This window comes from Trematomus bernacchii, unplaced genomic scaffold (genome assembly GCF_902827165.1).
Source record: "Trematomus bernacchii unplaced genomic scaffold, fTreBer1.1, whole genome shotgun sequence".
Classification (NCBI taxonomy): domain Eukaryota; kingdom Metazoa; phylum Chordata; class Actinopteri; order Perciformes; family Nototheniidae; genus Trematomus; species Trematomus bernacchii.
In genome coordinates this window covers 1,848,881-1,920,969 of record NW_022988082.1, presented here as the reverse complement: position 1 = coordinate 1,920,969, position 72,089 = coordinate 1,848,881, and the positions used below count along the sequence as shown (strand labels likewise).

General features: G+C 42.8%; 3 protein-coding genes across 6 annotated transcripts; 2 read left to right on the top strand and 1 right to left on the bottom strand.

Moving 5' to 3' along the window:
• The first annotated feature begins 12,624 nt into the window (after nt 1-12,624).
• Nucleotides 12,625-38,085, top strand: kdm2aa (lysine (K)-specific demethylase 2Aa). 4 transcript variants are annotated; one of them, XM_034120907.1, is made up of 25 exons: nt 12,625-12,756; nt 23,373-23,511; nt 23,982-24,060; nt 24,170-24,216; nt 25,425-25,603; nt 26,135-26,241; nt 26,361-26,454; nt 26,693-26,846; nt 27,585-27,700; nt 27,785-27,911; nt 28,002-28,231; nt 28,344-28,421; nt 28,759-28,886; nt 29,147-29,270; nt 29,357-29,485; nt 29,968-30,051; nt 31,957-31,992; nt 32,098-32,209; nt 32,301-32,873; nt 34,406-34,571; nt 35,067-35,318; nt 35,407-35,570; nt 35,650-35,796; nt 36,207-36,425; nt 36,769-38,085. In XM_034120907.1, exons 1-25 carry the CDS (start codon nt 12,751-12,753, stop codon nt 36,948-36,950), a joined length of 3,672 nt encoding a protein of 1,223 aa, XP_033976798.1. In that variant the 5' UTR covers nt 12,625-12,750; the 3' UTR covers nt 36,951-38,085. The 4 variants fall into 4 exon arrangements, with proteins under 4 accessions (XP_033976798.1, XP_033976797.1, XP_033976796.1 ...); XM_034120906.1 differs by lacking the exon at nt 12,625-12,756 and adding an exon at nt 17,859-17,913; XM_034120905.1 differs by lacking the exon at nt 12,625-12,756 and adding an exon at nt 20,190-21,122 and having other exon boundaries at nt 31,960-31,992.
• Nucleotides 38,086-42,285: 4,200 nt separating this feature from the next.
• Nucleotides 42,286-47,986, bottom strand: spcs3 (signal peptidase complex subunit 3). Its single transcript, XM_034120960.1, has 5 exons — nt 47,711-47,986; nt 46,080-46,153; nt 45,740-45,816; nt 45,252-45,367; nt 42,286-42,567 (listed from the first exon to the last, which is right to left on the bottom strand). Exons 1-5 carry the CDS (start codon nt 47,851-47,853, stop codon nt 42,435-42,437), a joined length of 543 nt encoding a protein of 180 aa, XP_033976851.1. The 5' UTR covers nt 47,854-47,986; the 3' UTR covers nt 42,286-42,434.
• Nucleotides 47,987-50,628: 2,642 nt separating this feature from the next.
• On the top strand, nt 50,629-68,160 carry asb5b (ankyrin repeat and SOCS box containing 5b). Its single transcript, XM_034120959.1, has 7 exons — nt 50,629-50,808; nt 62,716-62,795; nt 63,916-64,023; nt 64,127-64,280; nt 65,844-65,978; nt 67,555-67,746; nt 67,857-68,160. Exons 1-7 carry the CDS (start codon nt 50,652-50,654, stop codon nt 67,982-67,984), a joined length of 954 nt encoding a protein of 317 aa, XP_033976850.1. The 5' UTR covers nt 50,629-50,651; the 3' UTR covers nt 67,985-68,160.
• Nucleotides 68,161-72,089: the final 3,929 nt, after the last annotated feature.

The following is a 72,089-nucleotide window of genomic DNA, read 5'->3' as shown; positions in this document are numbered from 1 at the left end:
AGGAATCAATGGGTAGACTGCCTAATAGGCGCGTTCACACCAAGTACTTTTCCCACAATAGTTCATGAGAACTTTAGTTCATGAGAGCTCTTTTAGTTCTGATGAACTAAAGCAGATCGCGTTCACACCAAAATGAGTTCCTGGGGGTGGATTAGGCAAATTAACCGCTGACGTCACTTCTTCTTCTTCTGCTTTGGGTTTACTGGCAGGCCGCAAACAACTTCACGGCGAGTACAGTAGGTGGCGGTATGCACCTTAAAGTTGCAATCCGCCAAAAAACCGAGAGAAAAAGAAGAAGAAAAACCTCCCGCGCCCACTTGCTGTAAATGAGGCGTCTGTTTACCTTCCGACCTCAGACATGAGCTTCGTCTGAGTTATTTAAGCAAACACAAATACAGATCGTCGACCAGTCAAATGCAATGGCAATGCTGATTCGGAAGCGAAGGCGGTTAAGAAGGATTGACAAAAGGATTGGACGGCGACATGCACGCGCTACGCTACGTGTGAAATTAATAAACTGTGCCAGGTGTGTCGTATGCACACTAAATAGGCTCAGCAGCTAACACACCTTTATTATATATCCTCCTGAGAACAACTGCATCCGTCTGCCATGAACCCTACAGAAACCTACGTGTTAGTTGTGGCCCATAGTGGCCTCCATTTGTGTCGTGTAAAATGGGGGAAATCAAAAGTTAGCAAATCCCCATGTCATGTTCATAAAAACATTTAGTTTTAGGTCAAATAATTATTACACTGCTCTGAAACTCACTACACTAACTCCTAAGATGTTCCCTTACTATAATTAATTAAAAATATTGAACTCACAACACTGGTAATAACTTAACCATTTCTCTTTCTATAAATAAATAGTGCTTGTGTTGGACGCCATTTTGAAATACAATGAAATTATCTTTTTGAAAGCCACAATAAATAAAGCTTCGCCAGTTTATAACCGATGAAACATGATGGTATCAGAATAATCACTTACATGTGATGTATCATGCTACACAGGTCACTGTAAAGATAAAGTGTCAGAGGAGAAATAAGCAAGCTTAGTTACATGAAATGTAATGAAAAATGTAAGATACAGGCTCTGTTTAATCGCCATGTAGGTTCTCTTTTATTGCACACTCAAGACAATATCAATAACAGCATCACGCTGTCCCAGGTGTGTCGTATGCATGTAAATAGAAGTTAACATTTTCAATATCAAATAAAGTGTCAGTAGTATCAAAACATATATATATATATATAATAACAATAGATAGGCTCAGCAGCAGACACACCTTAGTGCAAAGTGAAGTGTCAGTATTAATAACAGTGGCATATATATATAATCACAATAATACAAAATGAACTGTCCCAGGTGTAGGCAATTTGGGGTGAAGTGTCTTGCCCAGGGACACAACGACATGCTGACTGCAGTGGGTTTTGAACCTGTGCTCCCCTGATCCGAACACCAACGCACCAGACCACTGCACCACACGCCTCCCAACAAGTCATTGTACAGTTTATCAACGACGACAAGTTTTTCTTTATTTTTTTATTGAAGGCCTGTTGGATTTAATCAGCTCGCTTAGCACTGCCAGAAGCCCAGCCTGAAAGGTATTTTGTTGCTCCACCTGGCGCGCCGACACCTCCACCTGGCACGCTGCCGAGTCAGCATGGCGCGGCATCACCATGAGCAGCTGGTCGTCCGATTCCTGGGCCTTGTGTGAATGCAGCAGCCGTTCGTCGTGCATCTCCTTGGCACGCAGGTCCTCATTCTCCTTGCTGACCATGGCACGACGGTCCATCGCCATGATGGTGTCAAGGAAGCTGTCATCCCGTGCCCGCTTTCCTAAGGTGAAATAAGCAAGATACAAGATCAGTTTAATCGCCAAGACAACATTGGACATGGTGCAGGCAGGGACAGTGTACAAAATGCAGGTGTAAAGTAGAAGATAAGATAGGATCAAATAATATCAAATAAAAAATAAATATCAAAGTGCCCTTATTTATTGTTTTGTGCTTAATGTATGCTTGAACTTTATTTTATAGGGATTAGTGGACATCAGTTAGATGTGTAACCTTCTTTCAAGGCCAGAGTAGTTACAGTGTAAGTGGATTGACATCTAACATAACATGGCTGAGTACAATTATAACAATCAATAAAAAAAAGGAAAAATAAATAGAATTTCAATTACATTTCTACTTAAATGTGCAAAAATATTAGAACATCAGTCTTTGTGGCATGCAGGTAATCAACTGTTTTAAGCTTTTACCATTAACATGTAGAATGAATGTTGCAAATGACTTGAAATTATAGCAACTACAATGTATTGTTAGAGGTAGCATTATGTCCAGCTAGCATGCTAATTGCTAACGTTATATTATCGTTTTATCCCGGAGGGGAAAACTAGTTTCTAATCCAGAGAGAAACACCTCGCCTGAAACACACGATTAGTGCCATGAGTTAGTGAAGCAAATTACAGAACATTGCACACTTATTCACAAGTCAAAACGTGTTCATAGCGGGCACGGCTGAGAATAGCTAGCTAGCTAGATGTTGTTAGCCAGCTTGGACCTATGATAGCCAGTTCTAGCATGGCTAGCTCGATCTACTGAGCAAATAAAAGTACATCTAAGACCAGTATTGTGCAGATTAAAACAGTGCGGTGCATGTATTTTATTTTACCTTCATAGTCGTCCCGACATGACTTTGCCAGGTCTGCTAACTTTGCTGAGCCACGGAAACTGCATTCAGTAGAAGCTTCTGAATGCGGCGCTTCGCATCCTCCGAGTAAATCGCCAGAAGCGCCGACACATCCTCATCAATCCACCGCTCCGATGATTTATTTAGTGTTGCTATAATAACTGCTTTCACAAAAGTAATCTCTTCGGGTGCGCTGCCCGAAGCGAGCAAATACAAAAAAAAAATTCAGAGTCAAACGGGCGTGGTTTGCATTCCGCACAGCCAATCAGACGTACGAACTATTTTCTCCCACAACAGTCCCTGCTCTCTAGCAGGGACTGAAAAGCGGGTCAGATGAACTAATTTGAACTACTTTAGTTCCTGGGGCTTTTTGGTGTGAACGCAAATATATCGTAGTTCTGATGAACTATTGTGGGAAAAGTACTCCGGTGTGAACGCGCCAATTAATGACTCCACAGACCTTAGAGGATTATTCTGCCTCTGGAGGGTGGAAGGTCTGTTCCTATCTGAACCAGAGATATAAAATAACAGTTAACTCAAGACCTTCATGAACCATATGATATTTTGTGTATTACACAACATTAATGCACAACATTTTTAATAAACAGTTTTTTTCTCTCTTATAAAACTCTATATATTTTCTCTTAGGCTTCTGGTTTGTTTACAAGTCCAACCTAGCCGGTCTCACCACGGCTCTCCCAGACCTGGTTCTAGGGGTAGGTGGCGGATCTCGAGCACTCGGCTCCGGAGGTTCTGCAGTACGCTGCTCTGGAACACCTCCTGAATGCTGCTCAGCCAACCCGGTATCACGGCAAGACGTGAACATGTGACGATCTACCATGCTGGGAGACGTGAATATGTCACGGTTTCGTCCCTTCAAACGTGACAGTTACACGGTATTGTTAACATGGCCCAACCAGTGGAGAAATACCCGGAAGTGCCAAGCAAATGGTCTACCGCGCCTATTGGTCGGTTTTTATTGTCAAAATTAGATGTTTTTAATTTATTTTTTAATCGTCACACTCGATTACGCCGATTTTCTTGTTGCCCTAGCTGGTCGACACCTCTATTAGCAGAAACAAAGGCTACATTAATGTATTAAATCGATGTTAATCCATGTGTGTGGATCATAGACTGTATATATAAAGGTGTGGATGTGGAATTAACGGACGTGACGTTGTGCGATTGCGTTGCCAGGCAACGCAATTTACAAACTCTTCAACTACAACCCTAATTATATTTAAAAACATTTTAGAAGGCCTCACGAAATACTTTAATGTAAATGAAAATGTAAATGTGAAGGGATGTGTGTAATGTGGTGATTGACATTATTCACCCACGGATCTATGGGTTGGGGGTATTGTTCCGCACGGACATTTTAGTTAACCGGACTTCCTGTTGATGTGAAATCCGAAAACATTTAAAAAAAATAATAATAATACTTTATTCCGAGTTTGCTTGCTTTTCTCTTTGGAGGTCATCACATAACGGCATTGTAATACACGGTTCGGCTGCATTAAATATGACATATCTGCCGTAGTTCTGTATTTATAGAGCCCTGATGAGAAGACTTCTAGACAAACAGGAAGCAATTAAACAACATCTTACATTTCTTTTCACACAATACGTCTCCTTGCAGTATCAATACTAATTCGGCTGACTTTTATATTTGATCCAATTGGTAGATAGGCTGTATTTACACCATAACGGTGCACAGCTGATAGAAAGGCACATCTAGTGGTTAAAGCACGTTATTGAATTTTATTATTTTATTATTTTTCACAAAAATAAAACCATCAATAGCAAAAACAGAATTAACTGTCATTAGTAAACCACTCAAATAAAAAGATCATAAGTGGTTTTGTTTTACATATATTTTAAGGATAATAATAGCAATGTAACACTGTCTATGACACTTACTGTATAACACTGATTTGAAAAACATACAGAAAAAACTAATTCACTGCCCTTAATAAAGTATTTAAATATACATTTCAGGTGTGCTGTTTTGTTTAGATCATTGACATCTGGAGCTCTTTTAATGTCCTTTTTGATTATTGTTACATATTCAATATCCATTACTAAACAAAACAGCAATTCTACTCCACTACAATTCAGAGGTTAACCTGGTATTTTTACTCCACTACATTTATTTTAGTTACTTTGCAGATTCTGATTAATGATGTGAAATATAAACAACCCTTAAATCAGGCTTTAGTTACACCTGAGTAAAATTCAGTGAAGGTGATTGTCAAGTGCCAACAATCAGGAGAGATATTTGATAGTTGCTGCTTGAGAAGACTAAACATTTATCTGCAGATCCCTATAAAGTATATTCATTACTCGTTATTCTCTACTAATAGTTCATTAAAGACTGTATATAATGGCTATTTTGCACATCCCTTTCAAGATTTCAAGATTTTCTAAGGTTCATTGACATATCATATACACAACTAATTCAATAACGTGCTTTAACCACTAGGCGGTGCACACAAGGTACACACAGCCATAATAACTTTGTATTATTAGTGTAGGACACTTGTGTATGTATAACATCTGAAGATGTGTAGTTTTATTCATGTTTTCACATAATTGTACAGGATATTGCTATATTATTTCACATGTTTTACTTCTAATATCTGATTTGTAAAACATCACAGACAGAAAGGTATATCCGTCATTTAACAGTAAGTTATTGAAATTCTGAATCCATAGATGTGTCTCCCATCACCCAAATCCCCTGACTATTCTCTCAACTCAGTATTTACATTCTTATATTCAAAGAAAATCAGTAATATCTTTAAAAACGACAAGTCCTTTTATATCAGCTGTGCACCGTTATGGTGTAAATATAACCTATCTACCAATTGGATCAAATATAAAAGTCAACCGAATTAGTATTGATACTGCAAGGAGACGTATTGTGTGAAAAGAAATGTAAGATGTTGTTTAATTGCTGATATATTTATGATCCACGTCACGTTTTCAGTTTTGGCGGCAGTCCTTCCTGTTTGTCAGACTTGTTATACAGTCTATGATCCACACACATGGATTAACATCGATTTAATACATTAATGTAGCCTTTGTTTCTGCTAAAAGAGGTGTCGACCAGCTAGGGCAACAAGAAAATCGGCGAAATCGAGTGTGACGATTAAAAAATTAATTAAAAACATCTAATTTTGACAATAAAAACCGACCAATAGGCGCGGTAGACCATTTGCTTGGCACTTCTGGGTATTTCTCCACTGGTTGAGCCATGTTAACAATACCGTGTAACTGTCACGTTTGAAGGGACGAAACCGTGACATATTCACGTCTCCCAGCATGGTAGACTCGAGTCACATGACTTGGACTCGATTCAGACTCGAGTCACCAATTTGATGACTTTGGACTCGACTTGACAAAATCACAAAACACTTGCGACTCGACTTGGACTTGAACACTCATGACTCGGGACTTGACTTGGACTTGAGCCTTCTGACTTGAGGTGACTTGATAATTTAATTCAGAGGTCTCCAACACGCCGATCGCGAGATGCCGCTAGAAGAGCAGACTCCCGTCGGGGAGAGGAGAATCTTCAGCCGCTGCAACTCTTGCTGAGAATCCATGCAGGCAGGGGCGGGACTTTATTTTGCTGAGCCACCATGCGGCCAATCATATGCGAGGACACACTAGGATCATACCATTATGTGAAAGAAGGGTGGGGGGCAGACGCTCCAAAGACAGCAGGTGTAGTGGTACAGGCCAGATACACAGAGCGACGGGGAGCCGGATTTAAATGCAAGCGCGTCGGAAAAAGTCAAGAAATTAGCGAAAACCGAAAAAATAAGCAGCATCTGGCTGCATTTCAATGATATTGGAGAAAGCAAAGCTGAGTGCAGGATTTGTAAAATAACAATAACCTTCAGAGCAGGGTTTTTTTTTTGGTAACCACTCAGGATGTATTGTCAGAGGTGGGAGAAGTTCAGATCTTGTACTTGAGTAAAAGTACCAGAGTGTAGGAATACTCGGTTACAATAAAAAGTCCTGCATTCAAAATGTTACAAGTAAAAGTACAAAAGTATTAGCATCAAAATATACTTAAAGTACCACCAGAGGGATGGATTCAGGTGTTCTTTTCCCCATAGAGACGCCTCGCTGCACATTATCCCTTGCATAAAGATAGATTGTGGGTCCCTTATAACATGTTGTACACAGTGGAAATAAACATTCTGGTCACCTTAACATCAGGGATCTTATACATTAAACTCCTTCTGAATCAAACCGTCACGGTAGCCTTACCTTACTGATCCCTCTTACAATAGAATAAAACACGTTACTTTACCAGCAGAGAGAAAATAGATTATTACAGTATTAATGTGACTAATAAAGAGCAGTTTGATTATTAAGTATTATTCTGTTGATCGATGTCATTACATTTGTTGAAAAGCACATAAGGACTTGTTTAAGACTTGTTTTGTCAAAGTTTAGGACTTGGACTTGACTTGAACTTGCCCATCCTGACTTGAGACTTGACTTGGACTTGAGCGCAAAGACTTGAGACTTGACTCGGACTTGCAAAACAATGACTTGGTCCCACCTCTGGTAGATTGTCACATGTTCACGTCTTGCCGTGATACCGGGTTGGCTCAGCTGCATCACCGCCGCTCTGCTCTGACGAGGAGTACATGGGGATGAGATGATGGCGATTACGTCGGACTGTCCCATGAGGTCCCTCAAGAATGTAGGAGCGTGGCGTGTTGTGACTGCCAATAACCGTTCCACTCGCCTTCTGATCTGTGACCCAAACCTCTTTTCCAGGCTTAAGCCTCTCGAGACTTCTCACTCGATGACGCAGGTTGTAACGCTGTGCATCCTTTATTCTCCTCTCTCTTTCTCGCAGAACTACAGCCTCGCTGTCGGGAAGAGCAGGATCCAGCAACGCTGTTAATGTTGGCACCGTCGTGCGAAGCCTCCTCCCCATGAGAAGTTGCGCAGGGCTATACCCGTTCTGTAGTGGAGTGGCTCTGTAAGCCAGCAGAGCCAGATATGGGTCTGCTGCTTTCTTAAGGAGACTCTTTACAGTCTTTACCGCCCGTTCTGCCTCACCGTTGCTCTGTGGATATTTAGGGCTGCTGGTGACGTGTTTAAATCCATACGACTCTGCAAACTCTTCAAACGCCTTTCCCGAGAACTGCGGCCCGTTGTCTGTGACCAGCGTCTCTGGGATACCATGTCGTGCAAAGATGGATTTGAGATGGTGGATTACATCTGTTGATTTTGTGGGTGTCAGCAAAGCCATTTCCACATACCTTGATGCATAATCCACTACCAGCAGATATGACTTGCTTCCCAGCATAAACAAGTCGGCACCCAGTTTCTGCCATGGTCGGCCTGGGTATTGTGTTGGCATCAGCGGCTCTTTGGGGTTCTGTCTCTCCTTGCTGCATGTTCGGCAGTTGAGAACCAACTCATTTAGCTGCTGACTTAGCCCTGGCCACCATACAGGCTGTCGGGCACGCTCCCTACACTTCACCACTCCTTGGTGACCTTCATGTAGTCTGGCGAGCACATCATTTATCATTGTTGCAGGGATGACGAGTCTGTCCCCCTTTAACAGTAGTCCGTCCTTTACAGTTATGAACGCTTGTTCCGCCCAGTATAACTGGTTCACTGTTGCTGTGTGCTGGCCATTTCTCCTCACACAGCTGCATCACTCTTCCGCACACACTGTCCTTTGCCAACTGCTCTTTTAGCTCTTCCAGGTAAGCCGTGCTTGCTGGCAAACTATCGATAATCATGTCCACATAGATATTTGTGCTCTCGAGGAACTCTTTTTCATCTGGTGTGGCGTCTCTTTTCACAGGTGCACGTGACAGTGTATCAGCCGTCCACAGGCTTTTCCCTGGCACATGTGTGATTGAGTAGGAATAACACATCAGGCGCATCCGGAACGTTGAATCCGTGGGGGAAGCGCATCCAATGCCTGAGACCCCAGGAGACTCAGTAGAGGTTTATGATCTGTTTCCAGCTCAAAGTGTCTGCCGATGAGAAAGTTGCAAAACCTTTCACAAGCCCAGGTTAAGCCTAAAGCTTCCTTTTCTACCTGTGCGTATCTCTGCTCCGTCTGTGTGAAAGAACGTGACATATAGGGTACAGGTCTAAACCGTATGATGATGCGTCTGCTGAGACTTTGGTTTCTCTGTTTGTGTCATACCACCATACTAGCACTGGTGGAGATATCAGAGAGTCTTTCAGATCTTGGAAGGCTCTGGCCTGATCGATGCCCCACAGCCAACAGTTATTTTTAGAGAGCAGGTCTCGAAGTGACTTGTCTCGCTCTGCTAGCTGCGGTATGAACTTCCCCAGCTGGTTGACCATGCCTAGAAAGCTCCTCAGCTCACTCACATTTTTCGGCTCTTCCATTTTCCTTACAGCCGCTGTCTTGCTCGGGTCTGGTCTAATGCTGCTAGCAGTGATCACATGGCCCAAGTATGTCACCTCCTGTTTGGATATGTCGCACTTTTCCACATTCAAGGTGATTCCTGCCTTTTGGATCTTCTCCAGCACAGCATACAGACAAGTGTCATGCTCCTCTTGTGTTTGGCCCCACACCAGTACATTGTCCATGTGACAGACAACCCCCACTAGTCCCTCAGTTACCTCAGTTGTCATCCTGTTTTGGAAATGCTCAGGGGCTGAGGCTATGCCGAAAGGTAGCCGATTGAAGTGGTATCGGCCAAAGGGTGTGATGAACGTTGTGTACTTGGCTGAGTCTTTAGTTAGAGGTATTTGCCAAAACCCCATGTTTGCATCCAACTTGCTGAATATTTTGGGTCCAGCCAGCTTTCCCAGTGTTTCTTCCACAGAAGGTAGAATGTACTTTTCACGACACACAGACTCGTTCAGTTTAGTTAGATCCACACATATGCAAACAGCACCTGCAGTGGCGACTGGTCATTAGGGGCAGGTGGGGCACAGCCCCACCTAGTGTCAGCAGAAAGTATTACAAATAATGATTACAAAAAATGCAACAAAAAAAAAATATATATATATAAAATATATTTTAAGATCATGTTTAATCATCTGATTTGTCTGTACATTGCTGTTTTAGTCTGTGTTCTTCTAATTAGTGTCTACAGTGTGTGCCTATTGAGCTGTTTAGAGCCATGTGGGACAAAACCTGATCATGCCCCTCCCTCTCACTGTCTAAGTGAACGATGACTGTACAAACTACACTGCGCATGCTCAGAGTATTTTCCTATTTAATGTGTGTGGCAAAAAAATAATGACCATAGGGGCACTGAGCTTCCATCCCCACCATACGTCATCTCACATAATTCAGAGCTGATTGGCTGTAAGTACGTGTGCCGCGAAAAGTGTGGCGTGTGAAGAGGAGACGAGAGAGCTGCAGTGACGTGTCCTAAAACCAGGAAGTAAGCTGCGCATGGCTTCCCTCGACAAAAAAGCAATGAGATTTCTCCATAGGATTTTAGAAAATAGCTCGAAATAAGATATGTGGGAAACGTACCTGTTAGATAAATGCACGTTTTGTTCTGCCGGATAACATCCACATGTCTACCCTACTTTTATAATTTTTTTAATCATAAATCTATCGATTAGATTTATGATAGACTTTTGAAACTACAAGAAGATAAGGAGGACTTTTACAAAAAAGTAATAGAAATGTTTGTCCAGAAGGATAGGCAAATGGACTTCATCTTCAAGTCAAGGTAAGACCGCAATTTTATTGAAAATGGGATCTTACTAAGAGAGAACAACTAAATATTTAAATGATAAAATTACATTGTTTGGGTATCCTTTTGTTGAACTGTCTGTTTAAAATTAATCGAAGCATCAGACAAAAAAAGCTTTTGAAAATAATATTATATTTTGGTTTAGGTCAAAATATAATATTTGTAAACCTGAAGAGTCAGTGCCAGTGCCTCAGCAGCCATGAACCTCACTGCACGTCACTGCAGAAGCTTATATATAGACATCTAAGTTTTTTGTGCCCCACCACTTTTGTACATATAAAAACGCCACTGAATACAGCTGGTAAAAAAAGTGTTTGAATGCGTACATTAACAGGTTTATGATATCACTGCCCCGTCTAAGACACGAGTGGATCTGACTTTAATTACATTTGACTCAAGTGTTTCGTCAACTTAATGTGTTGCTTAAAATAATACTTCTGCATACAGTATGTGACACTGTGAGTGTTGCACGGCCAGATACGGCTCAAGAAGCTGACTCAGATAAGGAAATATATTATACATTATGTTGTGATATGATGTGATATGATGTGATATGAATGATAATGGGACACATCGACGTCTGCACTCACAGTGCCACGGACTGTACGTAATGTTACTTTGATCCGGTTACTTAAGTTGTGGCAGATATTTAAAGGGGACCTATCATGCAAAATGCACTTTTGTATGTCTTTTATACATGAATATGTGTTCCAGGGAACTCACCAAGTGTCAGAAAACACAACCCTCTCTATTTTCCTCCATACCCAAATCTCTAAAAAAGGGGCTGCAACGGATCTGATAAAAACTGATCCAGATTTGAACACTGTCCTGACGTCAGGACAGTGGCGCTACGGCTATTGGGCCAACTCCACCAATCAGGAGGAGACAGCCACGGCCATTGCCGTTCGAAAGCGCTGGAGACGCTGTAGTACATATGCCAGGCCTGTAGATGGTGCTGTTCTCACAGAATCTGCCCTTGCAAAAACAGAGCAAAAAAATGTCAAATTGAGCAAAATGAGGCATGGCTAAAATGCATGATCTGTTTGGTATTTTGAAGAAAAAAAAGTATAAATATGCCTTATATAGGTATGGTCCTACACTATATTATTCAAATATAGCATGATAGGTCCACTTTAAGTAAGCTTTCTTAACGCTAATGTTATATTAGTCAGATTGCTCTGAACATGGGAGGTGATATTCTATTCATGTTCACGTTCACACAGTCTGTGATTTTTGCCTGCCCTCTTTCCTGCAACGGCAGTTTTTCTGTATTTCCTTTATCCTGTAATATGACTTGATCGCTTTAAACTCTGCACACGGAGCTCTGATTGGTCAGCAGGCGGTGCTTTCACTGAGTTGATCTCTTATCCTGGAACCTAACCTGCTCCGGAGCAGGTTAGCCGTTCAGCATAAGTTACCATGGAGATCTAGCCCGGTAAGAAGAGAACCAACGTCGCAGGACCGGAAACCCCGAGTTTTCCCTGAAGTTAGCTCGCTAAGCGAAAATCCGGCTTCGTAGTACAGGCCTCTGGCCTCAGGAGCCTACTTTCCACTAATAACTTTTTCAATTCTATAATAATAATAATAATAATAATAATAATCTTTCTGAATTGAATGCAGGAATGTGTGTGTCCACTTGACAGCGGGGGGATCTCACTTTCTGAGCCAGGTTCCAGAGGGTTTAATGTAAACCTTACTGAACTCTTAATAAACTTGATGGTTAAATCTTAAAATAATAACAATAATGGAATAAAATGTAATTTAGCAGTTTTTATTCAAGAGTAATAGTCGACCATGGTTCAGTTATTATTATGTTTCCCTAATTATCAATTTGGGTGACATGGATTATTGTGTGCTTTTGTGTGTCCTCCCTTTCCTGCGTAAATTATTACACTCTGTAGACATTTATTATGGAAATGTGTCTTTTATTTGATTTTGTAGTTTTCATCCACTGTTGACAAAAATAAATGGACCTCTTATTTAATTTGTTTATGTGATTATTTACATTTTGTTTCATTTGTACTGCGCATCACAGTTGGGAATGTTCCTCTCGCTCGCCGTATTCAAGCTCGATGTGTTTGAAAGACAAGTCACTTCCACCAATCACGAGAGCTTTGCAACATTTTTCAGCCAATTGCCAACACGTTGTGTGACGTACACTTCCATTTATGGACCTGCAAGCACTTCCTTGTTGATGTGAATGCTACAAAACGTGTCCCCCTCCGATGTGAGTCTTTGGGAGTTAAAACAGCAGCCACAGAAGACGTCACACATCTCGGATTAACAGAGGCGTTTATAGGTGGACGGACCTGAAAGAATATGGGGGTAAGCATTGTAAAGCGCATTATTTTTTAGCTAATTTTGATTATTTGGCGATGACTCGTTATATTGGGTAATGGGGCGGTGGCCTGGCGTTATATCATAGCTTGATTGGTTCTTCTCTTGACTGATTGCGCATTTGTCCAGTTATTAGGCTTGTTTGAGATGAGCGAGACCGACGCAGACCTGCGCAATTGAGACCGCCGTCTTGCTAGTGCGTTGCATGATGGTTAGTCATTTTGTCCGACTTGCTCTGGAGGCTCGACTACATGAGACGTTGAAATCTCGCGGGACAAAGACGCCGGCAGCCTCAATATGGTCTAGCTGCGGCCACGGACAGTACACGACACTACACGACACGCCCACTACACGACACGCCCACCTGACACGACACTACGGTGGCTGAGAGACATTACCGTACATGGCAGATTAAAAGCGAATTGACGACACTTATTATTATTGAGATCGTACATGGCAGATTAAAAACGAATTGCAAATGTTATTGTAGCATTTTAAGCAACTATTAGGCAAATAAATTAATAACCTAGTCTATCCGTTTGAGACACAACAGTATAACTTTCAACCCAAATCATTTTGTCAACAAACGGTGGTTTAGTCAACTTTTTTTTAATATATAAAATAGGTATTAATGAGATGATCTATTGATTATGTTTGTCTAACTGCTACACATGTATTTTATACATAAATGTAGATATTTGTGAACATCTAAATATAGTTGTTAAAGGTTTTAAGATATACATTATCACATCATGGGGTCATTAAGGAACAAATTAGGAGGGCCAGTCAGGCCACTAATGAGCTCAATCATTCACATGTATTATTATTACTTTATAAATTAAAAGTACTAGGGGTCTATTACAAAACCTTTGAAGGAATCGCATAAATTAAAATAAATGTATGGCAAGTATGATCAAATTAACATAATGTCAAGATATAGCCAATAGACAATCAACATGCTTTGAATATAAAGGAAGAAGAACAATAAACAGATGAACATTTAGGTTTTATGTGTAAATTGTGAACAAACCATCTTAATACAACTGGCAGTCTAAGACAGCAAACTAAGCTTCTTTAACTGCTGCTAGAACACTGTTTTACCATGGGGTATTTCTAACAAGACCAAAAAGATATACAAGGCTTCCAAAACAGAAGAAACCAACTCAATACAGTATTTTAATTTCCTTCAAAACGACAAAAGCACTAATAAAAACCAAATAACAATAACATAAAGGAAAAGTAATTGAAGTGGTTGCCTGTTGTAAATACCTTGGTATCTGGCTTGATGATTGTCTCTTCTCTAATAAGTCAAAGATATGTTTACTGTATATTATAAAAATGCTTGTCATGTAGGCATACTGGAGATGGGAAGGCTTTAGTCAGTGTTGTAGCTGAGATTCTTACCGTTCCAATGATGTATTAATAATAACTTGGATTTATATAGCGCCTTTCATGAGACCCAAGGTCGCTTTAAAAAGAACAGGAGTAGAAACAAACATAACAAAAGGCAGTTAGACGAACAGTTAGACAGACAACACAAATAGATTTGGGGCCAAAGACCTTGGCAGACTTGAGGGCCCTTTTGAAGGCGTCAAGCGTGGGGATGTTGCAGATCTCCGCACGGAGAGCGTTCCAGAGAGTGGGGGCTGCCATACTGAAGGCTCTGTCCCCGAAGGATCGCAGGTTGGTGCGGGGGGCCAGAGTCTGAAGACCGCAGGTTCCGGGGTAGGGCATGTGGGAATTGTATTGATTTGATACAAGCAAGCCAGTGTTTCATTGTGTCCGAGTCCAATTTGTTGAGCTCTGGGCGTGCTCCATCACGGAGTGTTGTGTTGTTTGTCTATAGGTGAATAAAATAGAATACAATTTCAGTGACTTTAATATTGGAAATAGTTAACTCCTTAAACAAGCAGCAATGGACTGGCCTGTATAATCCTATGGGACAAAGCTGGTCATACTTCCTCACTTTCAGAAGGTAACCCTTTAACTGCCAGCGCCACCATTTGGTAGAGCACATTTTGTGTCTTGATATCTTGTTGAAAAAAAAAAAAGTTTAACTCCATCTGATTCAGCCAGCTCTACCTTTTTGGTTGACATGTTATGCACAAAACAACCTCTAGATGTCACTGTGGTTCGAACAGAAAGCCCTTCAGCTAGTTTAAATCTTTATATATACGGTCTATGGTTTAAATGTCAGGCCTACAGCATGGCCACAAACCCCATCTAAAAACAGAGGCCTGATTGCATCCACCTGGGTTACTTGGCTCTACCCAATAACTATATATCATTTAACTTTAAACCACACTTAAAATAATAATATAATTATACATATGTGCATGTCAGTATAGCAGCTAATACATGTTTTTTTTAAAACATTCAAATGTGAAAGACACCTTCAATGAATATTTAAAATCAGATTCTTGTAAAAATGCGAGTACATGCATTGTTCCATCTGTCAAGCTAAAATATATACATATATCTTAGCTCTTAGCTTGACATGCTAACTGAACGAGCATGTTCAGTTAGCATATATGCTAACTGAACGTCGAGCATGTCAAGCTAAGAGCTAAGATATATATATATATATATATATATATATATATATTTATATGTATTCCATTCCTTTACATTTAATATTTAAAATACAAATTAGCTAAATAAACACAATTACACTGCGCTAAACAGCCACATCGACAAACAAACGAGAACCTAAATAGTATGTAATTATATCTAAAACCACAATACGTTAATTACCTGTACTCGGTGCGCCATATTGTTTGTCTGTTCTCTGAACCTCATGTCTCTTTAAATATCCTTGCATCAGCGTCAGTGTCGTCAATTCGCTTTTAATCTGCCATGTATGGTAATGTCTCTCAGCCACCGTAGTGTCGTGTCAGGTGGGCGTGTCGTGTAGTGGGCGTGTCGTGTAGTGTCGTGTACTGGCCGCGGCCGCAGCTAGACCCTTCTCGGCAGCCTTGAGAGCGAGGCGGAGCAGTTTCTCTCCACGAGCTGCAGAAGCGAAATGCTTGATGGGAAACGACCAAGCCCCCAGGAAGTGCGCCGGACTCTGTGGCCGTTTCTCAATGTCGAGTAAACCTGCTGCAGAGCCACTATTTCAAGTATACTACGTCATCGAGTGACACCGAAGGACTGTTTAAATGCATGTTAAATGCCTAGCATTCGGCGCCACTCGATGACGTAGTAGGCTTCTCAATTCTCTAATTTCCCCTCCTCGACTCCTATCCTCGTGACTTAGTCCCGCCCACAGGAGATGCGAGCGGAGGAGTCGAGGAGGGGAACCGAGGAGAGAGGAGTGGAAGCAGCAGGCGGTTAGAGAAGTGAGAACTCCTCTCCTCTGAGCGGTCATTTCAAAGAGACGTCCATTAATGATGACAGGAGGCACAGCAGCACACTGGGTGTTTCTCAATCGCGAGTAAAGCTGCTTCAGAGCCACTATTTCAAGCATACTACGTCATTGAGTGCCGCCGAAGTACTGTTCCAATCTCCAGCATACTTGGAAATCTACCGAGCCCGGCGTACTCCGTTCGGAGAAATATCGAGGCTGCACATGAGTAGACTCCGCGGTCTTAAAATCCCCACAATGCTTTGCGCACGGACCAATTTCCCCAAATCTGTGGCGGAAGATGTAAGGTGGGGCCTCTCATATGACGCACACCTGCACACTTGCTAGCGTGTTCCACACTTTGTTTTCCGAATGCCAGGAAGTATTCTTGACTCGCTTCTGAAGCAAGATGCTCGGCAGACATGTGCTACCAAGCAAGTGTACTCGCGATTGAGAAACACCCTCTGTCTGATGGACAGATGTGTTCATGACGACTTGTATATTTACTTTTAATTAATTCACAGTGCGGTATAATGAGACAATAACAGGCTACAGATGCGGACATATACACAAACACATATTTATATAAATATACATTTTCAGAATCAAACAAGTATGAGAGCACTCTCATAATAACGTAACACAATCAGAGACTGGATATATCCCCCCCCCCTCTCTCTGGTCGCTGAAATGGGGAATTGAAATGACGGACTAAAAGTTGTATTTACAAGTATTAAAAGTAAGCATAGGACACCAAACCAACTGAGACCCGTCTGTCCGTCGCATCTACGCACTGTACCACACATGCACCTACACACTGTACCACACACGCACCTACACACTGTACAACACGCACCTACAGCTCCTAAAGCATATAATATAATCAGGCTACAGCCGTTGTGTATTTTATTATGTGAAGCACTAAATGGTCTTAGAAAAATATGGACTCTTTGTTTGTAGATATCTACTAAACTACAGCAAACAAATACAGAGAGTAATGTAGGCCTGTTATACTGAGTGATATATATTATACACACTGCTCTGCTTTCTGCACGGACCTCACAGCTGTTCTCACTGTAAACATTGCGTCACGATGAAAGCAGTTACTAAAATAATATCCAGGGGATGCATGCAGAGCTGTCATTGGCTGAGATAAGTCCGGCCGTGCGTCACGCCTCCACCGTTCCCGGAAATGCATCCGCGGAGAAGCCGTGGAGGAACCATCAGTGTCTCCTCGGTTATAGCTCCTCCAGAGAGCCTCCTCGATGCTCGATGCTCAGTCCTCGATGTGCATTTAGAGAAATTAGATGTCCTTCAACATGGCACGCTGAAATCCATTTCCGGGTCACTACCGGAGGACTGAGGAGTCGAGGAGGGGAAATTAGAGAATTGAGAAGCCTTTATTGAGAAACGGCCTCTGCCAATATTTGTTGTGTCCAAACGGCGGTACTGCAATTTCCGTATCAGTCAGTGACGTCACCCGGCCCAAAACAACTTCTTCCCATTGACTAACATGGGGAAAGAGACGTCTGTAAATCGGTGGAATTTTTTTTTTTAACTAAATAAACTACCCAGTATGAACTATATTATAGCCCTTATTAGAATCATTCGGTCCTTAAAGTTGTAAAATGCACTAAAAGCCGAATCTAGATTTATTTTCTCTCTCCATTCATTCTAGTGAGCCGAGAGTGGGAGATCGGGGGGCGGGGCTTAACCTGTTAAGCCCCAAGCCTGTTTTCCAGGTCTCAGGCTCGAAAATGACATTCCCAGAACAAATGACCATAACTTCACTTCTAAAAGGGGTAAATTACTCTGTACCTGTAATCTGTGCAATAACAATAAAGTTGAATCTAATCTAGAGCAGGAACAAATGTATTTACTTGGTACATATCTGACATTAACGATTAAACACATTTGTGCATTCTTTATGAATGCAAACCGAGTCAAGCCGACTCTGGAGACACCTCTGGAGATCAGAAGAGAGAAACTTGCTCTGTCATACTGGGTCAGACTACAAGGAAGTGGAGAGGAAAATATCACAAACAGAATACTACAGGATTGCTGGGAATATGCAAAGTTCCAGGGGCGTGGGTTTGGCTGGACAAGTAAGGAGAGAATGAGGGCATATGGAGTGGAGACCATCACGTTTGCCAAAGCAACCCCATTTAGCTGTGTTCCCCCATGGCTTTCCCCAGAAGCTAACATAGATGTGAGTATCATATAAAGGAAAAAAGAGTGGCAAATAAATGAAGTGGGAATTAAAACGAGTATGTACCTGAACGAAAAGTATTACAATTGCCTCAAAACGTATACAGATGGATCTAAGAAGCAAGAATGCGTGGGGATAGGCGTGTATATACCAGAATTCAAAATATCAATCTCAAAACGAGTGTCACATAACTTATCAGTTTATACAGCATAAATACTAGCAGCAATTATTGGGCTACAATGGGTTGAAGAGGTCAGACCTGATAGGGTGGTGATATGCACAGACTCACTATCTGCTTTGAAAAGCATACAGTCGACAATAACTATTAGAGAAGATTTAATCATTGAACTTAACCATTGCTTATTGAGACTTCAGAGAAGGGGAATAGATGTGCAGTTATGCTGGGTGCCTGCACATGAGGGGGTTCAAGGGAATGAGCATGCTGATAAGTTAGCAAAAGATGCATTACAGAAGGAAATAGCAATACCAGTTTCACTTGGAAAAGGAGAAGGAAAAGCAATAATTAAGAAGAAGGGTATGGAAATATGGCAGAAAAGGTGGGAGGAAGATCAGAAAGGGAGGAGATACCACAAGTTACAGAAATCAGTCATAACAAAGATCTATACAGAAAGGAACAGACGGGAGGAGATCATCATCACTAGACTCAGACTGGATCATACAGGATTAAACGGCACGATGTTTATAATGGTAAAAAGCGAAGTTGAAGAATGCAGGGGGTGTGGAGTGAAAGAAAATGTGGAACACATCATGTGACACTGCAACATGTACAAAACAGAGAGGGAAAACTAAGAGACATGGTCAGAGAGGCAGGAAGGGAGTGGAGCCTGATGGGGATACTGGGAACAGAAGGTGAGGGGGTAAGAGCTACCAGAAAGGCCATTCTTAAAGGGGACCTATCATGCAAAATGCACTTTGTGATGTCTTTTTATACATAAATATGTGTCCCCGGTGCGTCGGGGAACTCACGCAGCGTCAGAAAATAAAACCCTCTCTCTTTTCCTCCGTACCCAAATCTTTTTAAAACGGGTGTACAACGAGCGGATACAGATTCCATCCGATCTGACGTCAAATCGGCGGCGGACCCACAGAAATTTGCTATCAGAAACAATGCCTGACGTGTTTTGGACGTCTTTGTTTACATTAGCAAGCCTCGCTAACACTCAGAGCTAACCTGTATTGAAGAGCACATGAGTTTAAAAAGCAGGAAATAAAAAAAGGAACTCACCTTGTGATAAACCTACAAGAGAAAAAGCATTTGAGCTCCATACTATTTCAGAAATAATCCTTGACGTGGTTTAAACAGGATGGCGAAATATCACAACTGAATTTAACTTTATCTCCAGTAGAATTCTGATCAGGCATTAGCTCCGCCTTCTCTTATTTATTTATTTCAAGCTAAGGACCCAAAATCTGCGTTTCTCTAACAGGGCTTCAAAAGAGGGGTTTGAGCAATATGAGGCATGGCTACAATGGGTGATCTGTTTTGTATTTTGAAAAAAAAACTTCACAGACATGTTTTATATAGGTATGGCCCTACAATATATTTTTCCAATATAGCATGATAGGTCCACTTTAAGTATTTGAGTGAAACAGGATTGATTGGAAGAATTTAAAACAAAGTACGTGGTATAATTCCACAAGTGGTGATAGGATGATGTGGTGATACACACTCTTGTACAGTAGGTGGCGGTATGCACCTTAAAGTTGTTTGCAATCCGCCAAAAACCGAGAGAAGAAGAAGAAGCTGTCCGACTTCAGGCGAGCTTTTTGAGACCTCCCCCGGCTGCAATCGGCTATTCTAGTCTACTTTCAGGGCGAGCCGCAGCTCATCTCAAACAAGCCTATTGACTTTATTGGGATATATAAAGCCAATGAAGTATGTGGTCGTTTAAGAGTTGCACTGTTATTGGTGGCTTCCCAGCCCCTTCACACGTCTATTGGTTATATTTGGCCAATCACCGTTTACAACTATTTCATGTTGATGGAACTGCTGTGGTCCAATGAATGCGTCGGCGGAATATCTGTGATTGGTCCAATGTACGGTTGTGGGCGGGATGTGTTGATGTTTTGTGATGGGAGAGAAAATGGCGCCGGTTCGGAAACCGTATTAACTTTATAACATACTAGTAATAACAGCTGCAATCACGTATGCCCCTTTTTGTCTCAATGCATTAGAACGATGTATATGTTACTATTTTAATACGACTTCAGGCCATGTTGAATTTGCTGTCGACATCAGCAGGACTTACATTAGCTGGACACGACTTGGAATTGTGAAGGCAAGGAACAAAGCTCGAGTATTCAGACTAACTTGATTTTATGATAAAGAACATTTTATGTCAATGATCCTTTCCATTCAGTGCTGGGACGCTACTGAAATGTGCCTCTTTAAATTAGCCGGGCTGCGTAATGCTTCCCATATCCAGCCGGAATTGTTTTAGTGTGGGGAAACGTAAACGTTAGACAAGCTGCGATTAACGTCACCGTTAGAGGAATTTGAAGGCTCTTCTAAGACAACTAAATAGCTTATTATCATCTCAACAAGTAGAATAATCACAAGTTATTCACTTTGTTTGTTACTTAAGCTAAGTTGGCTGACCATTGTTGTGAACACATGCTGTCCAGCTGCTTGCTTTCTCTCCCATGGAGCCGCGCGGCACGGCGGGAAGCTTGAGTCCGCTCGGCTCCTCCGATGGCTCTGCCTTAGCTTCGCGTTTGTTAGGACAGAGCAGCTATCCACTGATAATGGATGAATCCAAGCCAAGGTGCAGCAAAAGGCTGGTAAGTTCAATTGGATATGGCCACGTTGGATTTATAAATGAATGTTCAGTATGGGGGATGTGTGCTTTTGTTTACACTTTTTATTTACTGTATAGTATTACTACTCAGATACTCTACGTAAAAGTACTAATACCACATTTGAAACATACTCCTGTAGAAGTCCTGAGCTCAAAATGTGACTTAAGTTAAAGTACAGAAGTATTATCAGCTATGTACTCAAGTATCAAAATAATATTCATTTTGCAGAATGGCTGTTTTTAAAGTCTTGTATTATTATTAAAAAGAAGTCATTTCTAATGTTTTTATTATTATAAAATACATATACATGTAATAACATTTTCAATTTTGTAATTCGTCACTATGGAGCACATTTTAGATAGTACTGAGAACATAAGTTGTAGGCTACATGTATATCATATACATGTACTACTAGAGTAGAAGTAACAGGACAAAGGAAATATTGAAGTAAAGTACAAGTACCCAAATGTTATACTTAAGTAGCCTACAGTACTTGAGTAAATGTAATAACATGCCACCACTTTTGGCTGCTTAAAAAAAGTTCCTTCCAGAGTGTTTGGTGTTTTAAACCCCACAATGCCACTTAGTTTGTGTGGCTACACAGATGGACATAAACAAACTTTACAAATGGCTCCCATTGGGTGTGTGTATAGGTCTATCATGTTTTTAAGAATTGATTCAGAAAAAAACTCAGAGGATATGCATAGATGTGTCCAGGTGGAGTAAGAATGTGAAAGTGAAATATCTTTTGATTAATTATTAGATGAATAACGTATCAAAGATGGGGAGGAATTGTAACGTGTAAATAATCTTTTCAGAGCCCTACTGAAAAAATAGAACATTTGCTCATTGCAGATGTGTGTATTTTTTGGCCCATCAAAAGACAAGAAATGTGAAAATGATATTAACTTTAAAGGCGTGTTTTGATGGTGTCACCATTCTTTATGGTGTCCACCAGAGATTACAAGGACATGTTTTTTTTTAAATGTCAAATCTACTCCTATATTATTTCCCTGGAGGAAATTATATTAAGAAAACAAATACTTATTTAATCGAACCTCATAAATTGTTTGTTGTCGTGTGAAAAAAACGATGTGTGTGATGTTTCTATGTAAATAAACATCCGTTACATTCCAGTCCTTCTCAGACAAGTTCACACTATGCTGATAAAGCAAGTGTAGGAAGAGTTGAAAAGACAGAGGATGGTAGGGAGAGCCCGATCTGATCTGAGAGAAACATGTTCTCTGAGTAGGTCAGACCAGCCAACGTCCACAAACACACAGAGACTGGGTTGTGTCTCTTGTGAAGAAGTTGTGAGCTGATTAAAAAAAATTATAATAATTAAATATATAATTATTTTGTCAACTGAGTTAAAATAACTACGGCGTGCATGTATCATAATCATAATTCCTTTAAGTCCTGCGGTGGGAACATTTACCGCTTTACAGCAAAAGTGACATAGCAGTTAAAAAAGGCAATAAATAATAAAGGGTAACCTAACATGTTAAATATTTTGTATTGTTGACCTGATATCTGATTGCATGGTGGTAATTGAAAGTACTTGGTATGAAAGCGGCTCTTAGGACACATACAGATGTGTACTAAGAGAACACTGCAAACCTCAGATTATTGTGTTGTTGAATCCAGAAGCAAGTCAAGAGGTGGGGGCGATTGTATAATCCAGGGGGGAATTATCCCTGTATAATTGCCCCCCCTCAAAGAGAGCATGTGTTTGAATATATGAGGGTATACAGGTATTGCAGGATACCTTTTGTAGGAAAGTTGACAGTTATCCTACTGTATAAATGTGCTTATCTACGTTATTGGAAAACAGTATGACTGTGCCTTTGACCTCCTACATTAAGGGTTAATAATCATAGAACATCATTTAAAAGCTCACTGCTTAATATATAATAAGCAATGTTATTTTTCAATTTGTGGTTCATTTAACATGCTGATTACATGTTCTTACATGTTTTAGTTCCATAAAACATGGTTTATATGGGGCTTATAAACCTGTTTTTTAAATTTAAACTGTGGTCATGGTAACAGATTTATTTCTATTAAGAGTGTAATACTGTGATATTATTTTACCGACTAAACATAGACAAATGTGTTGTTATAGGTTTAATCTGATCCCGTTCAGGCCCGTGTTAAAGACAACCCAAAAAAAAGTCTGCTCTGTCAGCAATGCCGATTATTATATTTTCACCCTTCCCTCCATCTCCCTAGCGGGCCGGCACCCGGCGACGTTACCATGACGATGGCATCTCAGATGAGGAGATTGATGGAAGAAGGATGTTTGACCTGGAGGACAAGGTTCACAGTGAGAGGTTCGGCTCCGACCGGGTTCTGCGCATGGAGGGAAAAGGTACGACGACACAAGAAGCCACACAGATCTTTGAAGTGTACCAAAAACACTTTACTTTTCCTGCAGTACTTATTCATCTTTATTCCAAAAGGCAAAACAGTGACATAATAGACTATATTTAGCAAATGTCGGTAATGTGACTAGAGTTATTCCTCCTATTTGGTTAGTTGGGGTTTGTCCTTCTTCAGAACAGCTACCCAGGTGCAAAAGCAATTGCTAAATCTTTTCCAGCGAAAGTATTTGAACTGTCTCATGTAATATCTGGCCTAACCGAACAGATACAAACAGTTACGTGACGACACCAGTAGCAGTGTTAACTACATGTTTCCTTGTGATACAATATTATATACAATCTTTGGACAATGCTACAATAATTCGGCCTCCATGAACAAAAAACAGCCCAAAATTAATAATAGAGAGCAAACATTGGAACATTTCTCAGTCACACTTTGTTTTTTTGTATTCCTTAGACTTGACATACGAGTTCGTCCAGAGAGAGGGCCTGAGGGACCCAATCCTCTTTGAGAAGCCTGATGGACTGGGAATCAAGTAGGTCTTCCTCTTTACTTTACTTCATCTTTTTTATAACTTGCTTGTTTGTTCTTGTCTATTGAGGAGAGACATGAGACCTGTTGAGTAAACTCTTTTTGTTCTGTAGGATGCCTGATCCGGACTTCAGTGTCAATGATGTCAAGATGTTTGTTGGTAAGACTTCATTAATACCCTTTTCTTACTTTACAAGATACTACTACATGTATTGAGTTTAGTCATTGAATAATAACTTCCATGTGAGTGTTAGATTGTAATTTCAGTAATGCACTGACTGAATGATGAGAATTATTCTATTAATGTAATGAATCTAATGAATCTATGAGAGATTTCAAATGATTCAAATGACTATGATTTATTTTCTCTGACTAACCTTGAATATATCCCAAACTATGAAGTGTTACATTTACATTGACACGGAAATAAGTGGATCATCACATTCGAGAACCTGGATATATTTTTTTAGGGTTGAACTAAACACCTGTTCATCAGTCAGTCACAAAATGAACAATTCACTTAGTTCACTTGCCTGTGAGGCTAGATAAATGGCACACAATAGGCGCGTTCACACCGCAGTACTTTTCCCACTTTAGTTCCGATATAGTTCCGAAATGTCGCGTTCACACCAAAAAGAGCCGGAACTAAAATGAGTTCATGAGAACCTTTTTGCCCCCTTTTCCGTCAGTTTTCCGTCCCTGCTAGAGAGCAGGGACTTTCGTGGGAGAAAAAGGTTCCTATGTCTGATTGGCTGGGGGGATTGCAAACCAAAAAGCTCCCAAAAAGTTTTGTGAAGCCGCCATTTTATTATCCTCTTATTAGCATTAGCATTAGCCCAGCGCAGAAATGCAGAGAGACTAACTTATGGCAACACAAAAGAAAACATGTGAGCGGTGGAGATGAGGAGGTGTCGGCGTTCTGGCGATTTACTCGGAAGGCTTCAGTAGAAGCTGCTGGGAGTCCCAGCAGCTTCTACTGAAGCCAGTCCCCAACTCCGGGGACTTCCGGCCGGGGACTCCGGGTGGCCGTATACGCCGTGAACTAAGTTCTGATGAACCTTTGTGGGGAAAGTACTGCGGTGTGAAAGCGCCTATTAGTTTTTTAAATAAGGTACTAACTTTGCTAAACTGCCTGTAATTCCAGTGGAAACAAACCAGTGGCCACCTCTTGATGTACAAAAGGTTTCAAACAAGGTTTTGGATATAATGCCCTCTGCTTTTTACAAAATACAAATACAATATTTTTTACATCGTTCTTGCATCAAAGTATTTATTAAAAACCATGACTTCAAATGTGTTCCATCAGTTGCTGTTTGACATGATTTATTTGGCATGCTGGGAATAACCATTGCCCTAAATCCCTCTCAGGGAGCAGACGTATGATTGATGTGATGGACGTGAGCACTCAGAAAGGGACGGAGATGTCGATGGCCCAGTGGACACGCTACTACGAGACCCCCCCGTCTCAGAGAGAGAAGCTCTATAATGTCATCAGCCTGGAGTTCAGCCACACAAAGCTGGAGAACCTGGTCAGGAGACCCACCACGGTATGTTCATACACTTACCATATGTGTGTATTCTGCACACCTTTGTACTGATCAAATATGGATAAAGAATCAAACATTCAGCTGTCTTTGAACTTTCTTGCAAGAAAGGAAATATGACAGTCAGTCATACAGAGAGCAAACTGTCTGCAGAGTGAAAGACGCTGCGTTGTATATTTATTCAGAGAGAGGAGAAAGGGGGGGCTCAAGCTTGGCGATAATGAAAGGAGCATTCTGGCAGTAAGAGAGGCAGTATCAGGAAGCTCTCAGTTTAACAGGAGTTGAAGGTCGTACTGTTAGTGCACATAGAGTGTAACTAACAACATTGTAACACATATTCTTAATAAGGGCATTTCCAAAGCTAGGCAAAGATGTGAAAGCCAGTAAATAGAGATAAACATTAAAAATCACTAAGTGATATTGAAAGTGAGTGAGTGAGTAAAATACTTGTAATTTGTAAATATTAGTAAGTTTGATTTGTCTGTTATGTCAGAGAAATGTTACCATCTGTCTGTCCTGTGTTTGTGTGTGCAGGTAGATTTGATAGACTGGGTGGACAACATGTGGCCCCGTCACCTGAAGGAGAGACAGAGAGACTCAACCAACTCTATCACTGACATGCAGTACCCCAAGGTCCAGAAGTAAGCCTACCAGGTCCACTTTGCACAGAGCATCATAAACTACACAGGACAAATGACTACAAAATCAAACCAGTTATGTATCATATTTCTTTATTGCTGATGTGTGTGTGTCTCTGCAGATACTGTCTCATGAGTGTGGAGGGCTGCTACACTGACTTTCACATTGACTTTGGAGGGACCTCAGTGTGGTACCACATCCTCCGAGGAAGCAAGGTGGGGCCAGAGGGGGGTCAGCCACTGTCTTACAGCCTCAAATGTTCTAAATCAAGATTATCAAAGTGAGGATTTTAAACTAAAAACATGAAGGCTGTTCTTGTTTTTAGAAACGAGGCGTTAGATAAATAGTTTGAAATGTTCAGAAAGAACGCCTAGAATGGGGGGTCTCGTCTGAAATGACTTCTGCTTCCTCAGTAAGTGGCCTCGTGGTTAGAACTGCGGCTGTGTGTTTCAGGTGTTCTGGCTGATCCCTCCCACCCCTCAGAACCTGGAGCTCTATGAGAACTGGGTGCTGTCCGGGAAGCAGGGAGACATTTTCCTGGGAGACCGAGCATCTGACTGCCAGAGGGTTGAACTGAAGCAGGGCTGCACCTTCATCATCCCCTCAGGTAAACTGTCCCAGATAGCTTTTACCCCGTTGAGCTTCTATTTTGATATTCAAAGCTCTTTCGGAGGTGGAGGTCACTTCTGTTTCTCACACAACAGATACACATCCTTTGTATTCTCCATCACACATTTATTGAGCCTTATGTGCATTTCTGTTGCGTTTAGTGACACAGAATCAGCTAACAAAGCTGTTTTTAATCACACGTATCGAGTTTTCTACTTAGTAACAATTGCTGTATTGATAGTGCGAGGTGGTCTGTGAGCAGCTCTGTTTCAGTACAGCCAGATTCTACTCGCGCAGGACATAAAATCTGTAAATCATACAAAGTGTGCATCTCTTTCCGTGGGGCCGACATAAAGCTGTTTGGTTCAGTGAATGTCTGCTGCCAAACACAGGCATACTAACTGCTGTTTAACAGTTAGTGTGGATTGGTCCACAGGATGCTAACCCACAGCTATGACCCCATAACAAGAGTTAAAAAGAGATACAAAACACACATATTTCTGTTATAACAATAATACTTTTAGTAAGATGGAGAAGAAGAAAAAAAACACACAATCACAAATGTCTGGGTCCCAACATTTAAATGTATAAAAAATATACCCAATGAAGAAAAAACGAAGTTATCGGGTCCAGCCCGACTTTGACTCTCCTAACACACACACACACACACACACACACACACTCTGAATGATTTCAGTTCTGAGTGTAAAATAAAATATGTGTGTGTTATACTCAGGTTGGATTCATGCTGTGTACACCCCTGTGGACACCATGGTGTTTGGAGGAAACTTCCTGCACAGCTTTAACATCCCCTCGCAGCTCAACATCTGTAACATAGAGGACAGAACGCGGGTAGGTGAAAACCCTCTCCAGAAAGTGTAAAGACAGAAAGTGAATGCTTGTTTAAGCCTGTTGCCTCTTTCACCTCCACCTCAGGTTCCATTGAAGTTCCGCTACCCCTTCTTCTATGAGATGTGCTGGTACGTGTTGGAGCGCTACGTCTTCAGCCTGACCAAAACCTCCTACCTCACACCAGAGTTCCAGAAGCACACGCTGGGCATTGGTATGCACACATGCAAACAGATGGGGGAGATGTGTGGAGACACCTGTTTGTGTGAATTGGTTGTAAATAGTGTGTAACTCCTTCTGTCAGGTCTGAAGAAGCCGGCCAGCTCGGATCCAGCCATCGAGCAGCTGAAGGAGGAGGGGGAAGAGAGGGATGAGGGAAGCAGTGATGAAGAGTTTGACGTTAAACTTCATCTGACTCCCCTTGAGCTGGAAGGGATGTGGAACCTGCTGGGTAAACTGGAGGCTCTGCCCTCCAACAAGAAGTGTCTCCCCGCAGGCATACACAACGCCCCGGCACTCATCACACACATCAAGGTATGACTGCTGTGTTTGAGTTACTCTGCTGTGGGGGTCTTGCTGATATTTAATGGTGTCCTTTGGATGGCTTTCCTCTAATGTGCCCCCCACCCCCCCTGCTGTGCTGCAGGCTCTGCTGAAGGAACACGCCAGTGACAACCCCAAACTATCCTACTCCGGGAAGCCCATCGTCAAGTGGCCAAAGAGAGTAAGCGGCCTTCAGTTTTTAGACACAGCACATCAGCAATGATGCTTTTAGTGTATCCTAAAGCTCTAAGATGAATGGTTATAAATATGTCTGTAAATAATGTATCTGTGTTTTAAATGAAACAACACCTGGATGAGGTGTTTGTCTGTGTTTAGTCCAATATTTACAGTTGTATCAGAAAAAAAACCATTTATGAATATTTGATGTTCTGTATTTATGAAGAACAGACGTATTGATTGTCCAACAGAAAAGTGCCTGGCTGTTATCGTTGGTTTTTTTGTTGTTTTTTGTTGTTCTTTACCTCTGCCATTAACTTTGTTCTGCTCCTCTCCACCAGCCCTCCTGGTACCAGCCTCCTCCTCCTCCTCCACCTCCTCCTCGCCCTAAACTGGCCTCTACTCCCATCACCCCCCGACCACAGAAGCCAGCCTCCTCCATGTCTGTGCTGAGGCGCCGCAGAGTCAGGTGTGTGTTCCGTCACATCAAATGAATATGTGCTTGGATGTTGTTGTTTTTACGCCAAATGAGTTCAGTGACTGAGGCAAATAAAGCCTTGCAAGTTGATTGCAGTTTAGTTTGTGGCATACCAGTCACAATTAAGTGATCCTATTCCAGTAGTTTGAAGCCAACACCATTTTGATAGCCTTTTAAGCCTTTTAGTTAATATACTTGTGAAAGTATGGAATTAAGCGATGGTCATTGCTGTTCTGTTTTCCTCCTCTCAGGTGTAAGCGCTGTGAGGCCTGTATGAGACCCGAGTGTGGAGACTGTAACTTCTGCAGAGACATGAAGAAGTTTGGAGGACCAGGGAAACTCAAGCAGACCTGTGTGCTTCGGCAGTGTCTCTCTGTAAATCACTCCTATATATTTATTCATTATTTTTTTTAATATAGGTTGGATATATCTGTTTTTTGAACTTTCCCTCGCCCCTCCAGCCGGGCCTTCCTCTGTCTGCAGTGTGTGAGATCTGCAAAGAGCCCAATCAGGAGGAGACTGGAGACCCCTCCCTCACTCTGATGGAATGTTCCAACTGTGCACAGATAGTCCACCCTGCCTGCCTCACGGTATAATGCACACACACACAACAGTTTTTTGGACATGCCATTTTTTGACTGTCCTGCACACACACAAAATACAAATGTTTATTTTTATAATTGTTTTTTAAAGATATTTTCCTGTATAGGTAGAATCATATTTAAAAAAAGTATTGTTTCATTTTGGTATTACCGTAATATAACACCATCAACACGTACAGTCAAATAAATAATGCATTATGTATTTTGGCTCACAACACATGTCTTTAGCACTACCAAAGGCCAAAGCTGCACAGGAAGCTTTCATCTATCAGTTGTGAGACCCACAACTTTATGAAAGTACTTGCCTGCTGCAGCAGTGTTTAATAGAAAGGAATACATACGGCTAGTATAGGTCCTATTACAGTAATAACAGTCATCATCTAGATATCAGTATGGTTTTAGTCGTGCTTATTAATACCTATTTGATTTATTTTCATCCATCCATTTACTTCTAATATGTGCATCTGCAGGTTCAAGGTGAGGGGGTGGTGAACAAAGACCTGCCCAGCTGCTGGGAGTGTCCAAAGTGTGTCCAAGGAATCACTGACCCAGAGGTACACAATGTCTTATCCACACACACACACACACACACACACACACACATCTGCACAGACTTCGTGGTCTCTGCAAACTCCTGCGCTCTCTCCTGCACTCAGTCTCTGACCCCTTGGTTCACAGTCTCACACACTTGGTTGCAGTGTGTCAAAGCTAACGGGTATTGTGTGTCTCCTTTCTTTTTGTTTTTCATTGTGTTTTTTTTTTTCGGTTGCATTATTTTCTGTTTTCTTTTTATTTAATTAAACACCGTCAGTCATCAGGCAGCGATGAACCGTTGGCTGCAGGCCACCAGCAGCACATCCGGCCCCACGGCCCCCTGGTCCTCAGACTGGGCCCCGGGCCCTCTGCTACCATAGGGGGTCCTGTGGGCACCCAGCAGGATGGGGAGGTGATTCGCTGTGGGTTCTTCCCTCCTCCTCTTCCTTCCTGCTCTTCCTCCTCCTCACTTCTATTGGTGGCGGCCCCTCTGCCTTCTCAGCCAATCAGCTCGAGACTGGTGAGAGGTGCCGCCTACTCTGAGTTCATCCACCCCTCTGTCCAGTGCACCCTCACACATCTGTCATCCCACCTTTTCAGGAGAAAAGACACAACTTTTGATGTACATTTTCCTATAAATGATCCTCTCACGGAGAATGATTTCATATGAAATACTACTGTTCCACGGTTTATATAAGAGTAGTGCCTCTTCTCTCTGACTTTTAGCTGTTTTCATTTTGGAGCGGTCTCCAGCTCAGATTTTCTTTTGTGCTGTTTTCCCTTCTCAACACTTTCTAAATGATTTATCTCATGGTCAGCCGGTTTGTTTGTTTGTTAAGACAATCAATGTTTGACTAAACCACCATTTTCTTTAGGTTGGACACACAGACACCAGACTAGCCCTACATTGCTCTGGTGCTCCAAACGTTCTTCTGCCACACACTACTTTTGTACATGTTGATGATCCAGTTGTGTTAAGGTTGTAATGTTCATTTGGGGGTAGAGCAGGGCATGGTTTTCTCACACATGCATGCACACACACACACACACACACACACACACACACACACACACACCGTGCCTTAGTTTTTTTCCCATCTGCATTCACCAGAGAAGAATATAAAGACAGAGCCCGGGGGTCTTTGTAGCCTTTATTTAACCAGGTGAAAGCCCCTTGAGATCAAAATATCTCTTTTTCAAGGGTGACCTGCAGAAATGTTGGTGGGAAAAAGCCCAGTGAAACTCAGAGCTGCAGATGTGAGGCTGCCGGTGCCAGCACAGAACACTGTTGGTCCCCTGCCTGACTCACTCACTCAGTGTGAAGCACCGGAGGACCTGAAGCTGTGACTGCTCACTTCTCTGTCCATCACTGCAGTCACCCACTGAATGACATTCTGACAGTTCTAGTAGTGGCTTCTCTGACTACGGTCATGTTCCTAAGCAAACAATTCCTAAACATTCCTGACTGACCACAATGCTGTTTTAAGGAGTCAAAGCGATGTGGAGTTGGTGTGACGGAGGAAGATGCAGAGGAAAGGAAGAGATGGAAATAAATGATTAAAACAAAGTATTCTGCCATAGATAGAATTGAAGGCTTGTTCTGTGTTTTAATGAACCACTTTCAGAAGCTTTTCCACTCTGACAGAAATTAAAATGTGATGATGGAAATGATCAAAATGAGTTATTGAACATCAGAAGGTAATGGCCGCTTCTGCAACAAACGAATGATCAGCCTTTTACTTTCAGCTAAAACAGACAAAAGACTTATAGAGACAAAATATCATTTACAAAGTAAAAATTAAACAAAAAAGCATAACCTTGTTTTTAAGACAAAGGAGATTTGACGCTTTCTGTCACCTCTGTTATTGTTTTTCTGTCAGCTCTGAAGAAACTTCTGATATTGACATGTTTTCCTTTTCCTCCAGCAGTCTAAAGGAGACACAGGGGAAGGCCTTCCAGCGGTGAGTGTTTATTGTGGGGTCTCCACTTCAACATGTAACCATTTCCCTTCTATGCCATTCTGACTGTTCTTCGTCCCCCCTTTTTTTTTTTGCCTGCGTCTCCAGAAGCGGAAATCTTCCTCGCTGCTGGACGCCCGTATGGCTAAGATTTACCGCCGACAGAGACACAGCCATGATGGAGACGACTCTGCCAGTGATGATGATGATGATGATGAAGGTTTGTCTGTTAATCCCACAAAACGGCAAAGAACCTGAGTCCTCCACATGTCTGTTGTTCTGACCCGATCAACTTTGTCCTCTTTACGCAGCCTCTCGGAGAAGAAAGGCACTCCATGCCCGAGGAGGGGGGCACTCTGCCAGGAGGGGCTTTGGGGCCAGCAGGAGAGGGCTGCTGAGGGGGGGCTCGGCCCGCAGGGGGCACCTGGCTGCTGGCTCCTCCTCAGCACTCAAGCTGAAACGAGGGATGGGCGTGAGGGAAGCAGGGAGGAGGGGGCGAGGGGTGAGGCTGAGGGGAGGCTCCAGGATGCAGCGAAGAGGAGAAGAGTCCGAAGAGTCAGATGATGACGACGACGATGATGATGAAGAGGAGGAGGACGAAGAGGACAGTGAAGATGCAGACAAAGAACAACTGCCCCGTCGACGGAGGAGGAGGCGGCAGACTGATGATGAAGACGAGGACAGTGAGGGGCAGGACTTTGACCCTGAAGACGAGGACATGGACACACTGGAAGATGAAGAGGAGGAGGAGGATGAGGAAGGGCACTGGGATTCCGACCCAGAACCCCCAGTGCTTCTGGTGTCAGATCTGAACGATGACCTGCTGAGCGGCTCCTACCTGACGGTCACCTTGCAGCGGCCACACAGGGCCAAGAGACATGCAGGTGAGCCCCCCCCCCAGCTGCAGGGTGACTGAATACACACTGCACACACTACACTACACTACAGTGCAGCACTACACTGCGCACACTGCACGGCGCACACTACACTACAGTGCACCACTACACTGCGCACACTACACTACAGTGCACCACTACACTGCGCACACTGCACGGCGCACACTACACTACAGTGCACCACTACACTGCGCACACTACACTACAGTGCACCACTACACTGCGCACACTACACTACAGTGCACCACTACACTGCGCACACTACACTACAGTGCACCACTACACTGCGCACACTGCACGGCGCACACTACACTACAGTGCACCACTACACTGCGCACACTACACTACAGTGCACCACTACACTGCGCACACTACAGTGCACCACTACACTGCGCACACTACACGGCACACACTACACTGCGCACACTACACGGCGCACACTACACGGCGCACACTACACTGCGCACACTACACTGCGCACACTACACGGCACACACTACACTACAGTGCACCACTACACTGCGCACACTACACTACAGTGCACCACTACACTGCGCACACTACACTACAGTGCACCACTACACTGCGCACACTACACTACAGTGCACCACTACACTGCGCACACTGCACGGCGCACACTACACTACAGTGCACCACTACACTGCGCACACTACACTACAGTGCACCACTACACTGCGCACACTACAGTGCACCACTACACTGCGCACACTACACGGCACACACTACACTGCGCACACTACACGGCGCACACTACACGGCGCACACTACACTGCGCACACTACACTGCGCACACTACACGGCACACACTACACTACAGTGCACCACTACACTGCGCACACTGCACTGCATACACTACACTACAGTGCACCACTACACTGCGCACACTGCACGGCGCACACTACACTGCGCACACTACACGGCACACACTACACTACAGTGCACCACTACACTGCGCACACTGCACTGCACACACTACACTACAGTGCACCACTACACTGCGCACACTGCACTGCACACACTACACTACAGTGCACCACTACACTGCGCACACTACACGGCGCACACTACACTGCACACATTGCGCACACTACACTGCACACACTACACTGCACACACTGCACACACTACACGGCACACACTACACTGCGCACACTACACTGCACACACTGCGCACACTACACTGCACACACTGCGCACACTACACTGCACACACTACACTGCACACACTGCACACACTACACGGCACACACTACACTGCACACACTGCGCACACTACACGGCACACACTACACTGCACACACCACACTGCGCACACTACACTGCACACACTACACCGCACACACTGCGCACACTACACGGCACACACTACACTGCACACACTGCGCACACTACACTGCACACACTACACTGCACACACTGTGCACACTACACTGCACACACTACACTGCACACACTACACTGTAAACAGTACACAGTACTGACTTGTTGTTTGTGCTCAGGCTCTATAGTTCCAAAGCTAGAAGCAGCCATGGGTGTGAGGACAGCTGCGGGGGGGGCTGCAGGTCAGCAGGGCTTCATCCAGAGGAAGACGGCTCTGTCCAAACCCTCCCGACTGAAGAGTGCTGACTCAGCAGCTGACAGTGGCACCCCGAGAGGACCAGGAAGGTAGGACTCAGCACACGACTCGATAAAAATGTTATTTTGAAAATGACCCACTGATAGGTGAGACAAACAGGACTGCACTCAGTGAAACCAGCAAACCCACACAGACCTCCTTTGAGACACAGCACAGTAATCACAGCTCTGTTTGTAGAGTGCTGTGTTCACTGATCCCAGCTCAGTATGTTTTCAGTACACGGGAAAAGCTTAAGGGAATATGCCCCCTCCAGCTCTGGCCCTCTTCTGGCTTGACTGCTCTGCAATGAGTTATTTAGCCAAACGAATAGATGCTGACAAACTACACTGAAGGACTAAAGGAGGTCCTTATGTTGTGGCCGTCCTCTCAGGGGCCGTCCTCTCGGGGGCCTTATCTACACTTGCACTCTGGCAGGCTGTTATTTATGTAACTCCCATAATGCTCTGTAATCTCTCTGACAACTTACTACTTTCTTATGCATGTCATTATTAACACAAATGCCATTTTATATTTGGATCATGTAGGCCACGTATGCGAGGTAACCATGGCGACAGAGGCACTCGAGATCACTCTGTGACTTCCTCAGAGGAAGAGGAAGCTGCTGCGTCTTCTGTGCCCTCCTCCCTGTCTCCCCCCTCCCTGCTGTCTCTGCCCTCCTTTAAGGACGTGGGCAACGAGAGTGGGGGGGAGAAGGAGGTGTGGGTGTCAGTGTTCCAGTACCTGGACCGAGCCCAGCTGTTAGCCTGCATGACCGTCTGCAAGGCCTGGTACAAGTGGTATGTCCCCCCCCCCCGATCCACTACCACATCAACATGTCTGAGTGTCACTACAGCAGAGCTCTGATGTACATGTCCCATCATGCAGGAGCTGTGACAAGCGTCTGTGGAGCCACGTGGATGTGAGCCGCTGCAGCCCGCTCAGCAACCAGGTGCTGGCCGGCATCATCAAACGCCAGCCCGCCTCTCTGGATCTGTCCTGGACCCCCCTGGCCAAGAGACAGCTCAACTGTCTGCTCACCAGGCTCCCAGGTACACACACACGCACACACTTTCACACACGGATCCCCTTGGTCCTACATTTCTCATACCACCCCCCCTCTGTGTTCAGGTCTGAGGGAGCTGAGGGTGACGGGGCTGTCCTGGTCCTGCCTGTCGGCACTGGTCTCCCCCACGCTGCCCTGCCTGCGGCTGCTGGACCTGCGCTGGTGTGAAGGCCTCAAAGACGCCCAGATTAAAGAGATCCTCACCCCTCCAGGTCAGTGCCGCCTCCAAGCATCTACACTCAGGGCTTTTGGTGGTTTTGATGTCTTCCTGAAGTGCCCTGATGTCATTTCCTGTTCGTCGTCAGTGAACTGAGTCAGGAAGCTTTCTGTGTCCCCTCTGTAGATGTTAATGAATTAAATAACTTGGCTAGGGGAATTTTTCTTCCTAAATTTCATATAAATGCACAATAGGTCATTTTCTGCCAGTAGGGGTCTGAATCAAAGCAAAAGACAGATTTTGGTGAAGTAGCGTTGAGTCATGGGAGTTTTTGTCTTCTTTCTGACCTCGCCACCGATTGAACACAGCCATGTGATTCCCACAGGGAGCTGCCCCTCCCTGATGTGGTCAGCACAGCGCTGTGCAGCATGTGATCTCCATATGAGCGTTTCCTCCTTCCCTCAGGCTTGGAGTCGTCCCGCAGCAGATTGAGGAACATGGTGACGCTGCGTCTGTCGGGGCTGGATGTCAGTGAGTCCACTCTGCGGCTGCTGCAGCGCCACATGCCCCAGCTGCAGAGGCTGGACCTGGCTCACTGTAAGGACATCACAGACTCCTCCATCAGCCTGCTGGCAGCCGCCGGCTCACACAGCCGCAACAACCTCACTGAGCTCACTCTGGCAGGTTAGAGCTAAACATCTCATCATTCTGCTTTTATGATGCACAGCTCACCATTATGTAGGTTAGGGTCATTACAAAGGGCTGTGCATAGGGTCATTACAAAGGGCTGTGCATAGGGTCATTACAAAGGGCTGTGCATAGGGTCATTACAAAGGGCTGCGCATAGGGTCATTACAAAGGGCTGTGCATAGTGTCAGAGTCAATTATAAATAAAGATGAACCGGGAGTACAACTCTAACGAAACTGACCTGAAGCCAGAAAGATCTCTCTGTTGCAGTGGTGCTTATTTTCCCTCAACAGTCTGTGTTTTGGGTGTGTGTGTGTGTGTGTGTGTGTGTGTGTCCAGGTTGTAGCGAGCTGACGGATGGCTGTCTGTCCTACCTGAAGCGTCTGTCCTCTCTGACTCTGCTGGACCTCCGAGGCTGTAAGAGCATCAGCCGACGGGCCTGCGACGCCTTCATCTCTGACCTGTCCCACGTGGCCCTCTTCTGTATGATGGAGGAGAATCTCATCCAGCGCCTGGATTAACACACACCTGTTTACACTGTTTCATGGTCAACTGTAAGAGAGAAGAAGAAAGCTCAAGCTTCTGCGTTTTTGTTTTTTTTAAAACATGAAGAGCATCAAACCTGGAGTTGTCTGTCAGAAACATTAAACTTTTTTTCAAAAATGTCAATGTATCTTTGAAAAAGTCTTCAGTTGACTGAATTGAATAAAGGAATTGCCTTGCTCAAGGGCACCTCGGCAGTGCCCAGGAGGTGAACTGGCACCTCTCCAGTTAGTCGTTCACACTCCATTTCTTTCATGTGATGTGAACCAGCGACCTTTGGGTCCCTACAGACCTCTGGCTTTTTGAAGGGTCACTTTTTCTCATATCAATGCTAGAATGTACCCACCTTGTTGATTCATTCAGAAGCTACACATGAGAGCAGCTTTCCTGAGGACAGACTGACCTGTCACACTCCTCTTTATTACTTTAGGATTAAAAGTCTGGTAAATGAGGGATAAGAGTAAGCTTTGTCCTTGAACAGATCAAACGTGTGTCTGTGTGTACAGTAAATGTCATGTGTATATATGTGTTCATTTGTTCATGTTTCAGCCATGTTATAATTCACTCAGACAATTGTCATTGTACATTTATTTTCTTACTTTGGAAACATAATCAAATGTAAATGTCTCAACCTTGTATTTGCAGCATTTGTTTACAAGCATTACATTAACCACTCACGGACTTAAGTATGAAGTATTTTATACATATAGATCATATTTGATCTATATGGGCTGTCAAAGACTTCACCTTCTCACCGGCTGCATTCTTTGCTCTGTACTCTGTGGACAGCAGGGGGCGCTGCTGAGGCTGACTGCATCAACATATTCTGAGCTCAATGTCTCAATGAGACGGACACTTTAATTTCTATGGGATGGAAAGGACATAATTCTAAATAAATACAAAATAAAAACAAACGCAAAGATTATGAATGCTAAAACTAAAATACACTTTTTTTTTATAACTTTCTTGTGGAAACAAGTGGTACAGGAGGAAGTGGCGTGAGCACGTCACACTTTCTGGAAAGTCTTTATTATTTTGTCCATGTCCCCTTGTTCTGCAGGAGATAAATCCCTGCATGCTAAAAAGTTTCTAATTAAACAAAATACAATTGTATGTATTCCTACATTATTCTTCACATGTTTATGTGTATGCTAATCTGCTAGGAGGTCGTAACATCTTTATTCCTGTATATATTTATTTTTACATTTACATATTTATTTAGTTAATTCACTGTACTGGTGTGCAGAACAGCAGACCCTGCACTAACTGGAGGACTAAAGTCAAAACTCAACACCACCTGATGTTCACCTGTCAATCAAACACCAGGAGCGCCCATCTACTTCCGACCCATATGGGACCTTATTTCGGAAAAATTATGCATGGAAGTCAATGGGGAGAGAAAGATTATCTTTCGATCCCGTTTGAATTGTGCCACGAATTACACGTATGATGTTTGTCAATCTTAAATAATAATTTCCATGTCAAAAAAGTCACAGTTTGTCGTAAAACTGTTTAAATATAAGACTGAAAATACGCAACTAGAAAGACTACAAATCCCAGAATCCCGGTCCCGCATGCTGGCTCTTACGAACCGACTAACTCCCCTTTTGTGTATGTACAGCGCTCAACATGCCCAGACTTGTAGTGATTTTCACCTCTTTTAATACTTTTTGCCTCATTCGGAAAGAAAGAAGTGAAATGTGCCAACGTGACGGCCGTCTTGGTGTGTGGTGCGAGACGGGAGATGTAGGTCATTGAGCGGTTCACACCAAAAAAAGTGTTACTTCACAGTTTTACGACACATTTTTATTTTTTTGACTTGTAAAATTATCTTTTAAATTGACAAACATCATATGTGTAATTCGTGGCACAATTCAAACGGGATCGAAAGATAATCTTTCTCTCTCCATTGACTTCAATGATAACTTTTCCGAAATAAGGTCCCATGGAGGTCCACCGGAAGGGGAGGGACTTCGCCTCTCACTGAGGTGTCTGACAGCTGTGCGTTGTTGGGACTGAGGGCCTTTCTCATTTCACTAATTTCCCCTCGACTCCTATCCTCGTGTCTAAGTCCCGCCCACAGGAGATGCGAGCAGAGGAGCCGAGGAGGGGAAGTGAGAAATCCTCTCCTCTGAGCGGTCATTTTAAAGGGACGTCCATTAATGATGACAGGAGGCACAGCTGCCCTCTGTCTGATGGACAGGACTGTGTTCATGATGACTTCTATATTTACTTTTAATTCATTCACAGTGCGGTATAATGAGACAATAACAGGCTACAGAGGCGGACATATACACACGTATATATAGGTATATATATATATATATATATTTATATAAATACAATTTCAGATTCAAACAAGTATGAGAGCACTCTCATAATAACGTAACACTATCAAAGACTGGATATATCCCCCCCCCCTCTGGTTGCTACAATGAGGAAATGAAATTGCGGGCCAAAAGTTTTATTTACAAGTATTAAAAGTAAGCAGAGGACACCAAACCAACTAAGACCTGTCTGTCCGCCACATCTACGCACACACACACACACTGAACCACACACACCTGACAGCTCCTAAAGCATATCATATCAGGATACAGCCGTTGTGTATTTTATTATGTGAAGCACTAAATGGTTTTAGACAAATGTGGACTCTTTGTTTGTAGATATCTACTAAACTACAGCAAATAAAGAGAGTAGGCCTGTTATACTGAGTGATATATATTATACACACTGCTCTGCTTTCTGCACGGACCTCACAGCTGTTCTCACTGGAAACATCGCGTCGCGATGAAAGCAGTTAATAAAATAATATCCAGGGGATGCATGCAGAGCTGTCATTGGCTGAGATAAGTCCGACGACTCTTCACTGTTGCCGGAAATGCATCCGTGGAGGACCCATCAGTGTATCCTCGATTATAGCTCCTCCAGAGAGCCTCCTCGACGCTCGATCCTCTATGGCTGCGTTTCACTTCGGTTAAATGGTTTCCTTGCGTCCCTCCCACCAGGGAAGCATGGAGAGACGCAAGGAAACCACGAGAAGCAGGGAAATGAGTTTTAAGAGCAATGGGACGTCCTTTCCTCCGGAGCGTCACGTGAAGCGACGTCCGTTTGTGATGACGCTGCACAGCTGATCGTCTGACAGCAGGGTTGCATTCGAATAGTCCATTTAGCTTAGGAACCTTCCTAACGGAGTGAAATGACCCGGAAGTCCCTCAGTGGCAGCCATGATAAGTGCCGTTCGAATTCTCTAAATTAAAAGGAAAGGAGGTTTCAAACTTCCTTTATAACCTCCTTTAGCCTAGGAACCACTGGACCTCCCTAACCGAAAGGAGAGGAGAAAATGCTGCCCCACAATGCCTTGCAGCCGCAGCATTTGCCGTCACACAACAGTCGGCCGTTCACGGAAACAACCGATTATGAACGAGAAATGATATCATGAAAGTTACGGTGCTTATTAAGCATTTTAAAACGTATGTGGTAAGTTGCCAAAGTGCTTTGTTTTGAACGTTCATCAGTATTATAATCAAAAAGAGAAATATGAACGTTAGTTTTTACTGAAATGATCAAATAAAGTCAACATTTCACAGTCTTTACTGAGCTGTGTGGGGTTTGTTCAACTTTTAAAAGATGTTTGAATGGTGATATACACAGTGATAGATGTTAAGGACTAACGTTTATAATAAATACATTTGTATTGATTTTAAGATCTTTTCATACAATCATATGTATTGGGATCATTTGTATTAATGTGGACCGGAGGGAGAGGGTGACGAGCATAAGTTTCACTTTCCTTTTTTATTTCAATTTCAACTTTGGTCATGAAGAATATGTTTCTCTGTTGTCCCCGTTCATAAAGCATAAAACAACAGCATCAGAGCACGGTGCAGAGTCTCTAGATGAGTTTACAGTAGTCCCTCGTTCTTATTAAACATCCATGTTGTAGTCCGCTGTATAGAAAACTGTAGTTTCCATAGTTTCCCCACAGCAGCAGGCGCACATTTATGACCTCTGCTGGCGCATCATAAACACGTCGGATAGTGAAAGTGCAGTCGGATTCTCTAAAGTGCCGCAGTCTCTTCTCCTAAATCCTTTTGAATTCTCCTATCCACTATCCCTTAACCCCATGACGTTTCACTCCGAGGTCAAGGAATAGACGATAGGGTTAGAACTTAGGAGCTGTTTTTTTGGAGTATTCGAACGCAACCCAGCTCTGTCCCCGTTATTTTCACAAACACCCCGGCCTCTGTTAGTACACATTTACTGACACAAACATTTGTATCATCTGTTGTAGACCCAAATACATTAAATAAAATAAAAACTCATTCTCAAAAAAGATAAACGCCATTCTTAAAATGTATAAACGAACAATGGTTGGATTAATATTGATTAGAGTGCACAATAGAGAGATAGAGAGAAGAAAAAGAGATATGTTATCTATCAAAACCATAGACTGTATATATAAAGATCAAAACCCAGTTAGATTAACATTCATTGGATTGCACACTTTGTTTGTTTGTGTGGATATGTAGCAAATTAACATTTTAAATAGCACTTAATGACTGACTGAATGGAAATGACAATAAATGAAAATGTAAAACGAAAAAAGCGATCATGAAAATGTTTCCAAAAAATGAATAAAATAATTTTTGACCACTTTGTTCTTCAGATATATCACATATTGTAACTAAATGATACATTAATTGAAACAAAACACAGCATAAACTGAGGAGTGAGTCCAGTGAGTTTCATGTGTTTTCCTCACTCCGCTGGGAAACTGCTCTCATGTCAAGAAGCATCAGATCAGTGCATGCGCTGCATCGTCCAATCAGTGAGCGACACACAGTAAGGGGGCGGGGCGAGTGTCTGAGGATTTCATCGAAGGATGGTCTGGTGGGGTTCCTCGGTTATAGCTCCTCCATTATCGCTCCTCGCTCCTCCGGCAAAAATAAGGCCATTGGGACGCTACTCAAGATGGCGCAGACAAATCAACTTCCGGTGAGACCGAGACCGAGGAGCAAGGAAATGAAAAATAAGAGAAGTGACACGCAGCCCCTGTGCATTTAGAGAAATTAGATGTCCTTCAACATGGCGCGCCGAAAACCATTTCCGGGTCACTACCGGAGGACCGTTGATTCAAGGAGTCGAAATGAGAGAAATAAGAAAGGCCCTGAGTGTTTCATTGTTTCATTTTCACTGCACTTTGACACCGGTACATGAAATTAACTTCTGTCTGTAATTCAAATCCAGGACTGGGTAAACTGACCCTTCAGCTAGCCATCCAATCTACAAATCCTTACAAAGACACAGATGTTAAAATCTTAATTTTATTACAAACACAAAATTAATTCACATCTTTCAAGAAACCCCAGTGTGTGTGTGTGTGTGTGTGTGTGTGTGTGCGTGCGTGCGTGCGTGTGTGTGTGTGTGTGTTCAGCATGTGTGGCGGTCTGTGTCTCTGTCTAATAGCTCTTGGTGGTCTCGTAGGATTCTGGGAAGGGGAGGCTGACATGACCGCTCCCTGCCACCAGAGGCAGGATCCCAGCGTTGGGAACAACGTTCCAGGACAGCGTCAGAGTGATGTTCTTGTTGGCCCTGCAGACGACACACACACACACAACAGTTACGGCCCGTCCACACAGCAGCGTTAAAAAAATCTTGGAGGTGGGCGTATCTGAAGCTTGGGGATTTTTTGTGAGCAAGGCACCAACAACCAATCACATGAATCTCCCGCCCCCGACATACGAAGCAAAAAAGCCCTAAGTAAACTGGATATAAACTCCCCAAACAGGCGAAAACATACCACTGTCTCTGCCACCTCCCTCCATGCCTGGCTCCTCCGGTTTATATCCCGGTAGGTAAATAGGGACTGGTCATAAAGCACCGGGTGATTCCCTACCGCTAATTTCTCCTCCATTTTTTGGAATATGAGGAAATGACCTGCGGTATGTCTCTCCCAGCATACACGCGGTTTGATTGGCTAGCGCTTGAACTGTCAGATTTGCATACACGGGATTTGATTGGCTGACGCTTCCACCTCAGCTTCAAAAGTTGAACATTGCTCAACTTTGAATCCTGAAAATCCTGAAAATCTCCGCTCGCCTGCCCACAATGCAGTTCTGCGAAAAGTGAGGCAAAGTGACGCCACCCCATTCAAAGTGAATGGGCAGAAGCGTTTCAAGATTTTTTAACGCTGCTGTGTGGACGGTCCGTTATGCCCCTTTCACACCAACGCGTTTTCAGCTCCGGCTCGGAGCTGGAGCCTGAAAAGTACCGTTTTTTCCTGTTCACACCGCAGCGGCGCCGCCGCCTCTTAGCTCCGGAATGCGGTTCACTTCCAGCTCGAAAAAATTGTCGGTCTAGAGGCAAGAGCTTCGGAGCTAAGAGGCGGCGTCGCTTACGTCTCTCTTACGTCGAGGCGTGCAGGAAACTAAACCCACCTCCCCTGAACATGGTTCGACTGAAGAGTCTCGTCATGCCTGCCTACAAGCAATAGCGCTGAGCAAAGTGACTAGAAGGCAACCACACACTTAAAAAAAAACACACTTTATAAAGTCAGGCAACACTAACCAGGCTTCGTGTGATTCTGTTTATTTGTACCTTACTTTGACCATCCGTTCGCTGTTATTGGTCATTGTGGAGAGCAGGCAGACGTTTTGTTTGTTATTATAGCAGCTATCGGATGGAATCAATACATGGGCTGCACAGGTTGTCATGTCCGACTATCACAAGTAGAATCATAATGAAAAATACGCCGGTAAAATGTGCCTGTAGAAAACGGCTTAGCAAGTAGTCAGTTTAGCTTCGGTTGCTATGCTAACATCACCCATGTTATACCAGAGAAACTTTCATAACAGCGTTGTGATGCCAAACAGCGTCAATTCAGACTGACACACATTCACTTAAGGGGAACTGGGGATATGTATCAGCTGCTTGTGTGACAGTCAGACAGTGAATACTTTAGAGCCGTGTGAGCTAACCCGGAGCTAACGGGAGAATAAACTCCCGTGGAAGAGCAGCCAGCACTGCAGCGATCGGTAAATGCCGCTGAAACACATTAATAAACAATGAACCACGGCACTCTGGAGAAAAGTATAAGGTTGGAGAAGTCGTTATTTAATTTAATCTGGCTTCGTATGATTAAAAGCAACACGATCATCGACCCGACGCAGTCCCCCGTTGTTGTTGTTGTTGTTGTTGTTGTTGTTGTTGTGAGCTCCGTTGGGGAGAAAATCAGTGATATAAACGGTGACGTCATGACGCAGAGGCAAGCACTGTAATTCTCTCCGGTTAGTCCACCAGCAGATGACAAACACCCACCTCTCCGCCTCTTCCAAGGAACGAGGGGACCGTGCGGCAGAGTTTCAGTTAGATTTTTTTTCGCCGGTCAAGATGTCCGTTAAAGTTTAAATCTTCCGGACAAAATTAGAAAAGTGCCGGTCAAAGGTCTTCTTTGTTATTTATTGAGCTTTAAAACAAATGAATAACGACTCTATATAATCATATAAGAATAAAACACGGAGGACGGAGATCTCTTTTTCTCCCCCTCTTCTGACAGCCCAGCAGCTGATCTCAAAGCAGGGGGGCGTGGTCAGCTGCAGCTCATTTGCATTAAAGCTACGTCACAGAATCAGCCCCTGCAAAAACAGGGCTGGAAAGAGCAAATAGAGCGAAATGAGGCATGGCTAAAATGCATTAACGTGTCTGGTATTTTGAAAAAAAAAACGAAACAGACATGTTTTATATAGGTATGGCCCTACAATATATTGTTCAAATATAGCATGATAGGTCCACTTTAAAGTGTGAGGCTTGAAATATGTGGGCATGTATCAGACATATAGGAATGCAATATAGGAAATGCTTTAGTGACTGACCCAGACTGGGGGCTTAGAGTAAGCTGGCCTTACTGGTTCAAAAGATTCTTTTTGTAATTAGTCCTGTATATTTGGGAGTGTTTAGGTCCACTTCCCTAATATCCCCTAAAGAATCCTGTGATAATATTGAACAGGAATGTGTCTTATCCAATCAGTAGAAATATGTCATTGTTATATTTAGCAGAGCGCCCTGTAAAAGATGTGTCAGTTGTATCTGGAAGGAGCTAAACAATCTGATGCCAGGCGCACACAAATGTGATTAAGGAAAATGATTAAAAAAAAGAAAAGAGTGGGGTTTAGATGGAAGATCACAGATCACTTTACCTGTGCACTGACACTGAACTGCTGTCAGTGTTGTTAAGTGTTGAATGCCTTACACTGTGTGTGAGTCTGTGGGAGTCTCACCTAAGTCCATTCCCATCATCAAAGAAGAAGTATTTGGACTTCACATCTCTGAGGTTCAGTTTGGTGTTTTCCCCTCGAAGGACGATCTTATCCCACAAAACCACCTGGTTCAGAGCCTGACACACACACACACACACACACACATATATAAATGAATAACAAGATGAACATCAACATTTACATTATAAGCTTTGTAAAAGGTAGAATATGGGGCATCAATATTATAGGTGTACCTAATGAAGTGACCAGGAAGTGTTTACTGTCAGGATTCATTTTAAATTCTGACATCAAACCTACGGTCCAATACAGGCATTTTCTTTTGTAGATTCATTTTGAAGATTTGATAATGTGTCACACATTTTGTATGTATCATTTTGTATGGACATCTGTCATCATGCAGAACCACATCAACACTAATCAGCAATAGTAGTGTGTGAGTGTGTGTGTGTGTGTGTGTGTGTGTGTGTGTGTGTGTGTGTGTGTCTTACATTGCTCCTCGTGGCGTACTCAGCAGACAGATAGAGGAAGAGCTGCTTGACGTTCCAGTCGAAGATGGGCTGCAGATGTGGGAGGAGTTAAGGAAGCAGAGAGGACAGAAGCTGTTCATATTAAAGGCCTGTTTATGTGAGGATTCATTCAACTGAGTTCTGTAAGTGTGGGTGATTTTAAAATAGTTGAGTGCCGATAGGTACAACAACAACAACGATGCGTTACATGTCACTAAAAAGGACTAGAAGCTGGCCAACAAGAGGCCGCTGCCTGGAACTCAAATCAGATGCCTTGTAACTTCAATTCATTTGATTTTGGTTGCAGTGTTCTAAAGGATATCAGATGAGAGGTCAAAGGTGAGGAAACCCAGATCACTGCGCTCCCTGGGTCCTGTGAAGTCATCCACGTTCTTCCTGTTGAACAGACAGAGGAGGTGGATGAGAGGAAGGAGTAACAGGAGGAGTTAACACTGCTGGTGAACAAACATTTAGGAAAGAGGTTTCTTTAGAAAGGGCAATGCATAAACTTCATACTAATTTACCTTTTGGAGAGATATCTAAAACCACAAACTATTTCAAATCAAATCAAATCAAGTTTTATTTATAAAGCACATTTATAAAGCACATTTATAAAGCACATTTAAAAGCGATTTTTGGTCGAGCCAAAGTGCTGTACATGTAATAAAAACACATTACTACAATCACAATAAAAGACAATAAATTACAACAGATATATATAAAAAATTTAAAAAAACACACGGAAAAGTCAGGAGTCGTGCTCCGTTCTAACTAGAAGGCCAGAGAGAAGAAGTGTGTTTTTAGTGTAGATTTAAAAACCCCTAGGGTCTGGGCCGACCTCACATGGAGGGGCAGAGTGTTCCAGAGCCTAGGGCCAGCTGCTGCGAAGGCTCGGTGCCCTCGGGTTTTTAGCCTGGTCTTGGGCACTACCAGCAGCAGCTGGTCAGCAGACCTTAAAGCTCTGGCTGGGGTGTAGCGATGGAGCAGTTCAGCTATATAGGCCGGAGCCAGCCCATTTAGTGCTTTGAAAACAAATAAAAGGATTTTAAAATCAATTCTGAACCGAACTGGAAGCCAGTGTAGTGAGGCCAGAATTGGGGTGATGTGGTCACGCTTTTTGTGGCCAGTCAGCAAACGTGCAGCTGCGTTTTGGACTAGCTGCAGGCGTTTAATTGAGGCCTGGTCCATACCCACATACAAATAGAAATGATTCAACCCTGACTTGGATTTACTAATCGGTTAACAATTTGAAATGACTGTTTACTGAGCTGATGCTGCATTTCTGACTGCACCTGAAAGACTTGAATTCAATAGCGAAAGGAACCCTTAAATGGTTTCTGTATGCTGGGCGGTACAGTCATTTGACAGCTGTGTCCATGTGTACAATAACAGTGTAACATGATTGTAATAGGGATGTATATATGTGTAATGTGGGTGTAATAACTGTGTAATATGGGTTTATTAGGGGTGTAATCTAAGAGTAATAACAGTGTAATTACGGTAAAATATGGGTGTTACATGGGTATTATAACAACAGTGTTGTATGGGTGTAGTAACAGTGTAATATATGGGTGTAATAAGAGTGTATTCATGTGTAATATTGGCGTTATAACATTGTAATTAGGGTGTAATGTAGAAAGTAGCTATCAATTAATTTTCCAAAGTATGTGAATGCCCATTTAAGGGTTCAATTGTTCAAGTAAGCAGCTGATCACTGCTTCATTACTCTAAACATTAATGGCTTGTTCGACTTCCGGCTTACGTTATAGTCAGTGAATAGTATCAAACTACAAAAGCAGGCCTGCAGCTTCTCAACCTCTCTTTGTTCAGGTTTCATTTAACGTTAAGAGCGTTGTAGCATCAGTAATACACGATGCATAGCTGTAATAGAGTATACTAAGGTAGAGTTAATGCTAACAGCTGTTACACATGATAGTAGACGGAGGAACTTACAGCATGACTTTAGAGACGTGGATGTCCACAGGAACCCTTCTGTCTTTGAATGCTGTCGTGACGAAACAGCCAAAAGTTAAGGCCGCCATGACGCTCAGGGAGAAGGCGAACAACGAGTTAGCCCTTGAAAGAACCGTATTCATCTTTGAAAAGCAGCTTCGACTCCAGGAAACGATAAGAATAAGAGAAATTCAAAGAGAGGCTTATCACACAGGCTGTGCGCGGTTGCTAGCTACTGTGTACAAAAAGGAAACGTCAAGTGTCATGGAATGAAAACGTACTTCCTGTTCATGGTTTTCAAAATAAAACCACTTCGTGTTTGTTTCGCGTTGTCTTTGTATCTGCGTCAATGTCTTGGGTATTTTTTGTTAGGAAGCTATGTTAAATAAAAGTGGTGATTTTCTATGAAGATACTATCTTTAGAGACCTTATATTTAAAGTGTGTATACATTCACGCAGGCAAAGAGATGATAGCTCCTTTTCCATACCTAATGAAATGCAAAGGTTTTATTTGTCGAAATGGAATGTAATCTAAATGTTTAAATGTAACAGCCTTTGCATGCAACACAATTTACAAACAACAATTAGACGCGCAGCTCGAAATAAGTAGGATAATTCTATATGAAAGATGTGTAATAACTTACTGCGGTGGAAACACTCCTGACGTACTTCCGATGTTGTGTTACCTTCAGCAAACTTGACGTAACAACAGAGGGAAGCGATGAGTAAGCGGAAGTAGTACGCCATTTTTTTCAAAAGCTTTATTCATAATTAATTCTGAAACAAAATATCTTTAAAAAAAATGAAGGGTCACTGCTAATGATCAGTTTATCCGGCTTAACTATTTAAAATGTAAGTATTTGAATAATATTAGCATTGTATTAATGTTCTTATCTACTGACAACCTTTCTCCCAAATAACTAATACATATTGTCTTTTATACAATGTATTTGTAACAAAGAACATGCATTGGTTTAGGACCTCAAATAATGCAAAGAAGAATCCAAATACATATTCCGTTTTTCAATACAATCCATCGGTCTTCATCTATATAAACCCTGAGGTTTTGAACTGTAATGGGATTTAGGTCTGGAGATATGCTGGATGACAGGGTCAGGATCTTGTGGTCCTCCATCCAAACCTTTACTGACCTGGGATGGAAGTAACTAAGTACATTTACTCAAGTACTTAAGTACTTTCATAATCTGAATCAGAATCAGAAACAGGTTTATTGCCAAGTAGGTAAACACCAGTGGTGAACCGTCAGGGCCTTCAAGGTGTTCAGAGAATACCCTGGAACACTCAGATAAAACAAACAAAACATCGATTTAATTATATAAATACAATGTGTGTGTGTCTACAGAAGGTCCAGTTGTGATAGACACCGTTCACCACTGGTAAACACATACCAGGAATTTGAGGTCCTTGTACTTTTACTGGAGTATTTTCATTACAATAATTTATACTTGTACTCTGCTACATTCATTTTAGAAGCATCCAACATTATATTAAAGTAACTAAAACCATGAGGGGGTTAACAGAAAATGAATTGGCAGCAATTTTGTTGTGATATCACAAATGCGGCTTCTTAAAAGTGAATATTTCCTGCTTTTGCTTGAAATATAATATATTATATTTTGTGTTAGTTTTTTCTGCAATGATTACTTTTACTCCTGATACTTTAGATTCAAGATTCAAGGCTTTATTGTCATATGCACAGCAGCTACCGTGTAGATATGGCAATGGAAATCTTAAGTCCCATGCTCCTCCAACAATGCAACATGAATCAAACAGATAAAACCAATAAAACATAGTGGAAGAAATAACAATAGAATAAAATAGTGCAAGAGGATGTTGCAAGATGTGCAAGTAAATACAAATAAAATAGAAATAGTGCAAGAAGAGTCCTGGAGTCCATGTTGAACCTGCAGCCTGTGGAGGAAGAAGAGCCGCTGTCGAGCTGTTTTGGTGATTTAAGTACATTATCTAATTATACTTTAATACTTTTACCTAAGTACCATTCTTGATGCAGTACTTTGATTTGAAATTGAGTATTTTTACAGTGTGGTATCAGTACTTTACTTAAGTAAAGAGTCTGAATACTTTTTCCACCACTGCCTGCTGGAGACCGGACCTCAGAGTCGGAGAACATTGTCAGAGCAGGAGGAAAGACGTTTTATTTCCGGGTAACTTCAGACATGGCTTAAATGATGCTTCCTTTACAAACACAAACCTGCCAGTCTTTCTGAAGCCGTCCAGATCCTCACTGATCCTCCACCATTTCTCCATCAGTCCATCAGTCAATCGGTCGAAGACCCTGTAGCTTGTAAGCCTCTGCATGTCTCTGTCTAACCACTAGACGTTGTGGGAAGAGCTGAAAATGTAGCACATCAGAGAAGTTGACGTTACTCTTATTCTCTACCGTCCAATCCCCCTGGTGTTAAGCAAACCTCAGCCTGGCTCTTTTTTGCTTCTCATTAATGAAGAGCTTTTTTCCGAGCTTGACATTATTGAAACGTCCTCACAATGCACACACCCGAGCGGTGATGGTGAATTTGACTGAGACTGACCTGCACGCCATTACATTCCCTCATGATTCATCACGAGAAGATGGATGTCATAAAGTCAGCCAACAGCAAAGTGACAGGCTGCAGAGGAGGCTGAGTGTGTGTGTGTGTGTGTGTGTGTGTGTGTGTGTGTGTGTGTGTGTGTGTGTGTGTGTGTGTGTGTGTGTGTGTGTGTGTGTGTGTGTGTGTGTGTGGTCCACTTTAAGGACAGGAATAGATTCTCTCTTCCACACGTGGACGCGCATGTGAGATGATCATGTGCGTTTAATACAACAACAACAAATCCGTTACGCCAATCAGATTGCTCCGGCAGCTCCTGGCCCCGCCTCTCCCCGCTCTGAAGCTCGCGCTTTGCTGCTGCAGTCACACTGTTTATGAGAGGTAAACTCGTGAGGTTCAGCCTCTGGATTATGCCAGAGGTTCCATCCGGAGCTGCAGAGATGTCCCGGAAAAGAGTCGCTGAGCCCGGGCCCTTACCCGAGAACGTCCCGGAGAGGAAGAAGGCCTGCTGGGGCATCCTGACTAGCCAAGGTCGGTACCGTGCTGCGGGTTAAAGCACAGGCTGTTCATGCTGCTGAGGGGGAGTCTGTCACAACCTAAATATACAGAGAATATAATATATCTGCAGTGGTATAAAAAGGGAAAATCATTGAAGACTGAAAGGAAAAGCATTACCTTAAATAGGCTATAGGCTATATAGATCATATATATTATAACTTTGATCGTATAAAAACAAAAAATCAGTAAAGAATTAAAATAACCGCATAGGCTATATTCATTGTATGTATAGCCAACAGGTATTTGTTTTAATATTTGTTTTATATTTGATAGTCTTCTTTGGGGCTCCACAGTAATTTGGCTCCCCATGTTAACAGCCATGGTTCCATGAAACTGAAAAGAGAAAACAACTGTAAACCCTCCCTACTCTCAAACAGAATCTCTTATAAAAAAAAATATTTTATAAACCACTTTTGATATTTCCTTATCTTTCTATCATCAGCTTGAAGTTAAATTCAGTTGATATAGTAAATTATCAAAAACATGTTAGATTAAGCCAGTGTTTCTCAAAGTGGGGGGCACAAAAGAAAAAAAGATTGATTCGAAAATAATATGATACAGTACAGTACATGTACGTCTGGGTCTCTGTGTTTCATTCAAGCTTGGCTCTGTGTGTGTGTGGAACGAGCCATTTTGTGTGCGTGCGCGAGCGAGCGAGAGAGAGCGCACCGGTACCAGAGATCGTTGTTGTTAGCTTCTGGTGCTAGCGAGCTAGTGGCCGGGTCTCAAACGTTTTGGTCACGATTAATGTAAACAATTATTTCTGAGGCACACGTTTATATGATCATTATAGTTATAAAAAAATAAGAGAATAAATGAAAAACAGGTATGAAATACTATATGACAGTAAAAAAAGAATACAGTTTAAAAGGGGAGTGATTTCTAAAATATCCATAAAGAAATAGAAAATCTGTTTACAGTTCGGTTTCAAATGGGTGTTGAGAGATGTATCCATAGATCTCTTCATTTTGCTCTCAAAGTGCACCAGATTGATGCTTTTAACTTCAATATTTAACTCCCCCGGGGGAGCATGCCCCCGGACCCCCCTATGTTAGGTCCACTCCCCACCTTTACAAATAGCACTTTACCCCTGCTTACACCTATATGCCGTGAGCTGATTATCGAGCCTTCATTGTAACAGTCGCGGGTACACTGTGTATTTGCGTGGGGAGTGTTGCAGTAGAACATTCCACTGTAGCGCCCGGTACATTAATGGGAAACCCTACATGTTTGAGCATCCCTCTATGAAACGTCAAGCTACCCCACAGCACCCCCAAAATAAATCTCTGGCGCCGCCACTGAGCCTGCAAACCCGTTTGGAAGAAATGTGCAGTGCAAAACAGGCTCATTGCAGCCACTAATGCCAAATATCAGCATTTTCTTTCTTTTCATTTTTTTGCACAGATTGCAAAGTGGCAAAGTATTATAACTTATTGTTCTAGCAAAGGGATTGCACAATTGTATTATGTATTTATTTGTTGACCACACAGACTTATGGAGCATTGTTTTATTATCACTGTTCTAGCAAAGGAATGCACACGTTCATATTGATGTATTTTAATAAATGTTAACTTGGCCCATTACGTGACTATTTGTGTTGGGGGGGCCCAACTTTGTTTTTTCTCCAAAGGGTGGGCCTGACAGAAAAAGTTTGAGAACCACTGGATTAAGCCTGCCACTGTGTTAGTGCTGTTCAGAACACAAGAGAGTTGGAAAGCTTTTTTTTTCAGATTACTTGAACTAGAATTCTTAAAGCTATTCATGACAGAGGGCCTTTAAACTGCAGTATCATTATGGTTAAAGGTCTTTCGTGTAGTAGGCCTGTAATGTTTTTTTAAATGTGATTTGCTGAGAAGCATTGCAAAACAACATTTAGATTATGAGCAACTTTTCTTGAATTAAAAAAATTATAATTCGTGACTAGATTTGTATGCAAGCCAGAGTGAGAGAGTGAGTGTGAGAAATAACAACATGACACTACTCCCTATTGAGACAAATGCATGCTTCCAGCCATGGCATTGATTTTAAACCCTTAAATAGTCTATTTTAGCTTAATACTATTATTCATAAAGTAATGATATCGATATGCAGAATTTGAATTTGATTTAAATATCACAAAGGGGTCCATTTAATGATTTAGGTTAAGACAGTTCAGTTCTACAATTCTGTTCATCATATCAGAAGCGGTTTATAACAATAACAGAATCCTGTGACTTTTGGGACTTATCAAACCAATCTTTAAACTCAGATGTTCTCCTAGAGATTCTTTCCTGCCCATCACTGCTGTGAAAGCTTAAAGCTGCATGCCCTGGCTACGTTAAATGATTGATTAATACCCCTTTCACACCAACGGTGTTTCAGGGCCGGTTCGGTGCTGGTGCTTGAAAAGCACTGGGTTTTCCTGTTCACACCGCAGCGGAGCAGCGTCATAGCTCCGGAATCCGGTTCGTTTCGAGCACCAAAAAGTTGTCCGTCTAGAAGCAAGAACCGCATACGTCACGCTTACGTCGGAGGGGGGCGAGATTAACCTGAGCTAACACTTAAGGCGAGTACGGCAAATACAAGTTGTAACAAGCAGTAGTGCTGAGCAAAGTGACTAGAACGCAACCACACACTTGTTAAAAAAAACACACTTTATAAAGTCAGGCAACACTAACCAGGCTTCGTGTGATTCTGTTTACTTTGACCATCCGTTCGCTGTTATTGATCATTGTGGAGAGCAGGCAGACGTTTTGTTTGTTATTATAGCAGCTATCGGATGGAATCAATACATGGGCTGCACAGGTTGTCATGTCCGACTATCACAAGTAGAATCATAATGAAAAATACGTCGGTAAAAAGTGCCTGTAGAAAACTGCTTAGCAAGTAGTCAGTTTAGCTTCGGTTGCTATGCTAACATCACCCATGTTATACCAGAGAAACTTTCATAACAGCGTTGTGATGCCAAACAGCGTCAATTCAGACTGACACCAAACAGCGTCAATTCAGACTGACACACATTCACTTAAGGGGAACTGGGGATATGTATCAGCTGCTTGTGTGACAGTCAGACAGTGAATACTTTAGAGCCGTGTGAGCTAACCCGGAGCTAACGGGAGAATACACTCCCGTTGAAGAGCAGCCGGCCAGCACTGCAGCGGTCGGTAAATGCCGCTGAAACACATTAATAAACAATGAACCACGGCACTCTGGAGAAAAGTATAAGGTTGGAGAAGTCGTTATTTAATTTAATCTGGCTTCGTATGATTAAAAGCAACGCAGTCCCCCGGCCCGTTGTTGTGAGGTGAGCTCCGGCGTTGGGGAGAAACTCAGCGACGTAAACTGTGACGTCATGACGCAGCAGCGGCAGCACGAGTCGGGCTCTGAGCGGTGTGAAAAGAGCCGGCGCTAAACCGAAGAACCGGTTCTGAACCAGAAAAGCTCTAGCACGGAGCTTGAACCGGAGTTGCGTTGGTGTGAAAGGGGCAAAAGAGTGAGAGAGACCTGCCGAAGATCGGAAGGTTGTGAGTTCAAATCCCGCCTGGAACATCACCACTAGTGTGCCCTTAAGTAAGGCACTTAGCCCTTAGTTACTCCAGGGAAAATGTCCCAGTAATTGTACGTCGCTTTTGATAAAAGCGTCAGCTAAATGAAATGTAATGTAATGTAACTGTCAACATGCAGTCTCGCGCCTTGGAAATCAAACCAACAGAGGAGTTCTAGGGTCATTGTGGCAAAGATAGGTAGACTACTATGTGGAGCATTTTACAACAACAACAACAACAACAACAACAACAACAAATATAACAATATATATGCCGTTTTACAAGTATTTGCTGTGCGTTATATAGGCAGATTGAACTTTTCTTTCTAGAATTGAAAATCTGAGCAAATGATATGTCTGTATTTGTGAAGCAAAAGTCAGAACATTGCAGTGAATCAAAGAAATTGTGGAACATGAAGGAGACAAAGGTATAAAGAGGAAATGAGGGACAAATGAGTGAATGTGTTAGGTGGGTTAGCTGTGTCGTTGTTTGTCATGACCTTTCTTAAATAGCTGCTGGCATGTACAGAGGTCAGGGAAAAGGACCTCACAGACCATCTATATATGGCTGCCCCACCCCCTGTAACTGTTTACTCTCAGAAGATTAGATGATTTTAAGGCAGCTTAAAAGTGTGTTTTTGCTGGTACCTCAGATAGTTTGGATTGTTAGGTTCAAAGTTTATTTATATAGCCCAATACCACACATTTTACATTTGTCTCAGTGGAATTTACAGTTTGTACAGACTATGAATATGACACCCTCTCTCCTTGGACCCTCAGATCGGACAAGGAAAAACTTCCAAAGAAACCCCCCAGTTAATGGGGAAAAATAAAGAATCCTCGGGTAGAGAAACAGAAAGGGATCTGTCCCAGGACGGAGTGACGTGCAATAGATGCCGTGTGTAAATTGAAAAGTTAATACATTTACAACATAGGTAGTCCAAATGCTGGAGAATGCATGTGTCTATAATAAGAAGATGAATCCAGGAGGATGTCAACAATCCTGTGGGAGCCATCAGGGAAGTAGTATGATGAGAGTCAGGCAGGACCACAGTGACAGGTTCAGCCACGACTCAGGATCCAGGACTCAGGCTCCAGGACTCAGGATCCAGGACTCAGGAACCAGGACTCAGGATCCAGGACTCAGGATCAAGGACTCAGGATCCAGGACTCAGGATCAAGGACTCAGGATCCAGGACTCAGGATCCAGAACTCAGGATCCAGAACTCAGGATCCAGGACTCAGGATCCAGGACTCAGGATCCAGGACTCAGGATCTAGGACTCAGGACCACAGCAACAGGATCAGCCACGACTCAGGATCCCGGCGTAGATAGACACCAAAAATACATTTTGGGAATAGCTGGGTTATTGGGAACATGAGAGTACACAGGTACAGACAGACAGAAGGAAGAAGTAAGGTGTCCCCCGACAGTCTAAGCCTATAGCAGCAAACTAGGGGCTGAATCTAATCAGCCCTAACTATAAGCTTTATCAGTTCCAGGGAACTCACCAAGTGTCAGAAAACACAACCCTCTCTATTTTCCTCCATACCCAAATCTCTAAAAAAGGGGCTGCAACAGATCTGATAAAAACTCATCCAGATTTGAACACTGTCCTGACGTCAGTAAAGTGGTGCTACGGCTATTGGGCCAACTCTCCACCTATCAGGGGAATGTGGGGTTGGGCCACGGCCGGCCATTGCCGCTCGAAAGCGCTGGAGACGCTGTAGTACATATGCCAGGCCTGTAAGTGGCGCTGTAGTCTGCCACAAAAGCAGCGAAGAAGACTTCCCGTGCATGGTTGCCATGGTTACCCTTCTGTTTATTCTCCGCTGTGGCTCTTTTTCTCCCTCCCCGAGGCAAGCGTTTGCTCCCGCTGCTTTAATTCAATGCAATCCCTCCCCGTCGAGGCAAGCACTGTAATTCTCTCCGGTTAGTCCACCAGCAGATGACAAACACCCACCTCTCCGCCTCTTCCAAGGAACGAGGGGACCGTGCGGCAGAGTTTCAGTTAGGTTTTCTTTCGCCGGTCAAGATGTCCGTTAAAGTTTAAATCTTCCGGACAAAATTAGAAAAGTGTCGGTCAAAGGTCTTCTTTGTTATTTATTGAGCTTTAAAACAAATGAATAACGACTCTATATAATAATATAATAAAACACGGAGGACGGAGATCTATTTTTCTCCCCCTCTTCTGACTTGATCAGAGCAGCTCCCCTCTCCTGCAGGGGGGCGTGGTCAGCTGCAGCTCACAGAATCAGCCCCCTGCAAAAACAGGGCTGGAGAACAGCAAATAGAGCGAAATGAGGCATGGCTAAAATGCATGATCTGTTTGGTATTTTGAAAACAGAAACGTATAAATATACCTTATATAGGTATGACCCTACAATATATAATTTAAATATAGCATGACAGGTCCACTTTAAGGTAAGATGGCGCTTGCCCATTATGGGACTTGTAGGCGAGAAGAAGAATTTTAAAGGTCCCCTATTATGCAAAATGCATTTTTTTTATGTCTTTTATACATAAATATGTGTCCCTGGTGTGTCGGGAGACTCACCAAGTGTCAGAAAATAAAACCCTCTCTCTTTTCCTACTTACCCACATCTCTAAAAACGGGGGTTCAACGGAGCTGATCCAGATTTGCTGCGGTCATGACGACATTACTAAAATGTGGGCTGGCTTTACACCTACGGCCCTATCAGAAACGTTGCTGTATCAGAAACAATGCATGACGTGTTTTGGAAGTAATATGGTCTTTGTTTACATTAGCAAACATCGCTAACACTCAGACCTAACGCTGTACTCGAGAGGATATGTGTAAATAAGCCGGATATAAAAGGTACTGTCCTTGTAGTAAACCCGCGAGAGAGAAAGCATTTGAGCTCCATACTGTTTCAGAAATAATGCTTGATGTGGTTTGGAACATAATATGGTGTTTAGTCTTTAGTAACAGGGCTGAAATAGAGGGGGATGAGGCATGCTACATTGGGTGATCTGTTTGGTATTTAGAGCAAAACACTCCAGAGACATGTTTTGTGTAGATATGGCCCTATAATATATTGTTCAAATATAGCATTATAGGTGAGCTTTAAATTCTATCCTGTGTTCTATAGGGAGCCAGTGTAAGGCAGCCAGAACAGGAGTAATGTGGTCCCTTTTCCGTGCACACACGTGCTGCAGCATTTTGAATCAGCTGAAGCGACTTAACTGACTTTTTGGTATACACTGATAATAAAGAGTTACAATAATCCAGCCTTGAAGTAACAAATGCATGGACTATTTTCTCTGCATCGTTTTGAGGCAAGATATGCCTGATTTTTGCAATGTTACGTAGATGAAAGAAGGCGGTCCGTGAGATTAATTTTATGTGGGCGTTAAAGCTCCCATGTCATGCTTTTCCGGTTATTACCCGTCCCCTTGTGTGTTATGAAGGTTTTTATGCATGTAAACGGTGTGCAGAGTCAAAACCCTCAAAGTACACCCTGTAGCGAGTAAAACTCTAACACAGAAAATACCTCCCCAAAACGCCTCGTTGGAGATACGTCACTGCCCATTTGATTCTTCCGGGTACCGCATGATGTCATGCGGTACCCGGAACGAAATGGACCAATCCCGAAGAGCTATGGCCACACCAGCAGCAGCGTGTTCCTCCTCCAGAGGTTCGAAGAACCGGCATTTCACAGACGAAAGCTTCCAAAACATTGCCCAGTTTGAGGCCGGATATGCACAGCTTGTTTGGACCGTTTGGAGCAGGGGAAGATCTGGGTATACAACCTGTAAGTTTGCATTGTTATTTGTGTATTTATCAAACAAGACTGTTTAAATGTGTAAACTGTGTTGGACTGCTAAGCCATTGACACAGTGCTAACTGTGCTAACTAAGTTGCTAGCGTTTCCATATATCAACTCTAATATCAGCAGATGGCCTTGCATACATGTATCTCATAGCAGGAGAATGTCTGCATTCACACACAAAATACTCATACAGTATACTGTACTGTGATTTACCGTACATTGTGACCGTACATATACTGCATGTAGCTAACGAGGCTAGCTGTATGCTAGCGCAAAACAATGTATTCATGCAAGTTACATTGTATGGTAGCAGAATACCCGTATACGATTGCAATTATAAACACGTTATTGCTAGCCTAATATGAACCACTAGCTTTTGTTCATAGTAGTTTTATTACACTGCATTATAGTTGCCTTTCCTCCAAGCTAACGTTCATATCGTGTTAGCTACCAAGGTAAACAAAGCTAGGTTAGCATATTAGCAGGCAAGCTGTTCATTACACAACTACTACTAACGAATCTAAAACAACTAAGTTTCTCTAATATTTTGTGATTTGCATTTGATTTCGTCCAGCCAGATCCTGGCGGACAATCCATGACGTGCTAAAAGGCACTTCTACTACTACTGAGGCCTCGTGCTAAAAGGCACCGCACCGACTGTGCGCAGGCAAGATGCAAGGAGGAGGAATGGATGATATACCGTGTATATATGTATATTTATGTTCATTTTGTACATTTCTAAAAATAAAGTTTAATGGAAATACTTAGTAGGCCTATCCTTTCTTCCCTGAATTCATATATAGCAAACCATGATTTGATTTCTCATCAAACAGTAGTAGTTTATAACGGGTAAAAATAACTTACTCTTTGTTATGAGCGGCTCGTAGGCCACAAAGACAAAGAGACATACACGAGTTTACAAAACCACGGCACATTTATTGTGATAAATGCAGAGATAGGTGGTTGAGAGGATCGCAGAGTTAGTCTTCCTGCAGCCGCTTTGGAGAGAGACTGGGGCCGTAGTGTCCGGAGGTGTCCATGATCGTGCTGATTAGCCTCTTCAGCTCCACCCCATCGTAAGACAAAGGCCCTGGGGCCGTCACACTCTTCTATAACAACAGTTAAAAATATATATGTATATAAAATATACGGCTGTGCCGACGCCATGATAAGACTGATGTTACGCTGAGAGCAGCCGGGAAAAGCACTGTTAGACATGGGCGCAGCCTCTCTGGTGGTTGACTAATCAGAACGAGTGGCCGAGCTGACCAATCGGAGCACACTCGGCTCACAGGGAGGGGGGGGCAAGAGCTCCAACGAGTCGTTTAGTGGAGAAAGTGAATACTGCTGAATACACATGCTTGACAGAGATGCTGTATGCGAAACCAATGTGAGTTTGGAAAATTGCACAGTATAAATCTATTTTAGTATACCTCAACAATGTAATTATGATCAGTGGAAATGGCCATGACATGGGCCCTTTAAAGGATAAATCCTGATCAAATATATCACCAAGATTCCTTACAGTCTCACTGGAGGCCAAATTAATGCCATCCATAGTTAGTATATCTTTAGATAGTTCGTTTTGTAGATTCTTTGGGCCGAGTACAATAACTTCAGTTTTGGCCGTGTTTAACATCAACAAATGTAAGGTCGTCCAAGTTTAAAGTCCTTCAGGCAGTCTTGAATTTTATTTAGATGATTGCTTTCATCAGGCTTGATAGATAAATATAATTGAGTATCATCTGCATAACAATGAAAATGTACAGAGTGATTCCTTATAATATTGCCTAACGAAAGCATATATAATGTGAACAAAACAGAGCAGTCTGATGTGGAGCAACAGCCAGTCAGTTATCCAGCTACTTATTCAGTGAGCCAATAAGAGATATTCTTAGTATGTGAAGCAGTCTGTCAGTGTTCTGTGCAGCCAGTAAGGGGATCCTCCAGGCAGACTGACTTCATACAGTCAAACAGAAAGTGTCGTGGTCCTTTCACTTGCATAATTTAAAGATCACCTATTAAGCAAAATCCACTTCTTCATGTCTCTTCTACATCAACATGTGTCCCCTCTTCTTCATGTCTCTTCTACATCAACATGTGTCCCCTCTTCTTCATGTCTCTTCTACATCAACATGTGTCCCCTCTTCTTCATGTCTCTTCTACATCAACATGTGTCCCCTCTTCTTCATGTCTCTTTTACATCAACATGTGTCCCCTCTTCTTCATGTCTCTTCTACATCAACACGTGTCCCCTCTTCTTCATGTCTCTTCTACATCAACATGTGTCCCCTCTTCTTCATGTCTCTTCTACATCAACATGTGTCCCCTCTTCTTCATGTCTCTTCCACATCAACATGTGTCCCCTCTTCTTCATGTCTCTTCTACATCAACATGTGTCCCCTCTTCTTCATGTCTCTTCTACATCAACATGTGTCCCCTCTTCTTCATGTCTCTTCTACATCAACACGTGTCCCCTCTTCTTCATGTCTCTTCTACATCAACACGTGTCCCCTCTTCTTCATGTCTCTTCTACATCAACACGTGTCCCCTCTTCTTCATGTCTCTTCTTCATCACATGTGTCCCCTCTTCTTCATGTCTCTTCTACATCAACATGTGTCCCCTCTTCTTCATGTCTCTTCTACATCAACATGTGTCCCCTCTTCTTCATGTCTCTTCTTCATCAACATGTGTCCCCTCTTCTTCATGTCTCTTCTACATCAACATGTGTCCCCTCTTCCTCATGTCTCTTCTACATCAACATGTGTCCCCTCTTCTTCATGTCTCTTCTTCATCAACATGTGTCCCCTCTTCTTCATGTCTCTTCTACATCACCATGTGTCCCCTCTTCTTCATGTCTCTTCTTCATCAACATGTGTCCCCTCTTCTTCATGTCTCTTCTACATCAACATGTGTCCCCTCTTCTTCATGTCTCTTCTACATCAACATGTGTCCCCTCTTCTCCATGTCTCTTCTACATCAACATGTGTCCCCTCTTCTTCATGTCTCTTCTACATCAACATGTGTCCCCCTCTTCTTCATGTCTCTTCTACATCAACATGTGTCCCCTCTTCTTCATGTCTCTTCTACATCAACATGTGTCCCCTCTTCTCCATGTCTCTTCTACATCAACATGTGTCCCCTCTTCTTCATGTCTCTTCTTCATCAACATGTGTCCCCTCTTCTTCATGTCTCTTCTACATCAACATGTGTCCCCTCTGTGGAAAGAGACTCTGAAAGTTTCAGGAACAAAGATTCTTTCTCTTTTTGTCCTGATCCATTTCTATAAAAACCTGTCTGAAAATGAGCTGATCAGATTTTGGCCACTTGATGATGTCATGACGATGTTTTGTCTTGTGTAACCATTATCCAATCAGCAACCAAGGTAACCCCCCCCCCCACCTTATCACCTGAATCTCCTCCTAGAGCACCATTGAGTTATTTGTAACCAAATCTCTCTCAGAGGGGCGTGGGGAGGGGCTCCTTATTTTCATCTGAAGTAACAGACAGAGAATCAGCACTTTTGAAACAGGGCTGAAACAGAGGGGGTTATGGGTAATGCTGCAATGATCTGTTTGGTGTTTGGAGCCAAACACTTCAGAGACATGTTTTGTATATATTAAGACCTAATATATTGATGAAAAACAGGATAATAGGGGACCTTTAAGATATAGATATAAATGTGTTACAGTACACTGTATATCTAGCGGTGGTTGGATGTGCCATGGGGAGACGGAGATATGGGTATGTTGCGCAAGACCGGTGCAGTTATTGATACCACAGCTGTTGAGAAAGAGCTCACTATCACTAAATATAACCACAGCCAGCCATGCTGAAGTACTGCTACAGCAGATCTTTCCTTTTCATTCAAGATGAGTGTGGCTACAACTGCAATTAATGTCAGTAAATATAAAATAAAGATACTGCTTTGTACAAGTTTAAATGATTTGGCTTTGCATATTTTGTTTAAATGAAAAAGAAATTGGATGTATATTTAACTTGATAAGAGTGTTTGCTCTGAAGCAGTGAACTTTTGTGAACAATTGAACTCATCCTGGTGCCTCCGACTAAGTCAGTGTGTAGACCATACAGTCCTATTTAAAGAAAATAGTTGGAAAATATGATTTCTGGGAATCACTGAGAAAACGGCCCAGGTTTTGCTGTCGTTCTTCAGCATAATATGTATGAGACAGACAGTAAATGTTCAAAATCAATGTACAGTAAAATGCTGCATACTTGGCTGTATTATATACATGTATTAATGTTTCAACATATATTACTTGAAGTCGGCAAAATCCTAAATGTTCAAATCTTATACATGGTTAAGTTTTTAAGTTGCTATAATGTATCATTGTTTCCTTGTCTATATGTATGTGTGTGTGTGTGTGTGTGTGTGTGTGTGTGTGTGTGTGTGTGTGTGTGTGTGTGTGTGTGTGTGTGTGTGTGTGTGTGTGTGTGTGTGTGTGTGTGTGTGTGTGTGTGTGTGTGTGTGTGTGTGTGTGTGTGTGTGTGTGTGTGTGTGTGTGTGTGTGTGTGTGCGTGCGTGCGTGTTTTGTGTCCAGGGTCCTGGGCAGATCGCTCCCCTCTCCATGAAGCAGCTTCTCAGGGTCGACTGCTAGCCCTGCGCACTCTGCTGGCCCAGGCAAAGTCCACACACACACACACACACACACACACACACACACGCTAAAACATTCACAAACTTCTTCTTTATAACCCTGTTTGAAGTGTTACATGTTGTAATCTGCAGGTAAAACAGGATGTTTACTTGAAATTTGGGGAAAGACTAAATATAAAACACAAAATGGCTAAAACACTCGTAATGATGCAAACAATGGTCATATCTGAAGTCTTCAGATCATTAAAGAAATGTTGCAGCAGTGCTAAAAAAAAGAAGGGACAATTACCTGTACATCCAGTCACTATAATAAAAAAAACATAATAAAAAAAAAGGTTTTTATTATGGTTTCTGATGCATACCAACACAAAGTCAGGTTTGAAGAATGAAACCTAAATCGTTGATCTTGTTTCTTGGCTTCCTGATTTGAAGAAGAGCAACAGAGATATTGAATAACATTCCCACAGCTGCATTATCACCACTATGGAGTGCAAATATCTCCTCCCTATGGTGATCAGATCGCTCTCTGTTTATCATGTGTTTGTAGCTCATTTGACTTCTAACCTTTTCAATAACAATATATTCTTATTTAATCTTTAATTTGTAAGTAGACTATTTAAAATGCTTTTGATTCTGAAAATGTAATTTGTTCTACTGGACACTTTGTATGTATTCATTTATATAATCAGTCTATAATCGTACCTTGAGCCCACTAGCTGAAAACAATAGCATTCAATCCTGAAAACACATTTAAAAGTTCAGCTGCCATCTTAAAACACTTTGTTTTTTTAGGAGTGTTGTGTCACATCTGTAGTACACAATCAGGTTTTCATTTCTGGAGCAGTTCCTAAATACATTTATACAACATGAAGCTTGAACATTTGCCAGCAATCTTTAGAAGATGTCCTGAATACATTAAATTGTCTTGCCTCATGTATTCATCCTTTCTGTCATTGGTGTTCTTTAAGTAGCAGAATCAAATTATGAAGTTTGACAAAACATGTCCTGGAAATATGCCAATAATCCTTTCACTATCATTCACTCAGAATGAATTCAAATCAGATAAACAAGTCAAATAGAAAGACTGATTCATTGTTATCCATAAACACCTTAAATCATTACGCTTTGTGTTGTGATATTTTAGGGATATCACGCCAACATTGTCACCATCGATCATGTGACCCCTCTTCATGAAGCCTGTCTCTCAGGAAATGTAGCCTGTGTCCGAGCATTAATAAATGCTAACGCTAATGTAAGTATTCTTCTTATCACCACCATTGTTATATGTCACCCTGTGTCCATGTATCCCTTAACAGCTGCTATTGTATCGCTCACTCCTTTGTGTGTGTGTCTAGGTAAATGCTGCTACCATTGATGGTGTCACACCTCTGTACAACTGTTGTGTCTCAGGGAGTGTTGGTTGTATGGAACTACTGCTGCAGAATGGAGCGCACACACAGACATCACACACACACTTCCCCTCTGCTCTGCATGAAGCCTGCAAGAGAGGTAAATACACAGAACACAACCCTTGTGTGCAGTCTGATGTAACAGCTCAGAACCAGCGTCATCTGTAGTCAGTTTGATCAGTGTGTGTGCCCAGGCATCTATAATGCACAATATCCCAACAAACAAGATTTTGTTGGAATTTTGTCCCAATGACTCATCTCACTTGAGCATGGTGGAAATGTTTCCAAGTAAAACAGATCAGCGGCTGCAACAAGGCGACTCCCCTTGTTGTAGTCTGATTGTATAAAAGTCTATACCTTCTTTCTTTATCTTCCTGATGCATTTAAGATCTCAAACCCAGTGCCAAATATCTTTCAAAACAGCATGATTCTTGATTCATGATTCATTCGTTAATTTAGTCATATATGGCCCAGTTAGAGTATAATAGATTAAGCAGGGTATGCTTTAAGCGGCACTGGTGATTGACAGGTCACTTTGAATGTTTTTTACATGTTTTATGAAAGTTAATTGTACATTTTAATATCTCGTAAAATTGTCGTTAAGCGTTCAGTCGTACTTTGCTCCACCGTCTCTGTCACTTCTGGTTCCAAACAAAACCAGATGGCAAACTTGAGGTTACAAAACTGCAGTCCACTGCAGGGCCTCGCACGGCTTAGTACGGTATAGTTAGGCCTTGGTAGGCCAGGCTCACTTTATGCTGCGTTTCCATTACAGTTTAGTAGCTGAGGCAGTAACTATAGTAACGCAGTGTAGGCGGAGCCGTGACGTCATCTTCAATGCGAACCACAGAAAACCAACATCAGCCGTTAGCTGTTAGCACTCAGAGCTCACAGCTCCTCATATCTGTTCAGAAACTAGACAAAAGTGAAACAAGTACAAACCACAGACTGCCTGTGTCATGGTGAATACAGTCGCTGCTTTATTTATGTCTGTATAGGCCGTTGTTGTGAGTGTGGACGGTCGGAGCATATACTGCGTTAGCTTAGCCAATCTCCATTTAGAAAACACGCATTTTAAAAGGTTTTTCGCCTGCCGTCTGTCTGCAGACTTGTCAAAGCATTAATTCATGGTTTTTACTAACCGGTATCAGTATGTTGTTACTTCGGCATCATTTTGAAACGTGTATTACAATTCAATCACGGTAAAATATGTTCATTTTGTTGTAGTTGTAGCCCCCTTGCCAGCGATTCTCTCACTAGTTTAGCATATTCAGCCCGGTTGTTGGCCCGGAAAGAACCTGGATTTTGGAGAGCCAGAAAAACTGTGAAACAGTACCCGTTAGCCGGAACTACCCCTAGTGGAAACGCAACAAAAAACAGGCCGGGTTTGGCACGGCACGCTTAAACCGCGCTCCGTGCTGTAGTGGAAATGCGCCATTATGTCACAGGCACACTTTTTCCAACCCTTACTTCTGATGTAAGCTATATATATATATATATATATACTTCTTATATAACTACACATGACCTAGTGAAACCTGGAGAGTGCAAGGATATTGCTAAATAAAATAAACTGTGTGTGTGTGTGTGTGTGTGTGTGTGTGTGTGTGTGTGTGTGTGTGTGTGTGTGTGTGTGTGTGTGTGTGTGTGTGTGTGTGTGTAGGTAACACCACGTGTGTAGAGTCCCTGCTGTCTCACGGAGCAGATCCAGACTATGAGAGGTCCCACCTGGGCTCTCCTCTCTACATCAGCTGTCTGCACGGACACACAGCCTGCTCAAAGGTTCTGCTGCAGAGCGGTGGGTCAACATTCTGCCTTTTCATTTCAAATAATCTATGCTGCATCATTGTGATTCATATGAATGAAAATGCATTGCACTTTACTAGCCACAAACAAAGAAATGTTAGGATATAATGGATGCATCAATATAGCATTCACTTTAAGTTACATCTGCTATGAGTTCTTACTACAGATGGTTATTTGGGTGTTTAGGAGATGTGGTCATATTGTATTATAAGCCCATCAGCCAACCACTAGTTTATAACTAGGCAAGAGCATTCATAAGACATGTATCATCTGTTATAATTCATATAAATATTTTTTCAGGACTATTAATATAGTGCAGCATAAAGCATTATGTGTTTTCGTGAGTGTAGTCATTAAGCATTATAAATGCATTATAATTCACTGTGAATGTCCATATAGACAGTCAATGTATTGTCAATCTTCTGTGTGTGAGATACAGACAGGGAGATCTAAATGCTGTTTCTCACAATCCTGAGAACTAAAAATAAACTTTTAATTATAATGAATGAACTTTAGATGTGGCTTTCATAGAAACGGTTACCAGGTGCTCTTAATTCCGGGCCAAAAATCATCCCAGGATATATCTCTGATAATAGTTGTTCCACATTACCTCAGAGATTCCTCTCGGTCTGCAGTTCAGAACAATTTTGGATTGTAAGCCGTTAAAACTGAGCAATGCTTAAAGGTGAACCCTTGCCACAGGCCTTAGTATTGCCATTTTCTTTTCCCTTTAGGAGGTGGCTTGGTTAAGGGATTTTCAGTACGTAATGTTTAACAAAAAATGCAATCAAGAACAGAAACATTCTTTCTTCGTTCTAGTTTTATTGTTTTATGTCTTATAATAATAATAATACATTGTATTTATATATAGGCGCCTTTCAAGGCTATCAAGGTTGCCGTACATACAAGATACACAAAAAACAAAACAAAATATTATATATATTTATGTTGCCTTGTTGGTGGAGCCTGGGACTTAAAGTGGACCTATCATGCTATATTTGAATAATATATTGTAGGGCCATACCTATATAAGGTATATTTATACGTTTTCTTTTTCAAAATAACAAACAGATCATGCATTTTAGCCATGCCTCATTTCGCTCTATTTTGCTCTCCTCCACCCTGTCTTTGCATGCGCTGCAGCTGACCACGCCCCCCTGCAAAGGAGGGGGCCGAGTTACGAGCGTTGTGTTACCATGCTGTTACCATGCCACGGCAACCTCTCATTCCCCTGATAGGTCAGCTCCTCCGTCCTGACGTCAGAGAAATGTTCAAATCTGGATCAGTTTTTATCAGATCCGTTGCAGCCCCGTTTTTAGAGATTTGGGTATGGAGGAAAATAGAGAGGGTTGTGTTTTCTGACACTTGGTGAGTTCCCTGGAACACCGGGGACACATATTCATGTATAAAAGACGTACAAAAGTGCATTTTGCTTGATAGGTCCCCTTTAAGATTTCCATTGTATAACTACACGGTAGCTACTGTGCATATGACAAGTCTTTGTACTTGAACTTTGAACTAAATGTAATATACAAAATCTCAACTCCCCTTGTCTATGTCTTCTCTAGGAGCCAATGTTAATGTAGGCCAAGAAGGGGACAGTCCTCTGCATGCCGCTGTCAGACAGGACTCTGCAGATCAGGTGTCCCTGTTACTGGACTATGGAGCTGATGTGAACATCAGAGACAGTAACCATCAGCGGCCTGTGGAGATAGCGCCTACTGCTGGAAAAACACAACAACTGCTGCTGACATTTGAAGGTATTGCAACATCTTCTACTGCAGTAATTCTCAATGCATATGCATTGTATAACTCAGAATCAAACAGAGCTTTATCACAACAGTAATAGGTAATCACTCTCTCTCTCTAGTTGCTCCGAGGAGTCTCTGCCAGTTGTGTCGTCTTCAGATCAGGAACCTGATTGGACGATCCAGACTGAAGCTGCTCCCCCTCCTTCCTCTCCCTCCCCTGCTCACTCACTATCTGGAGTATACATAGGATGATGGGCACGCATGCGTCATGACAGCGAGGATCAACCACAATTCAAATTGTCTTTATTTAACACTTCAAATTCCAAGGTGGCAGCCAAGCCCCTTATTAACCACATTTTATCTCAACTCATAACAATGTTTTGAACTTTATGGTCTTTACATAAAAAATCACTGGAAAATCTATCTACTGTATGCTGTGCTTATTAGGTGCCTCGCCTTTGTGTTGTCATAACTGGCATATATATGTTTATTTTAAATGTTTATTCAATAGGACTTGAATATTCCCTTTGACAGATGATTTTCTAACCGATACTGACAAGCTGATCCAGACTTCAACTATGATGGTTAAGACCAATATAATATCGGAAATATTGGAACTTATTTTTCCATTGGCTAGTGCTGGCCTTCAGGTGTCTATATGTAAATGTGATACGAATAAATGATGTCATGTCTGACATGACTTCACTGACCTTTCCAGCACTCTTCAGCATTGAGGAGGCTCACACTAGTCTGTCAGTTTACAGATTAGTCCTGCTGAGTCTACTGAGAGGCCTGGCTGTGTATTTCTGGAGTCTTTCGTCCAAGGATTGGCAACATGCTAAATAACCTCTATTGCGGCTTTCACACCAGCGCTTTTCCCTTTCTAGCTCCTAGCTAGAGCTTTTCTGGTTCAGCTCCGGTTTCCCTTTTCAGCTCCCGCTCTGTTCACACCGCCCAGCTGCCGCTGCTGCGTCATGACGTCACCGTTTACATCGCTGATTTTCTCCCCAACGGAGCTCACAACAACAACAACAACGGGGGACTGCGTCGGGTCGATGATCGTGTTGCTTTTAATCATACGAAGCCAGATAAATTAAATAACGACTTCTCCAACCTTATGCTTTTCTCCAGAGTGCCGTGGTTCATTGTTTATTAATGTGTTTCAGCGGCATTTACCGACCGCTGCAGTGCTGGCTGCTCTTCCACGGGAGTTTATTCTCTATTAGCTCCGGGTTAGCTCACACGGCTCTAAAGTATTCACTGTCTGACTGTCACACAAGCAGCTGATACATATCCCCAGTTCCCCTTAAGTGAATGTGTGTCAGTCTGAATTGACGCTGTTTGGCATCACAACGCTGTTATGAAAGTTTCTCTGGTATAACATGGGTGATGTTAGCATAGCAACCGAAGCTAAACTGACTACTTGCTAAGCCGTTTTCTACAGGCACATTTTACCGGCGTATTTTTCATTATGATTCTACTTGTGATAGTTGGACATGACAACCTGTGCAGCCCATGTATTGATTCCATCCGATAGCTGCTATAATAACAAACAAAACGTCTGCCTGCTCTCCACAATGATCAATAACAGCGAACGGATGGTCAAAGTAAGGTTTCCTGCACGCCTCGACGTAAGAGACGTAAGCGACGCCGCGTCATAGCTCCGAAGCTCTTGCCTCTAGACCGACAATTTTTTGGAGCTGGAAGTGAACCGCATTCCGGAGCTATGACGCGGCGCCGCTGCGGTGTGAACAGGAAAAACCGGCGCTTTTCCAGCTCCAGCTCCGAGCCGGAGCTGGAAAAGCGCCGGTGTGAAAGGGGCATGAGACACCCACACCATGATCCAACTCTCTTCATGCCATCTCCAGATTGTGTTAAAATTGGCAAGAACATGTAGACTACACTCTACATTGCTTTTTAAACATTTGGGTCAATATCACTATAAAGTAACTTTGGTGTCCCCATCAGAATCACTCAGTTATCATGAAAATGTAGCAGAATAATGAAACTGAGGTCTTATTATAAAAGGCCAAACATTTACACACATATCAGTACAATGGTAAGTCTCTTGAAATGTGTTTCCTTCATTTTATAACTTGTTTTTTCATTGGATGTACGTGATTTTGGCATGTCCCACACACTACTCTGCTAAATACAGTGTGTGTAATAAGTGGTTAAATGATACTACATTTAAAAAAAAAAATGATATGGTTTTATTGTCCACGAGTTATTTGATAAAACGAGTCATTTTGATCATGTATATTATATTTTCATAATAATATTGAACATTTTTCATGTGTCCCTGACATTTGCTGTCCACCCTGTCATTAAGGAGTAACTGCCCTATAAAAAACCTTCTGATGTTTTCAGTGACATTACTACCACCATTTTGTCTTTCCTCAATGGAGGCTGAGACATTGGCTAGTTGCAAAGTAAGTTTTTTAACTTGTATTTCGAAATTGTAATCATAATATGTGTGTAGTTGGATGTTGTCAAGCTTAACATGTCCACTCTGTCATAGTGAAATGTCAATTAATATTAAAACCTTTCAGAAATTCGAAATATATTTGTCAAACAGTACACAGTCACCTTGCTAACTGAATCATGTTGCTAACTGAACACCATGTGCTCATTAAATGCTAATATTAGCCAAAAATGTCCACCCTGTCATTGTCCACCCTGTCAGCAAGCCTTCCATAAATAATATAAAATGTACATTTTCAGAAAGCTATAGTCCCTTTCTCAACAATATATTTCAGTTAATGGAAAAAGTATTTGGATAATAATGAAATTATGGCAAACTATTTGTACCATTGTCCACCCTGTCAGCAAGCCTTCCCATGACAGCGTGGACATTGTTGAGATCTCCATATTAGGTTGAATAATTAAAACGAAAGTTATAATAAAATATAATCAATTATATTCTTGTATAACCCACAATGAAAATGCTTCATATTTTATGATTTTCTATATTTACAGTATAAACAAAACACAAGTGGTTTGTTAAATTGAGTGTGTAAGGCCTAACAATGGTTTATGGGTGTCACTGATAAGAGAGGAGGCAGTTTCTTCCCTCTTCCTACAGCGGTGCATAAGGAGGGGGGCTCCTGACTTAGTGATAAAGAACTGAGGCCCCAAAAAGGTGTTTTTGCCATAGCCGAGAATAATGTTCTAGTTCTGCACATTAGAGGTCATGAACTTTTGTTACATAAGTCGGAACCAGGGCCAAAAGGGTGGGTGGAGGGGGTCTGGAGGACGGGCCCGGAAGGGGTCCCGGGCGGACGGCCCGGGGGCAAGGCAGAGTCCAAAAAGGGGCGAAGGCCACAGCGGGCGAACTCAGGGGCCCGGGCATGAGAGCGAAGGCAGCGGCTGGAAGAGTCAGGAGGCCGGGCTCGAGGGCGAAGACCACGGCTGGGGAACTCAAGGGGCCGGGCTCGAGGGCGAAGGCAGCGGCTGGAAGAGTCAGGGGGCCGGGCTCGAGGGCGAAGACCGCGGCTGGGGAACTCAGGAGGCCGGGCTCGAGGGCGAAGACCGCGGCACTCAGGGGGCCGGGCTCGAGGGCGAACAAGAAGGCGGGACGGGCAGGAAGACGCTGACGGGACAGCTCCGGAGGACGGGCAGGAAGGCGCTGACGGGACAGCTCCGGAGGCCGGGCAGGAAGGTGCTGACGGGACAACTCCGGAGGACGGGCAGGAAGGCCATGACGGGACAGCTCCGGAGGACGGGCAGGAAGGCGCTGACGGGACAGCTCCGGAGGACGGGCAGGACCCCTTGTCGGCCGGACAGGAACCGGAGCCGACGGAACAGGCGTAGACGGGATCCTGGACATGACATGGACCGGTGTCAACGGGACCCCGGACGGAGCAAGGGCCGGTGTCGACTGGACCCCCAACGGCGGGACCTCCAACAGGACAGGACACAGAGTTGGCAGGGCCCCCGGGAGAACAGGTGTCGGCGGGACCTCCAACAGGACAGGACACAGAGTTGGCAGGACCCCCGGCGGGACAGGTGTCGGCGGGACCCCCAACGGAACAGAACATGGAGCTGGCAGGACCCCCGGCGGGACAGGTGTCGGCGGGACCCCCAACAGAACAGGATATGGTGTAGGCAGGAAACCCGGCGGAGCAGGTGTCGGCGGGACCCCCAACAGGACAGGATCTGGTGTTGGCAGGAAATCCGGCGGAGCAGGTGTCGGCGGGACCCCCAACAAGACAGGATCTGGTGTTGGCAGGAAACCCGGCGGAGCAGGTGTCGGCGGGACCCCCAACAGGACAGGATCTGGTGTCGGCGGGACCCCCAACAGGACAGGATCTGGTGTTGGCAGGAAACCCCGGCGGAGCAGTAGTCGGCGG

Excerpts from the sequence above, each read along its gene's own strand:
- kdm2aa (XM_034120904.1), top strand. The coding sequence starts at position 20,985 with ATGGAGCCGCGCGGCACGGCGGGAAGCTTGAGTCCGCTCGGCTCCTCC. Across the intron at positions 28,422-28,758 it reads TCGTCAAGTGGCCAAAGAGA|CCCTCCTGGTACCAGCCTCC; the intron begins GTAAGCGGCCTT and ends CCTCTCCACCAG. Across the intron at positions 32,210-32,300 it reads TGATGATGATGATGATGAAG|CCTCTCGGAGAAGAAAGGCA; the intron begins GTTTGTCTGTTA and ends CTCTTTACGCAG.
- spcs3 (XM_034120960.1), bottom strand. The coding sequence starts at position 47,853 with ATGAATACGGTTCTTTCAAGGGCTAACTCGTTGTTCGCCTTCTCCCTG. Across the intron at positions 46,154-47,710 it reads CACGTCTCTAAAGTCATGCT|GAAGAACGTGGATGACTTCA; the intron begins GTAAGTTCCTCC and ends TCTGTTCAACAG. Across the intron at positions 42,568-45,251 it reads GATGATGGGAATGGACTTAG|GGCCAACAAGAACATCACTC; the intron begins GTGAGACTCCCA and ends TGTCGTCTGCAG.
- asb5b (XM_034120959.1), top strand. The coding sequence starts at position 50,652 with ATGAGAGGTAAACTCGTGAGGTTCAGCCTCTGGATTATGCCAGAGGTT. Across the intron at positions 64,281-65,843 it reads GCATGAAGCCTGCAAGAGAG|GTAACACCACGTGTGTAGAG; the intron begins GTAAATACACAG and ends GTGTGTGTGTAG. Across the intron at positions 67,747-67,856 it reads ACTGCTGCTGACATTTGAAG|TTGCTCCGAGGAGTCTCTGC; the intron begins GTATTGCAACAT and ends CTCTCTCTCTAG.